The 72,089-nt window shown below is 44.1% G+C and overlaps 2 protein-coding genes and 2 pseudogenes across 6 annotated transcripts; 3 read left to right on the forward strand and 1 right to left on the reverse strand.

Moving 5' to 3' along the window:
- Window positions 1-11,132: 11,132 nt before the first annotated feature.
- Window positions 11,133-23,647, forward strand: LOC124021204 (annotated as a pseudogene).
- A 9,669-nt stretch (window positions 23,648-33,316) lies between these two features.
- Window positions 33,317-41,946, forward strand: LOC124021203 (GDP-L-fucose synthase-like). 2 transcript variants are annotated; one of them, XM_046336553.1, is made up of 11 exons: window positions 33,317-33,688; window positions 34,563-34,725; window positions 35,258-35,372; window positions 36,305-36,433; window positions 36,734-36,807; window positions 38,195-38,328; window positions 39,198-39,262; window positions 39,496-39,562; window positions 39,791-39,870; window positions 40,189-40,288; window positions 40,523-41,946. In XM_046336553.1, exons 2-11 carry the CDS (start codon window positions 34,571-34,573, stop codon window positions 40,576-40,578), a joined length of 975 nt encoding a protein of 324 aa, XP_046192509.1. In that variant the 5' UTR covers window positions 33,317-33,688; window positions 34,563-34,570; the 3' UTR covers window positions 40,579-41,946. The 2 variants fall into 2 exon arrangements, with proteins under 2 accessions (XP_046192509.1, XP_046192510.1); XM_046336554.1 differs by having other exon boundaries at window positions 33,317-33,584.
- A 736-nt stretch (window positions 41,947-42,682) lies between these two features.
- On the reverse strand, window positions 42,683-60,413 carry LOC124021201 (general transcription factor IIF subunit 1-like). 4 transcript variants are annotated; one of them, XM_046336552.1, is made up of 14 exons: window positions 60,214-60,413; window positions 59,859-59,935; window positions 57,115-57,161; window positions 56,151-56,223; window positions 54,278-54,471; window positions 53,946-54,116; window positions 53,573-53,781; window positions 49,695-49,854; window positions 47,075-47,133; window positions 46,876-47,001; window positions 44,666-44,736; window positions 44,031-44,169; window positions 43,650-43,803; window positions 42,683-43,449 (listed from the first exon to the last, which is right to left on the reverse strand). In XM_046336552.1, the coding sequence occupies exons 2-14, from the start codon at window positions 59,868-59,870 to the stop codon at window positions 43,245-43,247; spliced, it is 1,620 nt and encodes a 539-aa protein (XP_046192508.1). In that variant the 5' UTR covers window positions 59,871-59,935; window positions 60,214-60,413; the 3' UTR covers window positions 42,683-43,244. The 4 variants fall into 4 exon arrangements, with proteins under 4 accessions (XP_046192508.1, XP_046192506.1, XP_046192507.1 ...); XM_046336550.1 differs by having other exon boundaries at window positions 44,031-44,172; XM_046336551.1 differs by having other exon boundaries at window positions 44,663-44,736.
- Window positions 60,414-69,820: 9,407 nt separating this feature from the next.
- The window catches only part of LOC124021200, a 20,063-nt pseudogene continuing 17,794 nt past the window's right edge, over window positions 69,821-72,089 (forward strand).

Below are 72,089 nucleotides of genomic sequence, written 5' to 3' on the forward strand. Positions count from 1 at the left end.
GCGTAGAAACCGACTTCATTGGGCAAATGCTCACCTCTGATGGCCACGGGCATGCTGGAGAAGTGTGCTCTTCACGAATGAATCGCGGTTTCAACTATACCAGGCAGATGGAAGACAGCGTGTATGGTGTCGTGTGGGCGAGCTTATGTCAATGTTGTGAACAGAGTGTCCTATGGTGGCAGTGGGGTTATGGTATGGGCGTGCATAAGTTACGGACAACAAAAACAATAGCATTTTATCGACTTACTTCTGATACTTCAGTATATTTAAAAACCAAATACTTTTCACATTGACAGGGTTGTAGTGGAGCAGGTCGAGAGTGTCCACATCACCAACAAACTATCATGGTCCAAACACACCAAGACAGTTGTGAAGAGGGTACAACAACACCTTTTCCCATTCAGGAGACTGAAAAGATTTGGCATGGGTCCCCAGATCCTCAAAAGGTTCTACAGCTGCACTATTGAGAGCATCCTGACCGGTTGCATCACCACCTGGCATGGCAACTGCTTGGCATCCGACCGTAAAGCACTACAAAGGGTAATGTGTATGGCCCTGTAGGTCCTGGATCTACAGGTATATACTAGGCGGTGTCAGAGGAAGGCTAAAAAAAATCACTCAAATCATAGACTGTTCTCTCTGCTACCACACATCAACCGGTACCGGAGCTCCAAGTCTAGGTCCAAAAGAGTCCTTAACAGCTTCTACCCTCAAACGGCCACCCCTTTTTTTTACACTGCTGCTACTCCGCTGTTTATTATCTATGCATAGTCACGTTACCCCTACCTACATGTACAAATTACCTCCACTATAAACTGTACCCCCGCACATTGACTTGGTACCGGTACCCCCTGTATATAGCCTCGTCATTGTTATTTTATTGTGTTACTTTTATTTTAAAAATTACTGTAGTTTATTTAGTATATTTTTTCTTAACTCTATTTCTTGAACTACATTGTTGGTTAAGGGCTCGTGAGTAAGCATTTTACTGTTGCATTTGGCACAATTTGATTTTTAGAATATTTTAATGAATGACTTTCACGTTTACTTCTGTCATTTTCTATTAAGGTATCTTTACTTTTACTCAAGTATGATACTTGGGTACTTTTTCTACCACTGGCTATTGGTGCACCGTAATTACAAGTTAGTACCCTTCAGCCAAATCCTGTGTACCACCTAGTAATTACATTGTACTTATGTGAATATTACATGCATACTAGTTTATTCTCCCACTCGAATGGTGCTTCCAGAAGCTTTAAAATGAGACCAGGTTGTCAGAATGGGTAATGTACTGGATAAGTACACATTAATTACAAGTAAGTACCCCTCAAGATACACTTCCTTTTAACTAGCTAAATCCTGTGTAACAACTAGTAATTACATTGTACGTAGGCAAACATTACATGTAGAAATAGTGTCTTATTCCTCATCTGAGATGACACTCGCACTACATCTGTTTCCGTGAGCTCAACCAAGTTCAACCAGATGGTACGCTTTTGGGGGCAAGTGCTAGCAATAATGTTGAGTGGAGATATATTTTAAATAGTGCAAAATCATGGTTAAGTAATTAGAGCCTATTGAGCATGGGCTATAATCTCTCAGACACCCAGTGCTTCCACAAGGGATCGCAACCTTTGTCACAGTTGTTAATTAATCGGATGCAGTTGAGAAAAAGCGAAACAATAAGTTGGTGAATTTAGTGGAAACCTGCCCATTTGTAACAAGCACGGTAACATGTCAGTGGTACAGCGGTTTAAGGCACCTCATCTCAGTGCTAGAGGTATTACTACAGACCCTTGTTCAATTCCAGGCTGTATCACAACAGGCCATGATTGGGAGACCCATAGGGCGGCACACAATTGGCCCAGCGTCGTCCGGTTTAGAGTTTGGCCGGGGTAGGCCGTCATTGTAAATAAACATTTGTTCTTAACTGACTTGCCTAGTTAAATAAAGGTTACATGTATCATTATTTTTAAACAAGCATTCGTTGTTACACTTCTGTAATGAAAGACCAAAATTACTACCAGTTGCATGTTGTTATTACACTGTAACTTTGACTTTTTAGTTAACTACAATACTTGTTACAGTGTAATTACACATGATCAAATCTGAAAAATTATTCATTCGAAATTCCCCAATAAAAACATATTCATTCTATTCGAACTTTCAGCACTCTTATGTAGTTGACATTAGACAGACATTTTATGGAGTTGATGTTTTACAGTTGACAAAAATAGCTTTTGTCTTCTTCATTCAAGTGGTATACACAGTAGCTATTCTAAAATAAACATATTTGAACCAAAATTCATATTCTATCAGGTAGATGAGGTTGACAGTTTATGGTTGTGACCATGGTTATTACAATATTGCTTGTTTAAATCTATCAAAAGTAGAGAACTTTCCAGACCATGAGTGGGCTTGTTGTGGTACATGTAATGAGGACAAGAAGAAGGGGTCCATATGGCATAGCTGACCCTGCTCATTCCTGATTCATTTTAGACAAATCTGACGGAGTTCATCTAGTCTCCTGACACATCTTTTTAGGAATCACAGTTTTGAGAGAAATATTATTAAACGTCACAGAGGGCTATTGCAAGAAACTACGTTAGATAATAGTTCAGTTAATATCCATAATTGCCTGTTTTGAAAACACTTTTTTGGAGAGTTTGAAATTGAGATCCTTTGATCCGGACAAGGGCATTTCCAGGCATGGAAGTTTTCCTTTATAAAATACCTCTACATCAGTCAAGGGGGCTTAAACCTCCCGAATTATTAAGGTTTTCTTCCGTCGAAGGAGAGGCGGACCAAAATGCAGCGTGGTTATTTGTATACATCTTTAATAAGATGACAACACGAACAAAACAATAAACATACCGTGACAAACCTAAACAGCCTTTTTTAATTTTTTAATAAATTTTTTTTTATTATCTTCAATACCATTCATTCTTTATAACACATACTTTTCATACATACTCAAATAATGGTATTTCAATTAAACTAAACATAAACCCCAAACAAAACCTCAGGGGAGCATCTTCCCTCCCCGTCACCCTACAAAATACCTTTCCCTATCTCCCCGTCCCTAATCTATCCCCTTACAAATCTAAATGACACCCAGCCCTAAACCCCCCTTCCACCTCTCCCGAGCAGCATACTGCCCCCACTTCCTCTCCTTCCTCTTCATCCTCCCCCTCAAATCTCCTTCCACCCTCCTCACTATCCCTTCCACCCCCCCAATCTCTCCCTGTCTTCACCATGTTCTGCCTTGCTTCCCACAGCCCCCGTTCAAAGAGACTCATGCCAGAGCAGAAACCTGTCCCTATCCGTCCTTCTCGCTCTCCCTACACCTCTCTCTAACCTGGCCCACGTCAATATAAAATCCCCCTTTACCAAACCTAACAACACCTGTGCCCTAGCCCATACTACTCCGGCAAAGGCACAGTCCCAAAAGACATGGCGCACAGTCTCCTCCCTGCCACAAGAGGATCTTGGACAGGTGGGGGATTGCACCAAACTATACCGGTACATGATGGAACGTACCGGCAAGCACTTATGGAGGCTCAACCAATTCAGGTCCTTCAGCCTGTTGTCCAGACCCCGAGCCTGCACTCCCTCCCAGACCACTTCCGAGATGCCCACTACAGGCGCCGGACTCCCTGCCTTTCTGACCTCCTCGTACAGGTGCCTGTGATCTAAACCTACTCGGGCAACTTCAACCTCAGGGTGCGCACGCAGCCACTTGGCCGCATGACCAAAGTGCCACGGCAGCTGTTCCGCCCAAGGACCCGTGTTAGACCACACCATTACGCTTCTCGCCTGATACGAGAAGAACACCCGCAGGAGGTAACCGGACGGGTGTATCACTGGCTGTGGAAGCTCCGTTAACAAGAAAGAAACAAAAATTGTGTCCAGCTTGAGGGGGAAATGTGGTACCCCCCTACCTCCCTCCCCGATGGGACAGATCATGCGTGCCCTGGCGACCCACTCGCACCTGCCACTCCACATAAACTGAAACACAAGCCTCACTAAAGGCCTCCTCAGACAAGCCGGCAATGGGTAGATGTATGCCAAATACAAAAGAGACGGCAACACATCCACCTTTAGGACCAGGACTTTGCCCATAAAAGACAAATACCTAGCCTTCCACATTGCTAGCTTCCTCTGTACCACTGCGATACGCATGTTCCAGTTTAGCGTCGCTGAGCCAGAGGTCTCAAAATGGACCCAGAGAATCCTCAGGGCCCCCTCACAGAGAGATAACCCCCCAGGCACATGCGTTCTACCGCGCCATCTTCCGAAAAACTTGACAGAAGACTTTACCTGGTTCAGAACTGCTCCCGACGCTCGGGTGAAATCCCCAAAGATGGCAAGGGACCTTGTCAGGCACGAGTCCTTGCACAGCAGCAAGGAAGTGTCGTTGGCGTACTGCGTCATCTTAACACGCAGCCCACCACTTCCAGGGATCAACAAGCCTTCCACCCCTGTTGTCTGCCCTAATGGCAGCCCCCAGAAGCTCCATGTACAGAACGAAGAGGAGAGCCGAGAGTGGGCACCCCTGCCTGACCCCAGACGAGAGGTCAAAAACGTCACCCAAGTGACTATTTACACTAACTCGGCACCCCGCTCCGACTTATAATGTATGAATACATCCTATGAACTTCTCCCCAAATCCTAATCGACCTAACACTCTGAATAAAAAGGATAGATTCACGCGATCAAAGGCTTTCGCCTGATCTAGCGCTGCTACCATTAAAGGCAGTCCTCTATCTTCAACCCAAGCGATGGAGTCCCTGATTAACTGTAAGTTCCATCTAATAGAGCGGCCCTCTACCCCGCACGTCTGATCCTCATGGACGACGTAGGGAAGGGCTGTGCACAACCGGTCTGCTAAAACCTTTGCAAGTAGCTTGTAATCTACACACAGCATGGTCAACGGCCGCCAGTTGCCAAGGTCTGTTACTTCCCCCTTCTTATATAAAAGTGACAGCACATCAACAGCCATTGATCCCCCCGGGACCCCCGTCTCAAGGATGGCCTTCAAGACTTCGAAGACCACTGGTCCAAGTATACCCCAAAACTTGAGATAAAACTCACCCGGCAGCCCATCCATCCCAGGCACCTTCCCTTTTCCCATCCTCCTAAGAGCGCTCTCAACCTCTTCTAGTGAGATCTGGGCCTCCATCACTTCTCTAATGTCCTCCGGCAACCGCCTGGACAAGTGTTCTAAAACACATTTCCCTGCTCTACATCTATTTCCCTTTCCTTTAATAAACCTTGGAAATTATCAGTTGTCACCCTGACCATATCCTCTGCTTCTCTAACTATGCTACCATTTTCTTCCCTAACGCCATGCATTACCTTCCTACTCTGTCTGGCCCTAACCGACTTAAAGAACATAGCAGAACAAGTCTCATTATGTTCTAGAAAGCCACTATGCGCACGCTCCAGGAAAGCTCAAGCCTTCCGCTCCTGCAACTCCCTGAGCTGCGCCTTTAGGGTTGCGGATCTCTCCCAGTCAAACGACCCGCCGAGGTTGCCTGCCTCGTATTCGAGTTCAATTAACCTTTGGATACGATCCACCTCCCTCCTCTCCTCCCTTTTTTCCCTCTTGCAATACCCTATTATAAAAGCCCTAATCCTCACCTTAACTAATTCCCACCACTCTAACACCCCCTCGCACATGGACCGGAGGCCTTCAAGCCTCCAAAAGAAACCATAAAACCCATCAACAAAAGCCTGCTCCTCCAGCACATCCCGATCTAACTTCCAGTACCCCCTACCAAAGAGGCAGACTGGGGACCCCACCTGCAGGAGCACCCCGTCGTGATCCGAAAAGAAAACAGGCAACAGTCGCCCAGACAACTTACCCAAAGACCTGGGTACAAAAATATAGTCGAGCCTCCGCTCAACCCCCCTGGAGTTGCGCCATGTAGGACCGGCCATTTTCGGAGTAGTGTGCAGACCACCATCTACCAGACCATGGCAAGCCATTAGCCCGGCAATGGCGCCTGCACTGCTATCCCCCCTATTCCTAAATCTGTATTAAAATCCCCCCTATCACTAATTTCCTATTTGTGACACACAGGGGCGTCAGACAGTCCACCATCTCCCTCCTGTCTGCCACCACCTGTGGCCCATACACCACCACTAATCTAAATTTACTACAATCCCTTATTGTGAAATCCACCCCTATAACACTCCCCTGCATTACCACAAAATAATCCTCCACTTTTACATCCCTGTGCCCACACAAAATCCCTACCCTCGATGAGTGCTCCCCCCCAATACCCCAAACCGACTCCCCCTTGTCCCACTCCCTCTTAAACCTACTAACATCCCCTCCATCCCTCAGGTGAACCTCCTGTAAAAAAACAAAAATCAAACCCCACACCCTCCAAATAACTAAAAACCGCCCTCCTCTTAACAAAATCCCTTAAACCCCTTACATTTAAACTATCAAAAGTAAAATTAGACCCCATGAAAAAATAAAAACATGTAATACACTCAAATTCTAAACCCAGACAGAAAAAAAAATAGGAGACTCACCCGATGCTCCCCTGCTCCATATCTACCGGTGAGAACACCATCCGTACTCCCGACATCCCCCCCTCTTCCTCCATCACACCATCCCAGGATGCAGGATTAGTGTTTGGCTCCGGGGTGCCCTGCACCCTGGGTCTACCCCCACAATCCTCCCCCTCCCCAGTGTTGCAGCTGGTTTTGAAAAAAATGGGGGAGGCTGAGTCCCCAAACTAAAAACTCCCCACCTCCTCCTGTACCCAGTCCTGAGGCTTGTTTGGTGTGTCCCCACCCAACAGAAGTTGAGGGCCTGGGGAAACCAGCAGCATCCCAGAGGTTTCTCCCACCCCCATCACTCTCTTGGCCATCCCATCCCTCTCACTGTCGGCCAATCGCACCCTCCTCTTCATTCTCTTCTTTGTTGATGGCGGCAGTGGAGAGATACCACCCTCCCCCCCGCCAGCTCCTCCACCATACCCCTCATCTCTTCCACCAGGGCACTTTCCCCCCAGTCCACTTGCTCTTCCACCGTCTCCTTCTCCACCACTCCTCCCTCGCTTTCTTCTCTCTCATGCTCCTCCACTCGGTTGCCTTCTTCCGCCGCTTTTCCTGGTTCTCCTACTCCCGTGCCTTCCGTTTCCTTCTCTCTTCCATCTGCCGCTTCTTGCTCCTCCTCCTTCCTTGTGGCCTTCCCCTCTGGACCTGTACTCTGGTCATGAGGCGTGCTTCCTTCCCCTCCTCTTCTTCCCCCCATCCCTGCTCCCCCCCAGCCGCAGACGCATATGACCTCTGACGGGCCGGGCACCCCCCGCCACAGGTGTGCTGACGAGCCACACCCATGGCACGTCTTAGGCTTGTCACAATCCCTCGCCTCGTGATCCTCAGATGCACAAAATCTGCATTTTCTTGTACTGCACGAGGCGAATATGTGACCGTAGGCCATACAGCGCCTGCAAAATGGGGGCTGACGTGCATAAAACAACGTCCCCCTGTCAGCCCCTAGGGAGAACATAGCAGGAGGATGGAGGTAGCCACCATATCCCTTTGGGTCCTCTCTGAGGAGGGCCTGGAAGCCTCTTCTCCCATTCCAAAACCCAAGGGAGTCTTTGAGGTGCCTTGCTGAGGAGACGTTATCCATGTATCTCCCCAGAAAAGCCCTCACCTCTTCGTCCTTAACGTAAGGGTTGTAAATGTTGACAGTTATAACCCTAAAGTTATTCTTCGCCAGGCTTGTTATTTCGTAGTGGCACATCGGCCTCTCACCTCCCACTGCTCTTGCCCTTCTCAGGATATCATCGTGTTTTTCCTCTGTATATAGTGCCACGTCGTATGTTCCCTCCAACGAGTTGCCTTGGAAACAAAACACGTCCTTCACCGTCAGCTTTAGAATCCCCATCAATATTATCCTTCCAAAAGATTCCCGTCCTAAAGGCTCCAACTCCTTTTCCTTCCAAGCAAACCGAATCGTGTTGGCCAGCCCAATCCCAGGGACCGACCGTGTTGATGTATTTAGCACCATCTCCGCAAGGAGAATGGCGCTCGTTCTCTTCTCACACACCACATAATTAACCCATGTCACACCCTGGCATGACCAAAATAATAAAGAAAACACAAAATACTAAGAACCGGGGGGTGACACCAATTTTAGAATGTACTACTGGGCTGCACAGTCTAGGTTTCTGGCTCAGAGGTTTGACAATGGTCCCTCTCCCTCATGGTTGAACGTTGAAAAGCTTGAGGTAAATGATGACACTGGGGCAGAATTGTTTTACAAATGGGACAGAAAATCTATAATAACCATCACAGACAACCCTTTAATCATACATTCTGTCCTGGCATGGTGCAAACTGCATGAGCTGTTCAGACGAGAGGGATTCCTTTCCCTTAAAACCCCTTTATGGAACAATAGATTGATCCCTATGTTTTTCCAGAATAGTAACTTTACACCATGGTCTGATAAGGGGATAACTCTTCTGGAACATTGTTACGAGGAGGGAGTTCTTATGTCTTTTGATCAGCTGAAACAGAAATACCACTTGCCTAACAGGGACTTCTATAGCTACCTACAACTACGAAACTTTATTATTGTGACTCTCAAGGGACAATGGAAACTACCTAAGATGTCACCTATTGAACAACTCTGCCACGCAGACCAACCACTGTTCAAGACCATTTCCTGTGTATACAATACTCTTATGTCAGGACTAACACTGCATGGGCTAGATAAACCCCAAATTAGATGGGAAAAAGATCTGGGTATTGATCTTGATGAGGGTCTATGGAGTGACCTATGCAGGGATGGTGTCACATCCACATTGAACTCCAGATACAGACTGATCCAGTTTAATTTCCTCCATCAGCTCTATATCACCCCATCTAGATTGCACAGGTTCAACCCAGATATCTCCTCCCTATGTTTTAGATGTGGCTCAGATGAAGGAACATTCCTCCATTCCACTTGGCAGTGTTCAAAACTACACGGTTTCTGGCAGGGGGTATGCGATACCATATCCTCATTTCACGGGGTTGCATTCGCTTTAGACCCGGAGGTCTGTCTACTGGGTAACTTTACTAACACCAATCTTAGGCAAAGCCATACTATAAAGCTAACAGAAATATTGCTAGCGATTGCCAAGAAATGTATTGCCTTGAAATGGAAATTGGATTCCTCCCTGCCAGTTGCAATGTGGCTTTCGGAAGTTAATAGTTGTATCCCTTTGGAGAAAATCACTTACTGCTTGAGGAATAAGTTAAAGACATTTTACAGAATTTGGCAACCTTTTATTGACTATATGGAGAATCTCCCCCCACATCTCATTGATTGAATCTATATATAATCCTCACATAATGTTTCACACGTAATGTACAATATGTAGCCTACGGCAGGTGATCCAATTTCTCGTTATTTTTTTTTTCTTATTGTATATTTGTATATATAATTTTTTTTTTCTTATTGTATATTTGTATATATAATTTTTTTTTTTTCTTATTGTATATTTGTATATATAATTATTATTTTTTTCTTATTGTATATTTGTATATATAATTATTATTTTTTTCTTATTGTATATTTGTATATATAATAATTTTTTTTTCTTATTGTATATTTGTATATATAATAATTATTTTTTTCTTATTGTATATTTGTATATATAATAATTATTTTTTTCTTATTGTATATTTGTATATATAATATAATAATTATAATAATTATTTTTTTCTTATTGTATATTTGTATATATAATAATTATTTTTTTCTTATTGTATATTTGTATATATAATAATTATTTTTTTCTTATTGTATATTTGTATATATAATAATTATTTTTTTCTTATTGTATATTTGTATATATAATAATTATTTTTTTCTTATTGTATATTTGTATATATAATAATTATTTTTTTCTTATTGTATATTTGTATATATAATAATTATTTTGTTACGCTCGTCTGTTACTGTCACTTTGTCCCATCGTTGTCTAATATCTTTTCACTTTTGTTTTGAATGTTCTTAATTGGAAAATGCAAAAATAAAATATATATAAAAGAAATGCCTCTAGATTTAAACTCAAATAATGAACAAAACATTTTATTTACTGTTCAGTGGCAGAAAAACAGATTTTGTACCTTGTCAGCTCGGGGATTTGAACTTGCAACCTTTTGGTTACTAGTCCAATGCTCTAACCACTAGGCTACCCTTCCAAAACAGTAAAGTTTCCCTGACAGACAAGGATTGTCCCGACATTCAAATATCCTTGATTCACACGGTTGAAGGTCCTTGTCACTCAAAGTGATGGTTGGGAGGGTTGTAGTAAGCTGCGTTACTGTCCTCAACCAAACCCCACCTGACTAGGCTGGAATTGTGTCCTCTGTTGAGTAATGGCAGGTGGATGCATCAAACAGGAACTATTCATGGTTGGCTTGAGTTTGTTTGAGGCCCACCAGAGAACCTGTTTATCCTTTCTATTTCTTTTGTTGCATAAAAGGAGAGTAGGTTACCTAGTCAATCTTTTGCATGTGTTTGTAGGGAGGCAATTAGTTAGAAAACAGTGTTCTAAAGTGTCTGCATACATGTACATGCCTATGCTGGGTTAGCTTTTTCAGTCCTCCACACCCATATCATCACCACCCCATTGTGCAAGATGGGGAAGTCAACAATGTAAGAGACGTTGGGATTTTATGAGGGTAGATCATGCTTCACAAAGTTAGCACGAACCAGATGTAGATATGGAAAGTAATGACTTATTTACATTGCCTCTCACTGTATAGCTCTGGCATGACCTACAAAGATAGCAAAGGTATAGCCTAGTGAGAAAAAGAGAACACCTAAAAGGCAATAAAAGAGCTGACAGCATTAGGCCTAGTTAAGTACCGTACCTAGTAAGACAATCTATTTGATTTAACAATACTTATACATTCCTTATTTACGTAGCCTTTATGCATTTGACATGGATAACACAGAATCTTATTGTAATTTCAGTGAAAAGGTTAATATCTTGTTATTTTAGGCCTAGGCTGGCTTTATTTATTTAATGAAAAGTGTGACAATACAATTCCCACAATGCAGTGTGTTTTTAAAATGTCGCCCTCCTTCGTGACTTGACTTCTGTGCCATCAGACAACAAAGCATAGCTTAATTTAGCAAATCTGACACTACATAAATAATTGTATTTACTGAAGCATGATACTTCTGATTACAGCTGCCAGACGTATTCATAAACGGCCTCTGTACACTGCCACATCATGTCTAAGTTCGGCAGCGAGTTGCTCCGGGGCTGCTACGAACAGCGGCCTGCAGTTCAGAGATGACCAACTGGTCTGCGGTTCGACCGGGGAGTTGGTCCAGAGGCTTCGCGGTCAGGTGGAGGTGAGGACGGAATTCATAAGTGAGGAAGAGGAGGGTGCTCTCATGAAAGAACTCGAGCCTGGGCTGAGAAAGAAACGATACGAGTTCGACCACTGGGACGATGTAAGTTGTAAATAGACCTTGCTTGTTGACTACAAAGAAGTGCCCAGCTCACACTCACGTTAGCTAGATAAAGCTGCTGCACGTCCTCAGCTCCAGCCGAATCTCCGGGGGGCTGCTACAGTATGTACGGAGGAGCTCTTTTGATTCATTTCCATCATGCAAATGATTTGTAGTCATATGTCACCTATAAACATGCAGAGAAAAAAACAGCGGCAGCAATAACATCAATATCCATACTATACTAGATGATGTAAAGTTTCATATTTGAATTGTTAGACTATTAATTATCGTCATCATACATTACAAGTTGAATCGATCTTAATTCATTTAGATTGAACAGGCAGTTTCCCAATAGCAATGCAATTTAGGCTTATGCGTGTTTTAACGATGCATCGGCCGAAGATGTAACATACGTTTCCCAAAACACCACGCAGAAAGAACCTTTGCCAAGTGCATCGTTGGTCATTTGTTGATATTGATATGTTTGAGATAAAACAAAGGAAGCTAGCGGTGCTCTCGAATCAGCTTCAAATATCACCTTTACTTGATCATTATTCCACAATACTGATTAGCTCCAGATAAATCGAATCTGCTGCACGAGCATGTTTTTGTGGCACATTCGATAGCGCGCTGGACTTCGGGACAGAAGGTTGAGGGTTCGAGACCTGCTCCCTCTGCCTGTTTCATTACAATATTATCACCTGCAGATATTGATGCTGGAAATTCTAGTATTTACCCAATATTTATGCACTAAATCACAGATTTGGCACATTATTGCACATGCTACACAGCATGAAATACACTGAACAAAAATATAAACCCAACATGTAAAGTGTTGGTCCCATGTTTCATGAGCTGATATAAAAAATTCCCAGAAATGTTCCATAAGCACAAAAAGCTTATTTCTCAAAATGTTTGTGAACAAATTTGTTTACATCAATGTTAGTGAGCATTTCTTCTTTGCCAAGATAATATATCCACCTGATGGCTGTGGCATATCAAGATGCTGATTAAACAGCATGATCATTACATAGGTGCACTTTGTGCTAGGGACAAGTGAGGGCCACTATAACATGTGCAGTTTTGTCACACAACACAATGCCACAGGCATCTCAAGTTTTGATTGGGGGTGTAATTGTCATGCTGACTGCAGGAATGTCCACCAGAGCTGTTGCAAAATCATTTAATGCTAATTTCTCTACCATAAGCTGCCTTTGAAATTGTTGCATGTTGTGTTTTATATTTTTGTTTAGTATATATTGAGGCAAAAATAACAGACAGTGTAGCCTACAATTAGCAAAATAGAACTCAATTTACTGAAAATAAAATAGATTTCAACATGAATAAAATATATACAGTGGGACAAAAAGGTATTTAGTCAGCCACCAATTGTGGAAGTTCTCCCATTTAAAAAGATGAGAGGCCTGTAATTTTCATGAGAGGAGATGAGAGGCCTGTAAAAATCCTACAATGTGATTTTCTGGATTTTTTTTCTTCTCATTTTGTCTGTCACAGTTGAAGTGTACCTATGATGAAAATTACAGGCCTCTCATCTTTTTAAGTGGGAGAACTTGCACAATTGGTGGCTGACTAAATACTTTTTTGCCCCACTGAATGCCTATGTCAGTGGTGGTCGGAGCTGTTTTATATGAGGGAGGTTGATTATTTTATGATGAGCATCGCCTTATTTCTATTACAACATATTAGATGACTGTCATTCATATTCCATTCACCCAGCTCAATATAACATTGACAGGTTCCCTATACCCATCATGAGGTTGCTAAAATCTATTCTCTGAATGAAAGTTTGAAGCGTAAGTGCACAGCTCGAGATAAATTTTAGTAGTCAAGGTGACAGACTACATTCAATACTGCCTTGCACACTCTTGCCTGCATCTTGCTGATCTAGGGTGTAATCATTAGTCCAACAGTTGCAAACAAATGTTTATTTTGGACAAATTCAGGTATATTCATCCCCATTCCTTTTGCTCCCATTTAAGAAATGTGTTTTAATGAATAGACCCCTGATCACAGTTCACTTTGATCGCAGCCACATACAAACAGTGTGATCACTTTGCTCGTTGTATAATTCCTTCTCACTTCTACACTCTCTCCTCCTCTCACCTTTTCCCTTGTGGACTTCAGTGCACAACAAATCAGCTGTCTGACCAGGCAAAAAAACTTAAGCCAAACCTTCATATCATAACTGCTAACCGCTACACTCAGCCTACATCGTTGTAACCGTATTAGCTAACGTCATAGTCAACATAGCTACGAGAACTAACACGTTAGTAAACCCATTACAATCATACAGTGTTGAATAGCCATAGCCAGCTATCTAACATAGCATCCCTCTCTGTCTGAGCTGGGTGTTTTGAGTAGGCTAAACTAGCTAGCTAAGTGAAAGTGGAAAAAAATATCAAGGATAGCTAGCTCTCATTCTTCTCCTTCATTTTTAAACTAATGTATTTGTTCAAAACTGTTCACCTGTTGCTTTCCCTCTCTTGAGTCAACTACTCACCACATTTTATGCACTGCCGTGATAGCTAGCTGGAGTTTATGCTTTCAGTACAAGATTAATTCTCTGATCCTTTGATTGGGTGGACAACATGTCAGTTCATGCTGAAAGTGCTATAATAGGTTGAAGGATGTCCTCTGAAAGTTGTCATAATTACTGTGTAAGTCTAAGGACGGTGGTGAGAACCATGAGCCTCCTAGGTTTTGTATTGAAGTCAATTTACCCAGAAGAGGACATCCACTGGATGTCATAAGGTGAATGCACCAATTTGTAAGTCGCTCTGGATAAGAGCGTCTGCTAAATGACTTAAATGTAATGTAATGGAAACTAGCTGTCCTCTGGCTACACCATGGTGTTACCCTACAGAGTATATGTATTTTTAACAAATTCACTGAGCAGGATGGTCCTCCTCTGAGAGGCCTCCACTGGCCTTTGTAGCCTATATCCTACTGTAGCCTATATCCTACTGTAGCCTATAGCCTAATGTAGCCTATAGCCTAATGTAGCCTATAGCCTAATGTAGCCTATAGCCTAATGTAGCCTATATCCTACTGTAGCCTATAGCCTAATGTAGCCTATAGCCTACTGTAGCCTATATCCTACTGTAGCCTATAGCCTACTGTAGCCTATTAATGTAGTTATCTCGGTTTTTATTTGAAGCATATTTTTATCCTTTGCTTGTTTGAAACAACTGCAAAGAAATTGGCAACTTTGTATTTGTAGTCAACTTTGTTCCGAAGTAATCGGCTTTCCCAGCAAGACGGATAAACAGCTTGATTCTATGTTTGATGCCGAAAGGGCAAAAAATCTTCCAACGACGCACTTAGCTGATCTACGAGTGGACTGAGGCAGTCAGTAAATAACACGCATTTTCAATTGCAATTTTAATGACGATGGTTTTGTGGAACAACTCTGAGATTTAATGAAGCTCCTACAAACATTCTAGTGATGAATCCATGCCCAGAACAGTGTTTGTTGGCAATCAGGGATGAAAATTGGAAAATTAAATCACTCTCTGATTATGCAAAATCCTTGAAATCAATGTAAATTATCCAAATAATTTCACCCCTGGAACCCAGTCCCCCTCCACAATCCCACCCCTGTTGACAATGATCACTCCCTTGAGGCCCCTACCATCATTTAATTACATTTTTTCATTCATTCTTTCAACATTGTGCTCACCAGGCGATCCATGGTTACCGGGAGACAGAGCGTGCTCAGTGGGGAGAGGTGTGTGAGGGGGTGATGGATCGCCTCCGAGCTGTGGCTTTCTCTGAGGGCAGCCCTCTCCTAGGCCCTGTGAATGTCCTGGACCTGGACAAGGCTGGATACACACATCGACAGTGTCAAGGTAGGTAGACGGCTCTCATATTAACCTGAGATGAAAGGCATGATAAATATGGAACATGGTGTTCTGTGTGCATGATTATTGACTGGGCACAATGTGAATACTTTTTTGGGCAAAAGTGATATTTATTTTTCAATGCAGTTTGAAACTCAGTCATTCTCTCATCCCCCCCCCCCACCCCTGTTTTTTAAAATCTTTCATCCTGCCTTTCTCTTTCACTGTCTCCCTGACCCTTTCTTTCCCTTCCTGCCCTCTCTCTCTGTCAGTTCTGTGGCAGCACTATAGCAGGGCTGAGTTTGTTGAGTTTGTTGTCAGACAGTGTGAGGGAGGATGAACCCGCTGAATGCCTGAACCTGTTTCTGCCCCGTCGCTCTCTCTACATACTCAGGTAAGGACCCAATAAGACCTGCCATAGCAACATTCTGTCTTTCATTGCCAACAACAAACGACCACCTGTGCATACACTGTAATCAGAGTCTACCTGGTAGGTAGGTTTTTACTACCCAAAACAATTCTATGGATTTATTTGACATGGGAAAGAGCAACTGAGTAAATACCCTGCACTGTAAATACCCTGCACTAAACAAACCCACAGTATCTCCTGTGGAGAAAATGAACATGAAGTGGTTTACTTAATTGTTCTACGTTACCTCCATGCTTGTACACTCTGACTGAACGCCTCCTATAGCCTATAACTATCCTTATGAGGGCCCAGTGGTCCGCCTGGTCCGATGACCTGGGGTCGTATGTATCCACTATGAAACATCTCAGAGTGGGAGTGCTAATCTAGGATCAGGTCCTCCCCTGTCCGTGTTGGGTTCATTCCACAAATTCAATTCTACAGCATTTCAATTCCCTCTCCCTCTATATTCCATTCATTTAACATCAAATTCCAGGTAAAGTCTTTGACTGGAGATCATTAAATTCCTCATGGCCATGTCACTGTTCAGACAACCTAGAGAAACTGGTAGTTTAAATGATTTACAGTTGAAGTCGGAAGTTAACATACACTTAGGTTGGAATCAATAAAACATATAACCACTCCACAAATGTCTTGTTAACAGACTATAGTTTTGGAAAGTCGGTTAGGACATCTACTTTGTGCATGACACAAGTAATTTTTCCAACAATTGTTTACGGACAGATTATTTCACTTGTAATTCACTGTATCACAATTCCAGTGGATCAGAAGTTTACATACACTAAATTGACTGTGCATTCAAACAGCTTAGAAAATTGCAGAAAATGATGTCATGACTTTAGAAGCTTGTGTTTGGTTAACTGGCATAATTTGAGTCAATTGGAGGTGTACCTGTGGATGTATTTCAAGGCCTACCTTCAAACTCAGTGCCTCTTTGCTTGACGTCATGGGAAAATCAAAAGAAATCAGCCAAGACCTCAGAATTCTTAAGACCTCCATAAGTCTGGTTCATCCTTGGGAGCTATTTCCAAACACCTGAAGGTGACACGTTCATCTGTACAAACAATAGTACGCAAGTAAAACACCATGGGACCACACAGGCGCATTCTGTCTCCTAGAGATGAACGTACTTTGGTGCGAAAAGTGCAAATCAATCCCAGAACAACAGGAAAGGACCCTGTGAAGATGCTGGAGGAAACAGGTACACAATTATCTATATCCACAGTAAAACAAGTCCTATATTGACATAACTTGAAAGCCACTCAGCAAGGAAGATGCCACTGCTCCAAAACCGCCATAAAAAAACCCAGACTAAGGTTTGCAACTGCACATCGGGGCAAAGATCGTACTCTTTGGAGAAATGTCCTCTGGTCTGATGATACAAAAATAGAACTGTTTGGCCATAATGACCATCGTTATGTTTGGAGGAAAAAGGGGTAGGCTTACAAGCCGAAGAACACCATCCCAACAGTGAAGCACGGTTGTGGCAGCATCATGTTGTGGGGGTGCTTTGCTGCAGGAGGGACTGGTGCACTTCACAAAATAGATGGCATTATGAGGTAGGAAAATTATGTGAATATATCGAAGCAAAATCTCAAGACATCAGTCAGGAAGTTAAAGCTTGGTCGCAAATGGGTCTTCCAAATGGACAATGACCCCAATCATACTTCCAAAGTTGTGGCAAAATGGCTTAAGGACAACAAAGTCAATGTATTGGAGTGGCCATCTGACTCAGTTACACCAGCTCTGTTATGAGGAATGGGCCAAAATTCACCCAACTTATTATGGGAAGCTTGTGGAAGGCTACCCGACGCATTTGACCCAAGTTAAACAATCTAAAGGCAATGCTACCAAATACTAATTGAGTGTATCTAAACTTCTGACCCACTGGGAATGTGATGAAAGAAATAAAAGCCCAAATAAATAATTATCTCTACTATTATTCTGACATTTCACATTCTTAAAATAAAGTGGTGATCCTAACTGACCTAAGACAGGGAATTTTTACTAAGATTAAATGACAGGAATTGTGAAAAACTGAGTTTAAATGTATTTGGCTAAGGTGTATGTAAACTTCCGTCTTCAACGGTATAAAAAAAGAACAGTCCGGTTTTTTTATACGAAGTACATTAATTCCATTAACAGGGAATTGTACAAATATTGAATTTCAATTCCAAATATTACTTTTTTTCACAATTCCAATTCAAACAGTCTAATTCCAATTTAATTCCATAACTTGGTTGTTGACATTGAAATTGAATTCAATGTACAGTAAATTATCCACTGCATGAGTGAATTCATTGGAATTTCAAATTAAATTGGAATTGACCAACACTTGTCCATATATTCATTATATCGGCTGCTATCTGAACAGGTCTATCGAACAATCTTCTTGGGCCACTATAACTATAACTATTTTGACAATTGGATTGGTCCCCTCTACCACACGGAACCCAATAATCTACTGACGGAAACGTACGGGGTGACTAAAAACAGACCTCCATCTTCTGCTAGCTTGCTACCCATGGCTCGCCTAGCTGTCTGAATCGCCGTGACTCCAACCAACCTCACTACTCACTGGACCCTTATGATCACTCGGCTAAGCATGCCTCTCCTTAATGTTGCGGTCATCCCCCTCTTCAAAGGGGGGGACACTCTTGACCCAAACTGCTACAGACCTATATCTATCCTACCATGCCTTTCTAAGGTCTTCGAAAGCCAAGTCAACAAACAAATTACCGACCATTTCGAATCTCACCATACCTTCTCTGCTATGCAATCTGGTTTCAGAGCTGGTCATGGGTGCACCTCAGCCAAGCTCAAGGTCCTAAACGATATCTTAACCGCCATCGATAAGAAACATTACCGTATTCATTGATCTGGCCAAGGCTTTCGACTCTGTCAATCACCACATCCTCATCAGTAGACTCGACAGCTTTGGTTTCTCAAATGATTGCCTTGCCTGGTTCACCAACTACTTCTCTGATAGAGTTCAGTGTGTCAAATCGGAGGGTCTGCTGTCCGGACCTCTGTCAGTCTCTATGGGGGTGCCACAGGGTTCAATTCTTGGACCGACTCTCTTCTCTGTATATATCAATGAGGTCGCTCTTGCTGCTGGTGAGTCTCTGACACCATTCTGTATACTTCTGGCCCTTCTTTGGACACTGTGTTAACAACCCTCCGGGCAAGCTTCAATGCCATACAACTCTCCTTCCGTGGCCTCCAATTGCTCTTAAATACAAGTAAAACTAAATGCATGCTCTTCAACCGATCGCTACCTGCACCTACCTGCCTGTCCAACATCACTACTCTGGACGGCTCTGACTTAGAATACGTAGACAACTACAAATACTTAGGTGTCTGGTTAGATTGTAAACTCTCCTTCCAGACCCATATCAAACATCTAGAATTGGCTTCCTATTTCGCAACAAAGCATCCTTCACTCATGCTGCTAAACATACCCTCGTAAAACTGACCTTCTTACCAATCCTAGAGTTTGGGTTAAGGGGGTTAAGGGTTATCTGAGGTAATGGGTTACGGTGTACCACTCATAAAGGTTATGAGGTAATGGGTTGCGGTGTACCACTCATAAAGGTTATCTGAGGTAATGGGTTGCGGTGTACCACTCATAAAGGTTATCTGAGGTAATGGGTTGCGGTGTACCACTCATAAGGGTTATCTGAGATATTGTACCAAACTTTGGACCTGCTCATCAAATGAACAAAGTCCCTGTGAATCAGATGGAGTTGTTACACTCCTAGTCATATTAAATGAACCATGATCAGATGGGGGTTTCAACTGAGGCTTTTTTGCCAGTCGGTGCTGTTTAAGATGACTGAGGACGATTCTTTTTTTTCATGAGCGTGGCCTTATTTCGATTGCAGCACATTGGATGACTGTCATTCATATTCCATTAACCCAGGTCAATGTAACATCGATAGGTTTAGGCTGCTACATGATGTGACTAAATTATTTTCCCTATACCCATCATAAGGTTGGTACAAGCTAGCCTACGAAGCTTGCCTTCTTAACTGACTTGCCTAGTAAAACAAAGGTTAAAAAAAAGGTTCACAGGTCAAGAGAAATTTGAGTAATCAAGGTGACACATTCAATACTGCCTTGCACACTCTTGCCTGCATCTAGCTGATTTAGGGTGTAACCATTAGTCCAACAGTTGCAAACAAGAGTTACTTTTGAACAAATTCAGTTATGTTTATCCCCATTTCATTCTGTTTGCTTCCGTTTAAGAAAGGTTTTTCAACATAATCTACAGAATGAATACACCCCTGATCACACGCAAACACCGAACTCGCAGCCACATATAAACCACAATACCTTTGCTCATTGTATATACAGTATAATTCCTCTCGCATTTACGCTCTCCTCTCACCTTTTTCCTTTGCATGTGGACTTCAGTGCATAATGCAACAGCTGCCTGACCAGGCCAAAAATAATATTTTCATGCCAAACTTTCAAACCATAACCGCTAACTGCTACACACAGCCTACATCCTTTTCACCATATTAAAGTCATAGTCAACATAGCTACTAGAACTAATGCATCAGTATACCCGCTACAATCATGCAGTACATTGTACAGCAACCAGTTTAGCAGTTATATCGTTGGGTGGCAATACATTTATAAAACCAAAAACTTACCTTGAATTGGAAGAGTTCCAGTGTTGGATAGCCATAGCCAGCTAGCTAACATAGCATCCCTCTCTGTTTGAACTGGTGTTTGAGTAAGCTGAACTAGCTATCTGCATTCTCTAGCTTAGAAAGTGAAAGTAAAAAATATATATATGTATGTATGCCATTCCTTCCAGTTCTCTGCTGCCCATGACTGGAACGTATTGCAAAAATCTCTGAAGCTGGATACTCACATCTCCCTCACTAGCTTTAAGCACCAGCTGTCAGAGCAGCTTACAAATCACTGCACCTGTACATAGATGGGCTGTTTACAGATGGGCTATCAACCTACCTCATCCCCATACTGGTATTTATTTATTTATTTTGCTCCTTTGCACCCCAGTATCTCTACCTGCACATTCATCTTCTGCCGATCTACCATTCCAGTGTTTAATTGCTATATTGTAATTTACTACGCCACAATGGCCTATTTATTTCCTTAACTTACCTCATTGGCACTCTCTGTATATAGACTTTTTGTTTTCTTTTGTTCTACTGTATTATTGACTGTATGTTTTGTTTATTCGATGTGTAACTCTGTGTTGCATGTGTCGAATTTCTACGCTTTATCTTGGCCAGGTCGCAGTTGTTCTCAACTAGCCTACCTGGTTAAATAAAGGTGAAATAAATCAAAAAGAATAATCCCGCACAAAACAAGTGCGGCTATTGTCGTGGAGGATCGTTACAAAATATAACACTTACAAGAACTTGTGAATTCAATATAGGCTTTTAATACAAACATATCAGAAGCCTAGAATGTCCACGGAACACACACTTTTCCAGAGCAATGGCTCTGATTTATACACATACAACATATGAGTCCATCCCACATGCAAATGAAGTTACTTCCCTCAGTCCATCTGCCACCATTATATCCCAATCTGTGCATCTTGCTTGTTCACGCCCAATAAAGCCCATATATATGGGCCCCTTATGTTCAGCTTGATGTGGTCTTTGATATGTCTGTCCTTATTAGGACTAGTAGACTATGTGTCTCTTCTCTTCATGTCCTAAAAATATATGCCCTATGTCTATAGTCCAACCGTTGGTCATTTGGCTGACCCCCTCCTTTGTGTGTCCCTCTGACCTTGGTATGTCCAGCTGTCCTATGCTCTCATGGCCTTACTTTGGTTTCCTGTCCTATACAATAGACAATTCATTTTACCAGAATGGCAAATGCACTCTAAGTGTATCTTTCTCTTGTGGTACAGTATTATGTTTCTCCCTATATGTACATCTCGCTCCCACAGTATACACCCTTTAAATAAGGAAGCCCATCAAGCACACACAAATAGACACAGGTGCAACTAATTAGGCAAAACAAACAGAAAACGAAAAAGGGATCGGTGGCGGCTAGTATGCCGGTGACGACGACTTGTCATTGTCGATAGAAATTTTTTCACCTCTTTCACACTCACATTTTGGAATTCAAAATTATAATGCTTGTCTTTCATAATTTGGTCAGTTATACTTGGATGTGTAGTGACTGCATTTGTCGCTGGCATGTCATGCCTAAATTGTTAATCTTGCCAATTTTTTTAAAATCATTAAAGTAGCTGGCTATATCAGTGGGTTTTGTGATGAATGAGCCAACTGATTCAATGAATGATGGAGCTGAGTTTGCCTTTCTTGCCCAAAATATCATTTAAGGTGCTCCAAAGCTTTTTTCTATCATTCTTTATATCACTTATCTTTGCTTCATAGTATAGATTCTTCTTCTTTTTATTCAGTTTATTAATTTCTCTATTTTTTTGTACGTTTGCCAATCGGTTGTGCGGCCAAACTTACTTGCCATTCCTTTTGCCTCATTCCTCTCAACCATAACATTTTTCAATTCCTCATCAATCCACAGGGATTTAACATGTTTTACAGTCATTGTCTTTGTGGGTGCATGCTTATTAGTAACTGGAATTATCAATTTCATAAATGTGTCAAGTGTCTGGTTGCTCGTCATCACAGACCAGCAAATATTAGTTACATCATCAACATAGGAATCACTACAAAGCGTATTGTATGTCCTCTGATACACTATATTAGGCCCAGCCGTTGGAACTTTGATTTTCCAAGACATGGCTACTATATTATGAACACTACATCTGATGGATCTGGATAGTGCTTTAAAGCAGAGTTCTGCAGCGTTAGTAAACATGTGATCAATACATATCGATTTCATTCCTGTGCTATTTTTAAATACCCTGGTAGGTTGTCTGATGACCTGAACCAGGTTGCAGGCACTAGTTACAGTTTGAATCTGTTTCTTGAGTGTGCAGCTTGATGAAAGCCAGTCAATATTAAGGCCACCCAGAAAATATACCTCTTTGTTGATATCACATACATTATCAACCATTTCACACATGTTACCCAGATACTGACTGTGAGCACTTGATGGTCTATAGCAGCTACCCACAAGAATGGGCTTTAGGTGCATTTTAGGTGTTTTCAATTAGGATTTACCCCAGTGTTTTACCCAAAAGAGTCAGAAATCAACAGGATTTAACATAAGATCCTCTGTAAGCTTTACAGAAATGTGGCTCTAAATATCCTCATCAAAATATAGACAGCAACACCGCCCCCATTGGCATATCTGTCTTTTCTGTAGATGTTATAAACATGTATTGATACCACTGTATCATCAACGGTATTATCTAAGTGAGTTTCAGAGATAGTCAGTCAGAAAATGAATGCCATTTGTTACGAGCAAGTTATTGATTTCCTGAACCTTGTTTTTTAGGCTACATACAGTGCCTACGGAAAGTATTCAGACCCCCTGACTTTTTCCAAAATGTTGTTATGTTACAGCCTTATTCTAAAATGTATTATAGCGGAGATCTTTGTGGGCTATACTCAGCCTTCTCTCAGGATGGTAAGTTGGTGGTTGAAGATATCCCTCTAGTGGTGTGGGGGCTGTGCTTTGGCAAAGTGGGTGGGGTTATATCCTTCCTGTTTGGCCCTGTCCGGGGGTGTCCTCGGATGGGGCCACAGTGTCTCCTGACCCCTCCTGTCTCTGCCTCCAGTATTTATGCTGCAGTAGTTTATGTGTCGGTGGGCTAGGGTCAGTTTGTTATATCTGGAGTACTTCTCCTGTCCTATTCGGCGTCCTGTGTGAATCTAAGTGTGCGTTCTCTAATTCTCTCCTTCTCTCTTTCTTTCTCTCTCTCGGAGGACCTAAGCCCTAGGACCATGCCCCAGGACTACCTGACATGATGACTCCTTGCTGTCCCCAGTCCACTTGGCCGTGCTGCTGCTCCAGTTTCAACTGTTCTGCCTTATTATTATACGACCATGCTGGTCATTTATGAACATTTGAACATCTTGGCCATGTTCTGTTATAATCTCCACCCGGCACAGCCAGAAGAGGACTGGCCACCCCACATAGCCTCGTTCCTCTCTAGGTTTCTTCCTAGGTTTTGGCCTTTCTAGGGAGTTTTTCCTAGCCGCCGTGCTTCTACACCTGCATTGCTTGCTGTTTGGGGTTTTAGGCTGGGTTGCTGTACAGCACTTTGAGATATCAGCTGATGTACGAAGGGCTATATAAATAAATTTGAAATTTGATTATTAAATAGTTTTCCTCCCTTGTCAATCCACACACAATACCCCATAAAGATTAAGCGAAAACAGGATTTTCGAAGTGTTTACTTCTTTTTACATTAAAAAAATTGCATTTACATAAGTATTCAGACATTTTACTCAGCACTCTGTACAGCCTCAAGTCTTCTTGGGTATGACGCTACAAGCTTGGCACACCTGTATTTGGGGAGTGTCTCCCATTCATCTCTGCAGATCTTCTCAAGCTCTGTCAGGTTGGATGGGGAACTTTGTTGCATAGCTATTATCAGGTCTCTCCAGAGATGTTCCATCGGGTTAAAGTCCAGGCTCTGGCTGGGTCAATTCTGCGTTGTCTTGGCTGTGTGCTTTGGGTCGTTGTCCTGTTGGCATGTGAACCTTCTCCCCAGTGTGAAGTCCTGAGCGTTCTAGAGCAGGTTTTCATCAAGGATCTCTCTGTACCTTGCTCCGTTCATCTTTGTCTCAAACTTAACTGGTTTCCAAGTCCCTGCCGCTGAAAAACATCCCCACATCATGATGCTGGCACCACCATGCTTCACCGTAAGGATGTTGTCAGGTTTCCTCCAGACGTGACGATTGGCATTCAGGCCAAAGAGTTCAATCTTGCTTTCATGAGACCAGAGAATCTTGTTTCTCATGGTTTGAGAGTCCTTTAGGTGCCTTTTGGTAAACTCCAAGCGGGCTGCCTTTTACTGTCGAGTGGCTTCTGTCTAGTCACTCTACCATAAAGGTCTGGTTGGTGGAGTGCTGCAGAGATGGTTGTCCTTCTGTAAGGTTCTCCCAACTCCACAGAGGAACTCTGGAGCTCTGTCAGAGTGACCATGGGGTTCTTGGTCACCTCCCTGACCATGGCCCTTCTCCCCTGGTTGCTCAGGTTGGCCGGGCGGCCAGCTCAAGGAAGAGTCTTGGTGGTTCCAAGAACGATGGAGGCCACTGTGTTCTTGGTTACTTTCAATGCTGCAGAAATCGTTTTTTTGTACCCTTCCCAAGATCTCTGCCTCGACACAATCCTGTCTTGGAGCTCTACGTACAATTCCTTCGACCTCATGGCTTGGTTTTTGCTCTGACATGCCCTGTCAACTGTGGGATGTTATATAGACAGGTGTGTGCCTTTCCAAATAATGTCCAATCAATTGAATTTACCACAGGTGGACTCCAATAAAGTTGTAGAAACATTTCAAGGATGATCAATGTAATCAGGATGTACCTGAGCTCAATGTCGAGTGTCATACAAAAGGGTCTGAATACTTAACGTAAAAATGGTATTTCTGTTTTCTATTTTTAATAAATTCGGTACAATTACTAAAAACCTGTTTTCCCTTTGTCATTATGGGGTATTGTGTGTAAATTGCTGAGGAATTTGTTTTCTATAATCAATTTTAGCTGTAACGTAACACAATTTGTAAAAAAAAAAAGAATTGTCAAGGAGTCTGAATACTTTCCGAAGGCACTGTATGTTAATGTGGGATATTTTTAGCACTTTTCTGGGATGCTTTTCAGAAGGAGACATGTCAATGTTATTTATATTGAAGCTGATAGTGCACGGTGAGCTGCACACACTGGACTTCCTACTAGGGCACACTGCCTCAGTGCTAACAGTATAACTTTGGTTCATAGGCGTATGATTACTGTATACACTAGATGTAGGATCAACAGAGGCATTCAGGGGAGTTAGAGGGACATAAATTAGGTTACTTACATTGTGACTGCCAATACTCCTGGGACAATGTAAATTTACTGCAGCATTACCACAACTCAGCAACACGATGGTAGGGATTATCTGGGTTGAGCTTGTGTTGGGTCATTGATGTCATTGTCTCAATGAATGCATTGCTATTAATTCCTTTATATTTTAAAGTACTGTGGTGGCAGCATCAAGGTTGAATTCATTCAGCAAGGTTTGAATTCATTGTGCAAGGTTGGTAGAATCTTATTCCAAATGATTCACAGCTGTAATGGCTGCCAAAGGTGCTTCCACCAAATATGAACTCTGTGTAGTGAAGGCCAACGCAATCAATACATCATCATTTTATATTTTTAGTCATTTGGAAAATATTAAATGTTTTTTCACTTTGAAAATTTGGAGTAGGTTGTATAGATAGATTGGTAGGAAATCCAAATTGATTCCCTTTTACGATGTCATTTTAAAAGTGTGAATACTGTTTAAGGGGTGTGTAGACTTTAACTAGCGACTATAAGGTGCCAGATTAAATGTGATTCATGTATTAATTATGATGCCATGTTATGTGCCTGTATTGATGATGTGTGTTCTGATCCTACGTACTGTGTTGTAATTTGGATGTAAAGTCTTAGGCATGTTAGGTTGCGTTTACACAGGCACTCCAATTCACTAATTGGTGTTTTGACCAATCAAATCAGCTCTGAAAAATATCTGCTGTGAAAACTGCATAACTCAGCAGTGGGAGGCTACGCAGAAGTGCGCAGAAGTATTCAACCGGTGGTCCGTGGAGGTACTGCAGGGGATCGGCGATAGTATAATAAATATATACAAATACACATACATAGTCTCGGGAAGTCGGGTTGCTGAGGGTGCACCCCCTGAAAAATGTGTTTTTAAAAAGTGTTAATAAAAAAATAAGGACACTGGGCCTTTACTAGTCGTTACTAGACAATGACTGCCTTGCCTGGTTCACCAACTACTTTGCAGACAGAGTTCAGTGTGTCAATTCGGAGGGCATGTTGTCCGGTCCACAGGTGCCACAGGGTTCAATCCTCGGGCCGACTCTTTTTTTCTGTATATATCAATGATGTTGCTCTTGCTGCGGGCGATTCCCTGATCCACCTCTACGCAGAAGACACCATTCTGTATACTTCTGGCCCTTCCTTGGACACTGTGCTAACTAACCTCCAAACGAGCTTCAATGCCATACAACACCTCTTCCGTGGCCTCCAACTGCTCTTAAACGCTAGTAAACCAAATGCATGCTTTTCAACCGTTCGCTGCCTGCACCCGCACGCCCGACTAGCATCACCACCCTGGATGGTTCCGACCTAGAATATGTGGACATCTATAAGTACCTAGGTCTAGACTGTAAAATATGTGGACCGGACAACATGCCCTCCGAATTGACTGTAAACTCTCCTTCCAGACTCATATCAAACATCTCCAATCTAAAATCAAATCTAGAGTTGGCTTTCTATTCCGCAACAAAGCCTCCTTCACTCACGCCGCCAAACTTACCATAGTAAAACTGACTATCCTACAGATCCTCGACTTCGGCGATGTCATCTACAAAATAGCTTCCAATACTCTACTCAGCAAACTGGATGCAGTTTATCACAGTGCCATCCGTTTTGTTACTAAAGCACCTTATACCACCCACCACTGGGACCTGTATGCTCTAGTCGGCTGGCCCTCGCTACATATTCGTCGCCAGACCCACTGGCTCCAGGTCATCTACAAGTACATGCTAGGTAAAGCTCCACCTTATCTCAGTTCACTGGTCATGATGGCAACACCCACCCGTAGCACGCGCTCCAGCAAGTGTATCTCACTGATCATCCCTAAAGACAACACCTCATTTAGCCGCCTTTCCTTCCAGTTCTGTGCTGCCTGTGACTGGAACGAATTGCAAAAATCGCTGAAATTGGAGACTTTTATCTCCCTCACCAACTTTAAACATCTGCTATCTGAGCAGCTAACCGATCGCTGCAGCTGTACATAGTCCATCGGTAAATAGCCCACCCAATTGACCTACCTCATCCCCATACTGTTTATATGTATTTACTTCTCTGCTCTTTTGCACACCAATATCTCTACCTGCACATGACCATCTGATCATTTATCACTCCAGTGTTAATCTGCTAAATTGTAATTATGCCTTTTGCACACAATGTACTTTATATAGACTCTTTTTTTCTACTGTGTTATTGACTTGTTTATTGTTTACTCCATGTGTAACTGTGTTGTTTTTGTTGCACTGTGTTGCTTTATCTTGGCCAGGTCGCAATTGTAAATGAGAACTTGTTCTCAACTAGCCTACCTGGTTAAAATAAAGGTGAAATAAAAAAATACAAATACAAACACTTTTTGTGCAGTATTAATTTACCATCCTGACAAACACACTGTATTGTACATAGGCTGGTCATCTATATGTACCTGTAGACTTTCCATCAACATGAAGAAAACAATGCACAATACAGCAATTGAGCACATTGCGTATTAAGTGGTTTGTAATGATGTGATATGATTATGTGTCTCAGTTGATAGAGCATGGCGTTTGCATCGCTAGTGTTGTGGGTTCGAATCCAACGGGGATCACCATCACTACCCAACCCTATTTTTTTAAATGGAAAAGCTAAACCTATTTGATTTTAGGGTTAGGTTGTTTAAAAAAAAAATATATATATATATATTTGCTTTTTTTAAACAATCTTTTTTTTTAAACAAACAAATATTAGGTGTTATATATTTTATATTTTTCAACAACCTAATATATTTTCGTTTTTGTTTACAACCTAACCCTATGTTTCCATTTGAAAAAATAGTGTTGGGCAGTGATGGTGATTCTAGCAACACCGTATTAAACAGAACCACCAGTCAGGAGGATACAGACAGTTCAAGACTTATGCTTAGACATGCAGAAAAAAACGTTGTATAAACGTAATCTGGCACCTTGTGATAATATCATGATATTTGTGTGTTTTTATTACTTACCAGTAGTATAAAAGAGGGGGATATATTATTTCTAATGAAGTCATCTTTATTTACATTTACATTTACATTTAAGTCATTTAGCAGACGCTCTTATCCAGAGCGACTTACAAATTGGTGCATTCACCTTATGACATCCAGTGGAACAGTCACTTTACAATAGTGCATCTAAAACTTAAGGGGGGTGAGAGGGATTACTTATCCTATCCTAGGTATTCCTTAAAGAGGTGGGGTTTCAGGTGTCTCCGGAAGGTGGTGATTGACTCCGCTGTCCTGGAGTCGTGAGGGAGTTTGTTCCACCATTGGGGGGCCAGGGCAGCGAACAGTTTTGACTGGGCAGAGCGGGAGCTGTACTTCCTCAGTGGTAGGGAGGCGAGCAGGCCAGAGGTGGATGAACGCAGTGCCCTTGTTTGGGTGTAGGGCCTGATCAGAGCCTGGAGGTACTGAGGTGCCGTTCCCCTCATAGCTCCGTAGGCAAGCACCATGGTCTTGTAGCGGATGCGAGCTTCAACTGGAAGCCAGTGGAGAGAACGGAGGAGCGGGGTGACGTGAGAGAACTTGGGAAGGTTGAACACCAGACGGGCTGCGGCGTTCTGGATGAGTTGAAGGGTTTAATGGCACAGGCAGGGAGCCCAGCCAACAGCGAGTTGCTGTAATCCAGACGGGAGATGACAAGTGCCTGGATTAGGACCTGCGCCGCTTCCTGTGTGAGGCAGGGTCGTACTCTGCGGATGTTGTAGAGCATGAACCTACAGGAACGGGCCACCGCCTTGATGTTGGTTGAGAACGACAGGGTGTTGTCCAGGATCACGCCAAGGTTCTTGGCGCTCTGGGAGGAGGACACAATGGAGTTGTCAACCGTGATGGCGAGATCATGGAACGGGCAGTCCTTCCCCGGGAGGAAGAGCAGCTCCGTCTTGCCGAGGTTCAGCTTGAGGTGGTGATCCGTCATCCACACTGATATGTCTGCCAGACATGCAGAGATGCGATTCGCCACCTGGTCATCAGAAGGGGAAAGGAGAAGATTAATTGTGTGTCGTCTGCATAGCAATGATAAGAGAGACCATGTGAGGTTATGACAGAGCCAAGTGACTTGGTGTATAGCGAGAATAGGAGAGGGCCAAGAACAGAGCCCTGGGGACACCAGTGGTGAGAGCGCGTGGTGAGGAGACAGATTCTCGCCACGCCACCTGGTAGGAGCGACCTGTCAGGTAGGACGCAATCCAAGCGTGGGCTGCACCGGAGATGCCCAACTCGGAGAGGGTGGAGAGGAGGATCTGATGGTTCACAGTATCGAAGGCAGCCGATAGATCTAGAAGGATGAGAGCAGAGGAGAGAGAGTTAGCTTTAGCAGTGCGGAGCGCCTCTGTGATACAGAGGAGAGCAGTCTCAGTTGAATGACTAGTCTTGAAACCTGACTGATTTGGATCAAGAAGGTCATTCAGAGAGAGATAGCGGGAGAGCTGGCCAAGGACGGCACGTTCAAGAGTTTTGGAGAGAAAAGAAAGAAGGGATACTGGTCTGTAATTGTTGACATCGGAGGGATCGAGTGTAGGTTTTTTCAGAAGGGGTGCAACTCTCGCTCTCTTGAAGACAGAAGGGACGTAGCCAGCGGTCAGGGATGAGTTGATGAGCGAGGTGAGGTAAGGGAGAAGGTCTCCGGAAATGGTCTGGAGAAGAGAGGAGGGGATAGGGTCAAGCGGGCAGGTTGTTGGGCGGCCGGCCGTCACAAGACGCGAGATTTCATCTGGAGAGAGAGGGGAGAAAGAGGTCAGAGCACAGGGTAGGGCAGTGTGAGCAGAACCAGCGGTGTCGTTTGACTTAGCAAACGAGGATCGGATGTCGTCGACCTTCTTTTCAAAATGGTTGACGAAGTCATCTGCAGAGAGGGAGGAGGGGGGGAGGGGAGGAGGATTCAGGAGGGAGGAGAAGGTGGCAAAGAGCTTCCTAGGGTTAGAGGCAGATGCTTGGAATTTAGCGTGGTAGAAAGTGGCTTTAGCAGCAGAGACAGAGGAGGAAAATGTAGAGAGGAGGGAGAGAAAGGATGCCAGGTCCGCAGGGAGGCGAGTTTTCCTCCATTTCCGCTCGGCTGCCCGGAGCCCTGTTCTGTGAGCTCGCAATGAGTCATCGAGCCACGGAGCGGGAGGGGAGGACCGAGCCGGCCTGGAGGATAGGGGACATAGAGAGTCAAGGGATGCAGAGAGGGAGGAGAGGAGGGTTGAGGAGGCAGAATCAGGAGATAGGTGGGAGAAGGTTTGAGCGGAGGGAAGAGATGATAGGATGGAAGAGGAGAGAGTAGCGGGGAGAGAGAGCGAAGGTTGGGACGGCGCGATACCATCCGAGTAGGGGCAGTGTGGGAGGTGTTGGATGAGAGCGAGAGGGAAAAGGATACAAGGTAGTGGTCGGAGACTTGGAGGGGAGTTGCAATGAGGTTAGTGGAAGAACAGCATCTAGTAAAGATGAGGTCGAGCGTATTGCCTGCCTTGTGAGTAGGGGGGAAGGTGAGAGGGTGAGGTCAAAAGAGGAGAGGAGTGGAAAGAAGGAGGCAGAGAGGAAAGAGTCAAAGGTAGACGTGGGGAGGTTAAAGTCGCCCAGGACTGTGAGAGGTGAGCCGTCCTCAGGAAAGGAGCTTATCAAGGCATCAAGCTCATTGATGAACTCTCCGAGGGAACCTGGAGGGCGATAAATGATAAGGATGTTAAGCTTGAAAGGGCTAGTAACTGTGACAGCATGGAATTCAAAGGAGGCGATAGACAGATGGGTAAGGGGAGAAAGAGAGAATGACCACTTGGGAGAGATGAGGATCCCGGTGCCACCACCCCGCTGACCAGAAGCTCTCGGGGTGTGCGAGAACACGTGGGCGGACGAAGAGAGAGCAGTAGGAGTAGCAGTGTTGTCTGTGGTGATCCATGTTTCCGTCAGTGCCAAGAAGTCGAGGGACTGGAGGGAGGCATAGGCTGAGATGAACTCTGCCTTGTTGACCGCAGATTGGCAGTTCCAGAGGCTACCGGAGACCTGGAACTCCACGTGGGTCGTGCGCGCTGGGACCACCAGAGTAGGGTGGCCGCGGCCACGCGGTGTGGAGCGTTTGTATGGTCTGTGCAGAGAGGAGAGAACAGGGATAAACAGACACATAGTTGACAGGCTACAGAAGAGGCTACGCTAATGCAAAGGAGATTGGAATGACAAGTGGACTACACGTCTCGAATGTTCAGAAAGTTAAGCTACGTAGCAAGAATCTTATTGACTAAAATGATTAAAATGATACAGTACTGCTGAAGTAGGCCAGCTGGCAGTGGGTGCGTTGTTGACACTACACTAATCAAGTCGTTCCGTTGAGTGTAATAGTTTCTGCAGTGTTGCTATTCGGGGCTAGCTGGCTAGCTAGCAGTGTTGTTTACGTTACGTTGCGTTAAAAGAACGACAATAGCTGGCTAGCGAACCTAGAAAATCGCTCTAGACTACACAATTATCTTTGATACAAAGACGGCTATGTAGCTAGCTATGTAGCTAGCTACGATCAAACAAATCAAACCGTTGTACTGTAATGAAGTGAAAATGTGATACTACCTGTGAATGCGACCGGGTTGTTGAGTGCGGAAGTTCTATTCAGTAGACGTTGGCTAGCGTTGGCTAGCTAGCAGAGTCACCTACGTTAAGGACGACAAATAGCTGGCTAGCTAACCTCGGTAAATTAAGATAATCACTCTAAGACTACACACTCTAAACCTAAACAACACAATTATCTTGGATACGATGATACGAAGACAGCAAAGACAGCTATGTAGCACGCTAACACTACACTAATCAAGTCGTTCAGTTGAGTGTAATAGTTTCTCCAGTGCAGCTAATCAGTGGACGTTAGCTAGCTGGCTAGTGAAGACTACGTTAGGACGGCGAAATACGATAATTACGCAATTACGCAATTATCTTTGATACAAAGACGGCTATGTAGCTAGCTGAGAAGAAATTGCTAAGATTAGACAAATCAAACCGTTGTGCTATAATGAAATATAATGAAAAAGTTATACTACCCACGGTAGCGAAGTGCATATGCGACCACTCGCTCCAACCGGAACCGGAACACATTTCTCAATTATTGAGCAAATTTCAGTCATTAGAGATAATTAAACAAAAGCACTTGTTGCTGCAAGTGACTCTGGCTGCTGGCAAGCTTTCTTGACTTCGATATTACATATTTGAAAATGCATTGCTAACCTTTGTTTAACCAGCCAATCGGTTGCTATTATCGAACGTGTTTGGAATAAGGCTGGCACAATTGGCATGTAATAATCGTTTTAACGCATTCATTTTAATGTGCCCCCGCACATTGACTCTGTACCTGTACCCCCTGTATATGGCCCTGCTATTGTTATTTACTACTGCTCTTTAATTATTTGTTACTTTCATTTTTTTTGTTGGTATTTTTCTTAACTGCGTTGTTGGTTAAGGGCTTGTAAGTAAGCATTTCACTGTAATGTATATTTTTTAATCTACTTGTGTCAGTATATTTGAATTAAATGTGGTTTTATGAAAAATGTTTTAGGAGTCTATACTGAATTTGTTATGTAGTGCGGATCTGGTACAACGCCATAAAACATTGCAATATAGAGTCAACACCATAAATGCGGTAAAATTGCCTATGCGGGTACCAGACAGAAGTTATATTACATTTATGGTGGGGGAAATTATTTTTTTCTCCAGCAAACATATCTTAACAGTCCTGGTATTTTCTTAATGTGATACGTGAGTGATGGTGCGAGAAACTAGGATAGTCACCTGTAAGGCTACTACTCTCAGTAGAGCCGTTTTTCTCTAAGAGTGTAGCTCAGAGGTAGCCTATTAGAGCGACTCCGCACTTCTGCTGCTTTCCGATTGACAGGTTAGTGTGCAAGACAAGAGAGAGAGCCTATACCTCATGTATGTACTTGGGCGTCTAATACCGACATTATTCGAGGAGGAAAATTCTAACAAAACATTTTACAGGTTTGAATTCATACATTTACTTTGTGTTTTGATAAGATACATACTAAATAACACGAGGGTCTTGCCGAATGAATAATGTGACTGATTATAATTCAATTAGCTCACAGAAACTATAAGGATTAATATTAGAAATGTTTTGCCTTTATAAATGTTTGTCCTGTAAGTCCTATTTATAGGCCTTTTGGTTGAATGAATGGGTGCTTTTGACTTCAACAATGTCGCATAGGCTACATTTTATTTAAAATAGTAGGTTCAGACATTTTCTTTCGACATTTTGCTACTTTTAGCCTACTCTTGTTTGTGTTGCTAAAATAATGTCAGTGGTGTAGACTGACAACTGATGTTGTAATATACTGTTTGTAATATAGGCCGAATGAGACCAACCGATATTTTGAATAAACACATATTGTTAATTTTAAAATGAAATACTGTATCTGTCGTTATCTGCATAAGCTATTTGTCCTTTTGCTCAAATGAACATGATCACAATGCAATTCACTCTTGAGCTTAATTTTTAATATTGCAAATGTATCTTATTTCAAAAGAAAAAAGTCCATAAATATAGATAGGACATAAATACAAGAAAGTAGCCTCCATGATTACAAAATAGGCTACAAAGAAATTGTAAATTAAACGAAAAGTGTGTTAATACAGTTAAACTTGCGTTTGATGTATAGCATGTTATTTATTCCTTATTAGCCTAAATGTATAACTATTCTTATTTTTGTATTATCATTATTACGTTCTAAAGTAGACTATAAATAGGGCCATGATCACACTGCATTCATATCAGCCTACTTTGTTTAGGGCTTCAGCGTAATAACAGTATGTGAATATCACAACTGAAAAATTAAAGTTCGCATTCTTTGATCAGAGTGAGAGATGGATTCGCAGACAAAGGCTGAGCCGATGCGCGTGCTCGTCACGGGCGGATCCGGATTGGTCGGGAAGGCCATCGAGCACGTGGTGAAACAAGAAGGCGGCTGTCTCGAGGGCGAGCAGTGGACCTTCCTGTCCTCCAAAGAGGCCAACCTCGTGTAAGTTGTCACATGAACCTCATATTCTCAGCAGAGCTGGTCTGAGGCTTTGGTCTGAGGCTGGTCTGAGGCTTTGGTCTGAGGCTTTGGTCTGAGGCTTTGGTCTGAGGCTTTGCAGATAAAAATGACTTGCCTATATGGCGATGACATGTTCCCATATTCTACATGCCCGAGAAACACCAGCATGTCTGTTCTACATAACATATTTCTATAGGTAATGTATGTCATGTTGCACTGTGAGAAATCCTGTTATGACCCTTTTACATCTGGGGCTGGTTTTGTGGTTCCAACAGGAACAAAATGAGTTCACTCGTGGAAAAACATATTATATTCTCTGCTATTCTATTATTTTCTAATCTATTCTATAGATATGTAGATTGATGCATAGAAACAGTATATATTTAGAGTTTCTATATAGTTCCTGTTGGAACCACATTAAATGTTTAGCTAATTACATTTGTGCATGCATGCTTTTATGAGATTGATGTGTTTCCATTAAATGGGATGGTGATGATGACAATTGTTCTGCCAGAGATCTACAACAGACAAGAGCAGTGTTTGAGAAGTATCGGCCCACCCATGTCATCCACCTGGCTGCCAAGGTGGGAGGACTCTATCTTCACATGAAGGAGAACCTGCACTTTCTGGTGAGCTTACCTAACTACCCAGTTTACCTAACTACCCAGTTTACATAACTACCCAGTTTATCTAACTACCCAGTTTACCTAACTACCCAGTTTACATAACTACCCAGTTTGTTTTAATACCTAGGCTATACATTTCTGTCCCAAAATACATTTGTTCAATCAGGGAAGGGTCCAGAAAATCGGAACGGGCATTTCTAACTCACTGGCCCATTTCTTTGCCTGGCGCCCCAATTGTTAACCAAGTAATCATATTTGTGTACAAAACCCCCAGTTTAGACAGGCCGATGGGCTGAAGATGGAACCAGCCCATCTGATATTTTGCCTGAACTGCCTAAAGGCCAGTCCGTGAAATGGTTTGTCTTATCTAGCTACTGGTTGAATGCACCGACTGGAAGCAGCTCTGGAAAAGATCTTCTGCTGAATGACCTGAATATAAATGTCCATGTTCACCTGGCCGGGCAACTACTTAGGCTGAAATTCAATTGGACTTGTCAAAGCGAAGTTTACACAGTGACTTTGTTGGCAAATGTATTCATCTTAATTCCAAAAGGTTATTAATCCATCTGTTTATTTTTTTATTTTTTTATTGAACCTTTATTTAACTAGGCAAGTCAGTTAAGAACAAATGTGTATTTATAATGATGGGCTACAGCGTAATAACAGTATGTGAAAATCACAACTGAAAAAATAAAAGTTAGCATTCTTTGAGAGTGAGAGATGGTTTCGCAGACGAAGGCTGAGCGGATGCGCGTGCTCGTCACGGGCGGGGTGTTAGTGAGGAGTGTTTACAGGAGAGCTTCTTATCACTGTCTCCAAATGCATTATTTTAATTCATTTGTGGTAAAACAAGTTATTGTGTAAAAACAAGTTATTGTGTAAGAGTCGTAATACAGGTTTTATTGAATTGAGACCACAGTGTTTTGCCTTCACAGAGGGACAACCTTCGCATCAATGACAACGTGCTGCAGACGTCTCACGAAAGGGGCGTCACCAAGGTGGTGTCCTGTCTGTCCAGCTGCATCTTTCCTGACAAGACAGCATACCCTATTGATGAGAGCATGGTGAGTTGAACAACCAGTAAGGCCAAATCAATGAGATTATGTTGTGTTTAACCTGAATACTAAAATACTAAGGTGGCTTCAAATGGCACACAATTCTCTATATAGTACATTCTTTTTAACCAGAGACCTAATGACCCTGGTCAAAGGTAGGAATTCAACAGTTTAGGGTGCCATTTGGGACCGAGTATGTGCCCAGTGACAGTAGAACTACTCTATGTTTGGGAACCTCTGGCCCTCCAAACTGGGATTTTTAATAAAAGATGGTGTATGATCACTCATGCTTTCTTCCCCTTCCCACAGATCCACAATGGGCCTCCACATGACTCAAACTTTGGCTACTCACATGCCAAAAGAATGATTGATATTCAGAACAGGTGAGCTGGTGACTAATCTGTTACCTGTGCAGGTACATTAGCACACATTTGAAAGACCCACTCCAGCCTCCCTTGCACCTCATTTATCACCTGATGAACTTAACAAAAGATGCATTTCAGTAGCTGGTGCAGGTCCCTCATTACATGGCACAGCCCAGCTAGCACATAATGTTCTGAGAACCATGTGTTTCTTATGTGGGAATTTCAGTACTTTAGCATAACATTTCCTACAGGTTCCTCATGGTTCTATTTAAAGTTATGCTCTCAGAAAGTTATGAAACAACGTTCTTCTGTGGGAATTTCAGCATAATGTTTCCTACAGGTTTATTCATGGTTCTATTTAAAGTAATGTTCTCAAATTGTTCAGAGAACATTAAGAACAACATTTTTATGTGGGAATTTTAGTACTTCAGCGTAATGTTTCCTACAGGTTTCCTCATGGTTCTATTTAGTAATATTCTCAGAATATTAAGACAAATTTCCATTAAAACCACAAGAGGGTTCTAAAAATATTACTTTTGAACATATATATTCAGTTCTCAGCATCAACAAAACTCTCTCTATCCTCTATCTTGTTAAGTGAGTTCAGGAAGTGGCCGCACCCACTAATGGGCCACACCTGATCTTTATGAATGGGGTCTGTTTGAATAGACTAAAATACCCAGCTTTGTATAAGTTACAAAACATGGCATACTATCTCCAACCTGGTGGCGCAGTGGACTGTCCATGGATAGGAAACATAAGATCATAGGTTTCAATCTTATAGGCTCCTTGTGACAATAAAAAAGAGATGTGTTTGCCATGATTAATGCCTAAGCAATTTCATTTCCATGTGTCCCATCTGTGCTTGGGGTTCAGAACAGTTAACCTAAGCCAGCAGTGTTATTAAAAGTCTTACTGAAACATGTTCTCAGAATGTTATTTAATTACATTCAAATAACCTATCATTTCATTATCAGAACATTAATAAAAACTCCCAGGAAAACTTTCAGGGAATCATTGTAAAATGTTCTCAGAACGTCCCTGCAACCAAAAAATGAATGTTCTCAGAACGTCCCTGCAACCAAAAAATGAATGTTCTCAGAACGTTAAAAAAGTCAGTTTCACTGGTCAGGAAACTTAGGCTTTTGTTCCCAGAACCAATGGGAAACCAAAAACATATGTTCCCACAACTTCCAAGGAACCTCTATTGCTCTGCTATTGTTCCTGGAAACAAGAGGGAAGGCCGATGACATCGGTATGCATCCATCAGACTAACCCCTTGAATTGCCAACTCCTTGAATTTTGGCATTGTGTCAACAACAAAAAAATAGCTGGAGTGGGTAATTAGTGTTCTAACCACAACATGATTGTGTGTGTGTGTGTTGTGTGACTTGATTGACAACAGGGGATACTTTGCGCAGCATGGGCGTCGCTACACCGCCGTAATCCCGACTAACGTGTATGGTCCCTATGACAACTTCAACTTTGAAAATGGTCACGTGCTCTCAGCGCTCATGCATAAGACATATGCTGCTAAAAGTAAGTAACACTCACAATACTGCACACACACACACACACACACACACACACACACACACACACACACACACACACACACACACACACACACACACACACACACACACACACACACACACACACACACACACACACACACACACACAGAGGACACTTACAGCAGTGGATGTCACAGGAAGACCAAAAAGATCATCAAGTACATCAACCACCCGAGCCACTGCCTGTTCACCCCGTTATCATCCAGAAAGCGAGGTCAGTACAGGTGCATCAAAGCTGTGACCGAGAGACTGGAAAACAGCTTCTATCTCAAGGCCATCAGACTGTTAAACAGCCATCATTAACATAGAGAAGCTGCTGCCTACATACAGACTCAAATCACTGGCCACTTTAATAAATGGATTTGATAAAGGTATCACTAGTCACTTTAAATAACACCACTTTAATAATGTCTACATATCCTCCATTACTCATCTCATATGTATATACTGTACTATACCATCTACTGCATCTTGCCTATGCCGCACCGCCATCGCTCATCCAGATATTTATATGTACATATTCTTATTCATCCCTTTACATTTGTGTGTATAAGGAAGTTGTTGTGAATTTATTTGCTTTATCTTGGCCAGGTTGCAGTTGCAAATGAGAACTTGTTCTCAACTAGCCTTCCTGGTTAAATAAAGGTGAAAGAAAAAAGGCAAAAGAAAAAAACGTACTGCACTGTCAGAACTAGAAGCACAAGCATTTCACTACACTCGCATTAACATCTGCTAACCACGTGTATGTGACCAATACAATTAGATTTGATTTGACGTACACACACACAGACAGATACAAACACATACTCCTTTCTACTCTCCTTCTAACAGAGGAGGGAACCCCACTACAGGTGTGGGGCTCTGGAACACCCAGGAGACAATTCATCTACTCTCTGGTATGTTTAGTGAATTACTCTGTGTGTGTGTGTGTGTGTGTGTGTGTGTGTGTGTGTGTGTGTGTGTGTGTGTGTGTGTGTGTGTGTGTGTGTGTGTGTGTGTGTGTGTGTGTGTGTGTGTGTGTGTGTGTGTGTGTGTGTGTGTGTGTGTGTGTGTGTGTGTGTGTGCGCGCGTGTGCGTGTGTCAGATATGTGTGTGTGTGTACATTAAATCTGTGTGTGTGTTTTCTCAGGATGTAGCACGTCTGTTCCTCTGGGTGCTGCGGGAGTATGATGAGATTGACCCCATCATTCTCTCTGGTGAGAATGATGGTGTGTGTGTGTGTGTGTGTGTGTGTGTGTGTGTGTGTGTGTGTGTGTGTGTGTGTGTGTGTGTGTGTGTGTGTGTGTGTGTGTGTGTGTGTGTGTGTGTGTGTGTGTGTGTGTGTGTGATCAGTCAATGTGTGTCTGTGTGTGTGTGATCAGTCAATGTGTGTGTGTGTACCATATGTAACTGGACCAAGCTCCTTTGTCACTTGTTTCTCACAGTGGGGGAGGAGGAGGAGCTCCCCATCAAGGACGCCGTAGAGATGATTGCAGATGCCCTGGACTTCAAAGGTCAAATAGTTGTATCCTTCCACAGGTTGCGTACGCCTGATAGGAGTTGCTCCTAGGCACAGATCTAGGAACAGCGTATCTTCCCCAATTTCTTACCTTACCATTATTCAAATTTGACCTTAGACCAGTGTCTCGAACCAATCTAGTAGAATCTTTAGTACAACACCAGCAACCATATCTAAAGGTTCATTACACCTGTGGGACTGAAAGACGTACAGATGTAGTACATTAAATGCCCACTTGGACTAGCTGTCCCCCATATCTGTTGCACTGTAACTATGTCATCTCCCTGTGCTTTGCCTTCTGTGGCCCTTGACCTATGACATCAGTTCGACACCAGCAAGTCAGACGGTCAGATGAAGAAGACGGCCAGCAACACCAAGCTGCGACGCTACCTCCCTGACTTCACCTTCACGCCGCTCTCTGAAGGTCAGAGATCCAAATATTGAGGGTTGTATTTCCTGTCCAGAAAACAACTCAATATTGTAGTTGGAATTAGTTGCCTTGTAAATAACACAGACGCATTACAGCATGATATTTGATGCCTATCTGGTTATTGGTCGTTTTATGATTATGATGAAAGTAACGTTCACAGTGATTAAACCACTCTTCCAAAATGCACAGTATCCATAGATGACTGACTGTGTCTCTCCTCCCCTACAGGTATCAAGAAGACCTGTGATTGGTTCGTGAACAATTACGACATAGCCCGAACATGAAGACCAATGAAGGTCGAGACGTGAATATTGTTTAATGAAAAAGATCAGGGCTACATCCCAATACTATTACTGTGCCTTCCAAGTCTTGTGTCCTTGTCTTCATGCCAACTGATTAGTGAAAGTTCTGGATAGGTTTCACCATGTGGCCGGTTAAGTTCTGTCAGATCAGTAGACATGAAGTAAAGGCACACAAGGACTCTTCTGCACTCACAATACCCCACCTTGTTGTTCTCCCCAGAACTGTCTGGCAACCATTTTGGATCCTTTCTCCTCTATTTGCACCGTTGATATCAGGGATTGACATTGAGGTTTTAAAAGCTCTTGCCCACTGGACAGCAGTTTTTTTGTTGTTGGTTGCCTGGTGATTACTGTCACTTGACAGAACATTTTAAAGTAATTGTTTACAAGCAAAATGGTCACAGGGATACTTTGAGATTTTGGCAATGAGGCCCATTATCTACTTCCCCAGAGGCTGTTGAACTCCTGGATACCATTTGTATGTCTCTTTGTCCAGTATGAAGGAACTTAGAGGTCATTTTGTGAGCCAATGCTAACTAGTGTTAGCACAATGACTGGAAGTCTATGGGTATCTGCTAGCATGCTATGAAGTAGAAAAATCTGTTTGAATGCGTAACTTTTGCAGCGCATGAGACCCTTCTACAACCTGGTTGTAAGCATACCGGCTCTGGGAGACTAAGATATAGACGCACAGCTCACAATCGAGAGCAATAGGATATAGTATTGGTATATAGTCTGGCGCTCTGCTCACCCTGACCAATAGTTATACTTCCTGGACCAAAAAAATGTAAGTGTAGCCCCTATGTTAGGCTACTGAAATTCAGTTTTGAAAAATCCCCTGCCTAATGGGGCAACCACAGAGCAGGTTCAACTTGTCTGGATGCCATAAATTGTCCATCTTTCACTTAAACAATGGGGAGGAACCAGATAAATCCCCTGGGGAAACCTCAGAACAGGTTCAACTTGCCCGACTGCTCAGTTCATTTGCTCCAAGCAATAGGGCAACCCTTAAGGTCAATCCCTGATTATGTCCTCCATTACATGTCCTTCCCTGATGGTGTCTGAACTGGTCCAGCCACCTGATCCCCTACAGTATGACTACCAGTTACTATGAGCAATACTGCAGTCATGTGTTTACACTCAAATATATCACATTATTTTCATTTTAATATCTAACATATATAGTTGAAGTGTATAATCTATTTGTGATTGAATATTGACAAAAATATGGATTTTTTCTTGATGTAAGAATGAGGTGTCAGTCATTGAGAGTGATGCTGTGTGACATGTTCTCACTACAAAACAACAAGTATAAGCCTACAGTAAAGTAGCCTGGATCTAAACATTGGAGCCAACTGTTTCTCATCATTCACTGGCCTCGGTCCACACTGCAGATCATAATACTGGTTTGTGTTAAAAGATTGTGATTTATCTGGGATGAACATATCAGAAACTAATATAAAGTCAACTTCCTGAAGAATCTTGAGAATTAGGACATCACTGTCGCTCCACCTCACTGTAAAAAAATAAAATCAATACATTGTAGAAACAGGACAGGAAGAAGCAGGTTTTTAGGGGTCAAACGACAGTTTCAAATGTCAACAAAGTTTGATGATAACACTGAGGAAGCCAAGATCATTTGGGATCTGCCAGTAATCGCTCCATTAATAAACGGTCAGATGTGCCATCAGTATATTTGACTCTACTTGGCACATCAAGTCATTTTCCTCAGGAGAGGAAGGTGTAACATTAATATGCCTACAACTGTCATGTCATGCTGAATAAGGATGAATGACTTCTGCTTGACATGGTTTCTCTACTACACAACCACTTCTCCATGGCATGAAGTAGTACAGGCCAACACTACTGTCATTGAAGTGCACACTACTCTTATCCAAGTACATACACAACAGTTGCTGCAAAGTAGATTTCCAATGAATCCACTGAATAGCACAGTAGACCTCTGGCAGAACCTCAAAGAATATTAGTGTGTCTTCATTGAAAAGCCTTAAGATGTATGACATCATTGTCCAGTGTTCTGCTTCTAATTATGCAAACCAACCAGAAACATGACATGGAGACCAGCCATGGCAACAGCAGGGTTTTTATTACAAATTAAAATAAACAAAAAAGACAACTCTAAAATGAAGAAATAGAGGCCTGGGGAGATACGGCAAATCGTACAAAATAACCCACACTTGTCTTGTTGAATCCAGTGGGTTGTGGTGGGAGATGAGTCAGCAGGCAAGATCTACACGGAATGTTTTCGTTGATACCTTCACATCTGCGTAATTCATTGATAAACCTACATCTTGTAAGAGTAAGTTGTTTAACCTGAAAGGACTGCCACAGGTACAGTTGACTTCAAACCATTTCTAGAGACAGACATTGAGGCTAGTTTACACACCGCATCTCAAATCAGTTGCATAACACTTTTCTTTCTACCTTATTCCACTCTCTTCCTCTTCCAAGGACCCTGTTCTATCCTTCTCCTCCCGCTGATCAATCAATGAGGACTTTGCACTCATGCTCTTCCTCTCCTATTCATCTCCTCCTCCCTCCCTAGGTCGTGTTCATTAGGTACCAAAGGGACTGAAAGGGGAACTTGGACATTTTAAAACGCATGCCCTAATGAACACGAGCCCGGTTTACTCTGTGAGGTAGAAGTGCATCTTGTCGTTGACGTTCTTCCTCTCGGGGTTGAGGCGTTTGAGGATCTGGGCCAGGACGTTGACCGTCTGCTCGCTGCTCAGGCCAGTCCTCTTGGTCTGGAACTTCTTCAGCAGGTCCTTGGTGGTCATGGGCTTCCGGATCAGGTAGCGACGCACCGCCTCCTCTGTCAGCTGAACGTCACTGTAGAGAGGCAGGATGGAGAGTGGGACAAAACACCAGGGGGAGGGTGTGTGGTGGAAGGGGGGAGAGAATAAGAAGAAAGACCGTGCGTGTGGGAGAGGACAGAGAAAAGAGGGAGAGACAGAACGAGAGTGTGTGTGAGCTAGATGGGGTAAGGGTGAGAAAAGTGAACAAACAGGAGAGATTGAAGAGGAATATACCTGGAACTGGGGGTTGATTTGCCTGAGGGGGGCTGTGGCGTGCTCTTCCCTGAGGGGGCAGGACTCTGGGTGGTGACAGCCGTACTGCTGGACTCCATCTTCAGCCTCTTGGCAGCTGGAGACTCAGAGCTACCACCCACCACCTGTCTCTTACCTGTGAGGGGAGGGAGCAGGGTGATGGACGCAGTTGTAACAACCCTTTATTGTTCAATCAAGAAGAGTTAGCATGTAGTGCTGAGGTCACACATAGCCTTAAGGTGCCACAAACAAAATAAGACTTTCAGATCCTGTGAAAATGTAAATATAAATGAAAACATTACAAATATAAAAATACATTTCCCATCTGTGAATATGTGTGTGAGTGCATGCGTGTGTGTGTACCTTGCTCCAGTTTGCTAGCGGCGGCTCGGAGTGTGTTGGAGGTGGAGGCGGAGTCTATGGACGGTGTTCCAGGGCGACTGCCAGTCCTGGAGCTGCCTCCAGAGCCACGCCCACCACCGCGCTTAGGAGGAGTACGCTTCTTCTGGGGAGGGGCGGGGGTAGTGAGGAAATGGAGAACGTTAAGAGTGGTAGTCAAGAGCAAAGTCCACGAGAGCCACTCTCAACCTGTCAGGACCCAGACCAAGAAAGACCCAGTGTTTGCAGACCATTATCACACCAACACCAGTTGAAATGTGGAATACCAAGAGAGTCAGACCAACACCAACCACATCAAAGGGTTAAAAAGGCCTGTTTTTGTGCCCACACTGCTGCCACACTAGGGAAGCAAGATACCCTGGAAATTGTGTGTTGTGTCACCCCTTTTGTGCCACATAGAAACTACAAAATATGGTATCAGGTTCATCAACTACCAGAATCTTGTTCAAGACTTTTAGAAAAGCCCCAGATCAAGAACACGATATCAAGTCTCCATCTCTGCAAGAAAGACAGGGAAATGGGGTTGACATTGAACAGTGGTACTACAAAAGGGACCACACACAAACTAACACTCTCACACACACACACACACACACCACCATGAAGAGAGCGGAGGCTGCCTCTCCATCGATGTCGCTGTCCTCCGAAGTGTCCGACTCACCGCTGCTGTCTGAAACACACACACAATATTATCACATCATAGCCCCCTTCAACAAAAACACACAACATTATCACATCATAGCCCCCTTCAACAAAAACACACAACATTATCACATCATAGCCCCTTCAACAAAAACACACAACATTATCACATCATAGCCCCTTCAACAAAAACACACAACATTATCACATCATAGCCCCCTTCAACAAAAACACACAACATTATCACATCATAGCCCCCTTCAACAAAAACACACAACATTATCACATCATAGCCCCTTCAACAAAAACACACAACATTATCACATCATAGCCCCCTTCAACAAAAACACACAACATTATCACATCATAGCCCCCTTCAACAAAAACACACAACATTATCACATCATAGCCCCCTTCAACAAAAACACACAACATTATCACATCATAGCCCCTTCAACAAAAACACACAACATTATCACATCATAGCCCCCTTCAACAAAAACACACAACATTATCACATCATAGCCCCTTCAACAAAAACACACAACATTATCACATCATAGCCCCTTCAACAAAAACACACAACATTATCACATCATAGCCCCCTTCAACAAAAACACAACATTATCACATCAAAACAAAAACACACAACATTATCACATCATAGCCCCCTTCAAAAAAAACACACAACATTATCACATCATAGCCCCCTTCAACAAAAACACACAACATTATCACATCATAGCCCCTTCAACAAAAACACACAACATTATCACATCATAGCCCCATTCAACAAAAACACACAACATTATCACATCATAGCCCCATTCAACAAAAACACACAACATTATCACATCATAGCCCCATTCAACAAAAACACACAACATTATCACATCATAGCCCCCTTCAACAAAAACACACAACATTATCACATCATAGCCCCATTCAACAAAAACACACAACATTATCACATCATAGCCCCCTTCAACAAAAACACACAACATTATCACATCATAGCCCCCTTCAACAAAAACACACAACATTATCACATCATAGCCCCCTTCAACAAAAACACACAACATTATCACATCATAGCCCCCTTCAACAAAAACACACAACATTATCACATCATAGCCCCCTTCAACAAAAACACACAACATTATCACATCATAGCCCCATTCAACAAAAACACACAACATTATCACATCATAGCCCCTTCAACAAAAACACACAACATTATCACATCATAGCCCCCTTCAACAAAAACACACAACATTATCACATCACAGCCCCTTCAACAAAAACACACAACATTATCACATCATAGCCCCTTCAACAAAAACACACAACATTATCACATCATAGCCCCCTTCAACAAAAACACACAACATTATCACATCATAGCCCCCTTCAACAAAAACACACAACATTATCACATCATAGCCCCCTTCAACAAAAACACACAACATTATCACATCATAGCCCCCTTCAACAAAAACACACAACATTATCACATCATAGCCCCCTTCAACAAAAACACACAACATTATCACATCATAGCCCCATTCAACAAAAACACACAACATTATCACATCATAGCCCCATTCAACAAAAACACACAACATTATCACATCATAGCCCCCTTCAACAAAAACACACAACATTATCACATCATAGCCCCCTTCAACAAAAACACACAACATTATCACATTATAGCCCCCTTCAACAAAAACACACAACATTATCACATCATAGCCCCCTTCAACAAAAACCCACAATATTATCACATCATAGCCCCCTTCAACAAACACACAACATTATCACATCATAGCCCCCTTCAACAAAAACACACAACATTATCACATCATAGCCCCATTCAACAAAAACACACAATATTATCACATCATAGCCCCATTCAACAAAAACACACAACATTATCACATCATAGCCACCTTCAACAAAAACACACAACATTATCACATCATAGCCCCCTTCAACAAAAACACACAACATTATCACATCATAGCCCCCTTCAACAAAAACACACAATATTATCACATCATAGCCCCCTTCAACAAAAACCCAGTATATTTCCGTGGGTTCAAGTCTTGCCACTTCCTGTGATACCTGATCAGTAAAGATTCTAAAGAAGAAGAAAAACTGCTACCTCTCTTCTTCTTCGTCTGGACTGGGGTCTTCTTCCCTTCCTCTTCCTCCTCCTCCTCTTTCCCCTCTTCCTCGTTCGGTTTCTCCTCCTCGCTCTCTTCCTCACTCTCCGATGCCTCGTCGATTCCTGTGAACAGAGTTAAAGTTCTTAGAATTCACACACATGAACACGTATGGTTTCCATGGGGGTGCCCTCTGACCTTTGGGAACAGCCTCTTTATTGGACTTGGCCTTCTCTTCGCCGACCTCTTCCTCTGAACTGCAGGAACAAGGGAGTAAGGAGCGAGAGAGCGAGAAAGGGATGAAAGAGAAACAGATGTGAGAAAATAAATGAGGTTGCAGGAAGTGTGTGTATGGCTCTACAAGTGTCTCTGGTGAGTGGCCATACAGCTGTCAATAGAAGTACAGTGCATTCTGAAAGTATTCAGACCCTTTACTCAGTCCTTTGTTGAAGCACCTTTGGCAGCGATTACAGCCTCAAGTCTTCTTGGGTATGATGCTACAACACTTGTATTTGAGGAGTTTCCGATTCTTCTCTGCAGATTCTCTCAAGCTCTGTCAGGTTAGATGCGGAGAGTAGCTTCACAGCTATTTGCAGGTCTCTCCAGAGATGTTCGATCAGGTTCACGTCTGGGCTCTGGCTGGGCCACTCAAGGACATTCAGAGACTTGTCCTGAAGCCACTCCTGTGTTGTCTTGGCTCTGTGCTTAGGGTCGTTGTCCTGTTGGAAGTTGAACCGTCACACCAGTCTGAGGTCCTGAAGCCACTCCTGTGTTGTCTTGGCTCTGTACTTAGGGTCGTTGTCCTGATGGAAGTTGAACCGTCACACCAGTCTGAGGTCCTGAAGCCACTCCTGTGTTGTCTTGGCTCTGTACTTAGGGTCGTTGTCCTGTTGGAAGTTGAACCGTCACACCAGTCTGAGGTCCTGAAGCCACTCCTGTGTTGTCTTGGCTCTGTACTTAGGGTCGTTGTCCTGTTGGAAGTTGAACCGTCACACCAGTCTGAGGTCCTGAGTGCTCTGGAGCAGGTTTTCATCAAGGATCTCTCTGTGCTCAGGTCCTCTTTCCCTCGATACAGACTAGTCTCACAGTCTCTGCCGCTGAAACACATCCCGCACCGCATGATGCTGCCACCACCATGCTTCACCGTAGGGATGATGCCAGGTTTCCTCCAGACATGATGCTGCCACCACCATGCTTCACCGTAGGGATGATGCCAGGTTTCCTCCAGATGTGATGCTTGGCATTTAAAGAGTTTAATCTTGGTTTCACCAGACCAGAGAATATTGTTTCTCATGGTCTGGGATTCCTTTAGGTGCCTTTTAGCAAACTCCAGAGGAACTCAAAAGCTCTTTCAGAGTGACCATCGAGTTCGTAGTCAACTCCCTGACCTAGGTCCGCTCAGTTTGGCAGGGCGTCCAGCTCTAGGAAGAGTCTTGGTAGTTCCAAACTTCTTCCATTTAAGAATGATGGAAGTCACTGTGTTCTTGGGAACATTCAATGCTGCATAAATGTTCTTGGGAAACATTTTTGGTACCCTTCCCCAGATCTGTGCCTCCACACAATCCTGTCTCAAAGTTCTACGGACAATTCCTTCAACCTCATGGCTTGGTTTTTGCTCTGACATGCACTGTCAACTGTGAGACCTTATATAGACAGGTGTGTGCCTTTCCAAATCATGTTGAATCAATTGAATTTCCCACAGGTGGACTCCAATCAAGTTGTAGAAACACCTTAAGGATGAACATCTCTGGAGACCTGAAAACGGCTGTGAAGCGACGCTTCCCATCTAACCTGACAGAGCTTGAAGGGCCCCTGAGTGGCACACCGGTGTAAGGCACTGCATTTGTATGCTAGACACATTACTACAGACCCTGGTTCGATTCCAGGCTGTTTCACAACCGGCCGTGATTGGGAGTCCCATAGGGCGGCGCACAATCGGCCCAGCGTCGTCCGGGTTTGGCCGGAGTAGGCCGTCATTCTAAATAAGAATTTTTTCTTAACTGACTGTCCTGGTTTTAAATAAAAGGTTAAAATAATGATAAATGGAAACAGGATGCACCTGAGCTCAATTTAGAATTTCATAGCAAAGGGTCTGAATACTAAGTATTTCAGTTTTCATATTTAATAATTTTGCAAACATTTCTTTAAAAAAACTTTATAGGTTTATAGGGTATTGTCTGTAGACTGTTGAGGATTTAAAAAATGTATTTAATCAATTTTAGAATAAGGTTGTAACATAACAAAATGTGGGAAAAGTAAAAGGGTCGGAATACTTTCTGAATGCACTGTATGTGTGTGTGTGTGTGTATCTGTGAGTCTGTGTGTGTGTGTGTGTGTGTGTGTGTGTGTGTGTGTGTGTGTGTGTGTGTGTGTGTGTGTGTGTGTGTGTGTGTGTGTGTGTGTGTGTGTGTGTTTATCTGTGAGTCTGTATGTGTGTATCTGTATATTTATCTGAGTCTGTGTGTGTGTGTGTGTGTATCTGTGAGTGTGTGTGTATCTGTGAGTGTATCTGAGAGTCTGTGTGTGTGTGTGTGTGTATCTGCACGTCTGTGTGTGTGTGTGTGTGTGTGTGTGTGTGTGTGTGTGTGTGTGTGTGTGTGTGTGTGTGTGTGTGTGTGTGTGTGTGTGTGTGTGTGTGTGTATCTGTGAGTCTGTGTGTGTGTGTGTGTGTATCTGTGAGTCTGTGTGTGTGTGTGTGTGTATCTGTGGGTCTGTGTGTGTGTGTATCTGTGGGTCTGTGTGTGTGTGTATCTGTATGTTTATCTGTGAGTCTGTGTGTGTGTGTGTGTATCTTTGGGTCTGTGTGTGTGTGTGTCACCTGCTCTCATCTGACATGTAGTCGACTTCCAGGCCCTCAAAGTCTCCATCGTCACTGTCCTCATTAGCCTCGCTGTCACTGCCCCTCTTCTTCTTCTTCTTCTTCCCCTTCCCCTTCCCCTTCACATCCCCCTCTTTCTTCTTGGGCTTGCTGTCTCCATCTGACAGAAAGAGGGGGAGAGAAAAGAGAGGGAACGTAAAGAGAGATGCACCTTCTAACAATTCAACAGTTGAACATGTAAAATGTACTTATTTGTTGGACATTGAGATGCGTCTTCAGCTAACAGACACGTGGTTCATACACACTGTATACTAGTGATGAGCACCGACATGGATAATCCACGTTGAAATCGGTTGCATTTTTTCCTGTTAAATATCAATATCATATCACAATATCAGAAACACTTTGCTGTACATGTTGTTTACCCAAATTATAATGTAAAATATTTGTAAAAAAATAATAAAATACATTGCATCTGTGTTCATTTCTTGTGTGTGGATCTCTGTGAAGTCCAGACAACTAAGGGGTCTGTGGTGATTTTCACCATTTGTTTGGATTCCTCACGTCTTAATCATTGTTAAGAAGAAGTTTGGTTCATATCGGATGTTAGGAACTATATTTATTGAATATTATATAAATCCTATCAATTTAAATGGCCAATTTGGGTGCAATCAACACGCTTTCAATTTGAGTTCTAATTGTCTTTCAGAAAAATAACGTTCAAGAAATGCTAATCTGATCTGTTTCTAACTGCAGATACCATTTCAGATCAATCTGATTGGTGGGTGTCCAAAACTTTTCTTGTGCTTTTTGAGGTTGAATGACTCCCATGCCCCTTTTTACTCTGCTTTCATTCTCATCATTACTGGGCTCTCCCTCCCTCCATCCCTCTCACCTCCCTTTCATCCTTCTCTCCTCCCTCCCTCCCTCTCTCCATCCTTCTCTCCTCCCTCCCTCCATCCTTCTCTCCTCCCTCCCTCCATCCTTCTCTCCTCCCTCCCTCCATCCTTCTCTCCTCCCTCCCTCCATCCTTCTCTCCTCCCTCCCTCCATCCTTCTCTCCTCCCTCCATCCTTCTCTCCTCCCTCCATCCTTCTCTCCTCCCTCCATCCTTCTCTCCTCCCTCCCTCCATCCTTCTCTCCTCCCATCCTTCTCTCCTCCCTCCCTCCATCCTTCTCTCGTCCCTCCCTCCATCCTTCTCTCCTCCCTCCCTCCATCCTTCTCTCCCCCTCCTTCCATCCTTCTCTCCCCCTCCTTCCATCCTTCTCTACTCCCTCCCTCCATTCATCCTCCCTCCCATCCTCTCTTCCATCCTTCTCTCCACAGAAGCTGCTGTCACTTTCCTCTACTCCATCTCAGTTGACCTTTCTGCGACTCCTCACATCCCATCTCCTCGCCTCGTTCTCAACTGTATTGGAGAAGGTAAAGACGAGAGGATGCAACGAATCGAGGAAAGATGAAATCGCACGCCACTGTTGCTCATCACTGCTCAGCTCTCCTCTCTCCTCACCTTCGTCCATCTCTCCTCACCTTCTCCTCCACTGCTGTCGCTCTCATCACTGCTCAGCTCTCCTCTCTCCTCACCTTCGTCCATCTCTCCTCACCTTCTCCTCCACTGCTGTCGCTCTCATCACTGCTCAGCTCTCCTCTCTCCTCACCTTCGTCCATCTCTCCTCACCTTCTCCTCCACTGCTGTCGCTCTCATCACTGCTCAGCTCTCCTCTCTCCTCACCTTCGTCCATCTCTCCTCACCTTCTCCTCCACTGCTGTCGCTCTCATCACTGCTCAGCTCCTGCAATCCGTTTTGTCACCAAAGCTCCATATACTACCCACCATTGCGACCTGTACGCTCTCGTTGGCTGGCCCTCGCTTCATACTCGTCGCCAAACCCACTGGCTCCATGTCATCTACAAGACCCTGCTAGGTAAAGTCCCCCCTTATCTCAGCTCGCTGGTCACCATAGCATCTCCCACCTGTAGCACACGCTCCAGCGGGTATATCTCTCTAGTCACCCCCAAAACCAATTCTTTCTTTGGCCGCCTCTCCTTCCAGTTCTCTGCTGCCAATGACTGGAACGAACTATAAAAATCTCTGAAACTGGAAACACTTATCTCCCTCACTAGCTTTAAGCACCAACTGTCAGAGCAGCACACAGATTACTGCACCTGTACATAGCCCACCTATAATTTAGCCCAAACAACTACCTCTTTCCCTACTGTATTTAATATATTTATTTATTTTGCTCCTTTGCACCCCATTATTTTTATTTCTACTTTGCACATTCTTCCATTGCAAAACTACCATTCCAGTGTTTTACTTGCTATATTGTATTTACCTCCTCACCTGATTTGCTCACATCGTATATAGACTTGTTTATACTGTATTATTGACTGTATGTTTGTTTTACTCCATGTGTAACTCTGTGTCGTTGTATCTGTCGAACTGCTTTGCTTTATCTTGGCCAGGTCGCAATTGTAAATGAGAACTTGTTCTCAACTTGCCTACCTGGTTAAATAAAGGTGAAAAAAACACAAGAAAAACCTTCTCCTCCACTGCTGTCGCTCTCATCACTGTTCAGCTCACTTCTCTCCTCACCTTCTCCTCCACTGCTGTCTCTCTCATCACTGCTCAGCTCTCTTCAACTTCTCCACTGCTGTCTCTCTCATCACTGCTCAGCTCTCTTCTCTCCTCACCTTCTCCTCCACTGCTGTCTCGCTCATCACTGCTCAACTCTCTTCTCTTCTTCTCCTCCACTGCTGTCTCTCTCATCACTGCTCAACTCTCTTCTCTTCTCACCTTCTCCTCCACTGCTGTCTCTCTCATCACTGCTCAACTCTCTTCTCTTCTCTCCTTACCTTCTCCTCCACTGCTGTCTCTCTCATCACTGCTCAACTCTCTTCTCTTCTCTCCTCACCTTCTCCTCCACTGCTGTCTCGCTCATCACTGCTCAATTCTCTTCTCTTCTCACCTTCTCCTCCACTGCTGTCTCTCTCATCACTGCTCAACTCTCTTCTCTTCTCACCTTCTCCTCCTCTGCTGTCTCTCTCATCACTGCTCAACTCTCTTCTCTTCTCTCCTTACCTTCTCCTCCACTGCTGTCTCTCTCATCACTGCTCAACTCTCTTCTCTTCTCTTCTTACCTTCTCCTCCACTGCTGTCTCTCTCATCACTGCTCAACTCTCTTCTCTTCTTACCTTCTCCTCCACTGCTGTCTCGCTCATCACTGCTCAACTCTCTTCTCTTCTCACCTTCTCCTCCACTGCTGTCTCTCTCATCACTGCTCAACTCTCTTCTCACCTTCTCCTCCACAGCTGTCTCTCTCATCACTGCTCAACTCTCTTCTCTTCTCTCCTTACCTTCTCCTCCACTGCTGTCTCTCTCATCACTGCTCAACTCTCTTCTCTTCTCTTCTTACCTTCTCCTCCACTGCTGTCTCTCTCATCACTGCTCAACTCTCTTCTCTCCTCACCTTACCTTCTCCTCCACTGCTGTCTCGCTCATCACTGCTCAACTCTCTTCTCTTCTCTTCTCACCTTCTCCTCCACTGCTGTCTCTCTCATCACTGCTCAACTCTCTTCTCTTCTCTCCTTACCTTCTCCTCCACTGCTGTCTCTCTCATCACTGCTCAACTCTCTTCTCTTCTTACCTTCTCCTCCACTGCTGTCTCTCTCATCACTGCTCAACTCTCTTCTCTCCTCACCTTCTCCTCCTCCGCTGCTGTCGCTCTCATCACTGTTCAACTCTCTTCTCTTCTCTCCTTACCTTCTCCTCCACTGCTGTCTCTCTCATCACTGCTCAACTCTCTTCTCTTCTCTCCTCACCTTCTCCTCCACTGCTGTCTCTCTCATCACTGCTCAACTCTTCTCATCTCTCCTCACCTTCTCCTCCGCTGCTGTCGCTCTCATCACTGCTCAGCTCCAGGTCATCCTCCAGGTCATGGATGCGCAGGTCCCCTCCTCTTCCTCCCTTCTTCTTTTTCTTCTTCCCCCCCTTCTCGCCTTCCTCGTCGTCATCGTCCGGCCCTCTCTCCTGCTCCCGCAGGCGCCTCTGGAGCATGATGCTGAAGTGGTTCACCACCTTGTTCCTCCTGAGAGGGGGGGAGGGGAAGTAGTGTGTACCCCAGTACGTTCCCCCACATCTACCCCCTAGTGTTTTTACCTGAGGGGTGAATTTGCACCCCCTATCTTTATTCTTCCCCTCAGTATTTCCCCTTCTCCTGTCTCTCTCCCCTCCACTTCACCCTCTCCTCACCTGCCCCACTCCTCCTCTGCCTCCTCGGCGGTCAGCGTGCGGTGTTTGGCCTGGGGCACGAAGTTGTACCAACCGTTGACGGGGAAGGCCTCAAAGGCCCCGTCGGGACACTGGGTAAAGATGTAGTAGGACGCATTCTCCGTTATGCCCCCTTTCTTCGTTCCCTTGAACCTGAAACAGAGAGAAACATGTTGATAATAAAGGATAGTTCAGGCTATATGGGAGTTCCTCCTTGCCCTCGGATCGACAGAGAGACAAAGGATGGCTTGGTAAGTATTTGTGAGAGAACCAGAGCTAAGTAAAGGTAAGATCAAGGCCTGTGTGGAGCCTACCTCTTCCCTGCCTTGCCGTTGACCTTGAGGATCCAGGGTTGGTCCTCCACCTTGAACTCCCTGGTGACTATTCCAAACTTCTTCCTGCGTGCCTCCTCCCTCTGCTTCTTCCCAAACTCACTGCCTGCCGCCCCCTCCTCAGTCTCCTCCACACCATACATCCTCCTGTTACTCATGTCCCGCTCCATACGAGCCTGGGGGGAGGGGGAAAGGAGGGAGGAGAGTAGGGAGATGAAGTGTAGAAGGTAATATAAATAATAGAAGGGGAGGAGAGGAAGGTAGAGCGAGAGACGGGGAGGGAGAGAGAGACGGGGAGGGGGAGAGAGAGACGGGGGAGAGAGACGGGGGGGGAGAGAGAGAGAGGGGGGAGACGGGGAGGGGTAGAGAGAGACGGGGGGAGACGGGGAGGGGGAGAGAGAGACAGGGGGGAGAGAGAGACGGGGAGGGGGAGAGAGAGAGGCGGGGAGGGGGAGAGAGAGAGGCGGGGAGGGGAGAGAGAGAGACGGGGAGGGGGAGAGAGAGAGACGGGGAGGGGGGGGAGACGGGGACGGGGGGGGGGGGACGGGGAGAGGGAGAGACGGGGAAGGGGGGAGAGAGACGGGGAGGGGGAGAGAGACGGGGAGGGGGGGGAGAGAGACGGGGAGGGGGGGAGAGAGACGGGGAGGGGGGAGAGAGACGGGGAGGGGGAGAGAGACGGGGAGGGGGAGAGAGGGGGGGGGGGAGAGAGACGGGGACGGGGGGAGAGAGACGGGGACGGGGGGAGAGAGACGGGGACGGGGGAGAGAGACAGGGACGGGGGGAGAGAGACAGGGAGGGGGAGAGAGACGGGAGGGGGAGAGAGACGGGGGAGGAGGGACGGGGAGGAGAGAGAGACGGGGAGGGAGAGAGAGAGACGGGGGGAGGGAGAGAGAGACGGGGAGGGAGAGACGGGGAGGGAGAGAGAGAGACGGGGAGGGAGAGAGAGAGACGGGGAGGGAGAGAGAGAGACGGGGAGGGGAGAGAGAGACGGGTAGGGAGAGAGAGACGGGTAGGGAGAGAGAGAGACGGGTAGGGACAGAGAGAGACGGGGAGGGAGAGAGAGAGACGGGGAGGGGGAGAAAGAGGGGGGGAAGAGGGGGGAGACAGGTAGGGAGAGAGAGAGACGGGGAGGGGGAGAGAGATGGGGGAGAGAGACGGGGAGGGAGAGAGAGAGACGGGGGGGGAGATGGGGGGGGGGAGACGGGGAGGGGGGACGGGGAGGGGCAGAGAGAGACGGGGAGGGGGGAGAGAGACGGGGAGGGGGAGACGACGGAAGGGAGAGAGACGGGGAGGGGAGAGAGAGAGGGGGGAGGGGGAGAGAGAGACGGGGAGGGGGAGAGAGAGACGGGGAGGGGGAGAGAGAGACGGGGAGGGGGAGAGAGAGAGAGAGACAGAAACGTGGAGGGGGAGAGAGACAGAAACGGGGGGGGGAGAGAGAGAGAGGGGGGGAGAGAGACGGGGAGGGAGAGAGACGGGGAGGGAGAGAGACGGGGAGGGGAGAGAGAGACGGGGAGGGAGAGAGAGAAGGGGAGGGGGGAGAGAGACGGGGAGGTGGGGGGAGAGAGACGGGGAGGTGGGGGGAGAGGGGGAGGTGGGGAGAGAGACGGGGGGGGGGGAGAGAGAGAGAGAGAGACAGAAACGGGGAGGGGGAGAGAGACAGAAACGGGGAGGGGGAGAGAGAGAGAGACGGGGAGGGAGAGAGAGACGGGGAGGGAGAGAGAGCGAAGGAGAGACAGACGACAGGGAGAGAGAACGAAGGAGAGACAGACAGGGAGAGAGAATCATTGAGTGTTCTTGTAGGCTATTGAGGAAAGTTGTAATGAGAGGGAGTTTCCCAGAGAGTTGGCCTGCATACCTGGGTCCAGGAGGAGCAGTTTACTTTGTCCCCAGAGTTAAAGGCCATGATGCTGTACTTCTTACTGGTGTTCCTACACACACACACAGGTTAGTGGTGTAAGCTATGTCATGATTCATGTAGATACCACATCATGTACAGTGCATTTGAAAGTGTTCAGACCTCTTGACTTTTTCCACAGACCTTATATAGACAGGTGTGTGCCTTTCCAAATCATGTCAAATCAATTTAATTTTCCACAGGTGGACTCCAATCAAGTTGTAAAAACATCTCAAGGATGATCAATGGAAACAGGATGCATCGGAGCTCATTTTTAGGGTCTCATAGCAAAGGCTCCGAATACTTATGTAAATAAGGGATCTATTTATATTTTTTTTATAAAATGTGCAAAAATGTCTAAAGACCTGTTTTCACTTTGTCATTATAAACCATTGTATGTAGATTCAGGAGGGAATTATTTAAAAATATATATATTTTAGATTAATACTGTAATGTAAAGATCTGAGTGGCTGGTAGATTTTTTTAAATGTACCTGACACAGTGGCTGGTGAACCAAAAAGTAAATTGTATGTCCTGCTTGGAACACTACACATACAGAAGATACACTTAGGGAAAGTTAGCTGTTTTATCACCCAAGGTTTTTGTTTGAGATGTTTTTTTTATGTGTGTTCACTCCCGCGTTTCCATTAGCTCAGGAAGTGTCGTAATTCAGATAGTTCAGGTAAATGTGCAACGCAAAAAAAACTCTGTGGGAATCCGTGTTAAAATGATGCACGTTAAGTGTCTTTTGTACTTGGAAAATTATTTTGGGGTGATTTGAAAGTAGAGTGAGGTTCCAAAACCGTATTGCAAGCAATGATTATTAACGGTTAGACAGAGAGTCGGGAATGTTGTACACATTGGCCCTGCTGTGGTCAAATGTTAAATGAGAACCCAATGGCTGTAGGCCTTGGATAGTACTTACTTGGGGACCCGGACTATGTACTCTGTAGAAGAGGAACTGCTGCCACCCTGTAAAAAAAACACACACAGTTTGCTACACTACATATACAAACGTAAGTGGACACCCCTTCAAATGAGTGGATTCGGCTATTTCAGCCACACTCGTTGCTGGCAGGTGTATAAAAATTGAGCACACAGACATGCAATCTCAGTAGACAAACATTGGCAGTAGAATGCCCTTAGTGAAGAGCTCAGTGATTGGCTGTGGCACTGGCCACTCTATGGCACTGTGTGCTGTGAGGACAGGTGAAGAGGAGTCTACAGAGGACATGGAGATAGAACAAGCTACACTATAGTTTGAAACTAGCATGTTTTGAGCTAACTTATCAGGACTGTATCTGGGTAAGATCGCGGACCGCTTGTGTCGCTGATTTGAAGCTCAATGTCTTATCGTTTTATCTCTATGGCAGAGGACACCCGGCTCACTGTGGGGCGTGAGAGTAACATGATAGGGTATGAATCATGATCACCCAGTCTATGGGGAATGAGCCTCCGGGGAAAATCTGGGAGGAGGACATTCTGAAGGTTGTAAAGTATGTGGGTGTGTCTTGTCTGAGCAAAATAGCCAGACCCTGTTATGATTGCTTTGTTGTTGGCCAAAGTAAGACACGTGTAAGTTCAGTAATGACCGGTACATTCTAACTGTCTTCGTAATGTCTTTTTATTTCCATCTATGACACAGTGCCATTTTTGGTTCCAAGAAGCCTGTCAGAGTAGGAGGGGCTGATCTAGGATCAATTCTATTTCTATTCTAATCCATTCAGAATGTAAACCCCATTTCCAAATGTTCCTACCTGAAAAGCATTGAATTTGAATTGAAATTTCAATGCACATCCTGAATTTACTGGAATTAAAAATTGGAATTGACCCTAAACATACAGTCTGTGTAATCATATTCTTGTAGTCATTTTAAAAGACGAAACCGATCCTAGATCAGCACACACTTGCTACATACGGCCCCAGGTCTGTATTCAAATTGTGAGACGGCAAAATAAATATTGTTTCTGGCGTTAGAGACGGGTGAGTTATGTTTGATCAGGGACAGAGGCTGTCATTCCTCGAGCCCAGTCCAGATAGGATTGAGGGTCAGGGAGATGGATACACAAGTCTGTTAGTCTATACATGATGCCTATGTCCCAAGACATAAAGTACAGTCAAAAGTTTGGGTGCACCTACTACTCATTCAAGGGTTTTTCTATATTTTTTTTATTATTTTCTACATTGTGGCATAATTTGTAAAGACGTCACAACTATGAAATAACACATATGGAATCATGTAGTAACCAAAAAAGTGTTAAAACAAAATATATTATTTTAGATTTTTCAAAGTAGCTACCCTTTGCCTTAATGACAGCTTTGCACACTCTTGACATTCTCTCTCTCAGCTTCATGATGACAGATTGACAGATTTCCACTCATGTTTCTTGGCCCAAGCAAGTCTCTTCTTATGGTCCTTCTGTAGCTCAGTTGGTAGAGCATGGCGCTTGTAACGCCAGGGTAGTGGGTTCGATTCCCGGGACCACCCATATGTAGAATGTATGCACACATGACTGTAAGTCGCTTTGGATAAAAGCGTCTGCTAAATGGCTTATTATTATTATTATTATTATTTTCAAATCCTTCAAAGGATGCCACCTTTCCAACTAGTCAGTTCGTAAAATTTATGCTGTTAGAACTGCCCCGGTCAACTCTTAACTGCTGTTATTGTGAAGTGGAAACATTTAGGAGCAACAACGGATCACCCACACAGTGGTAGGCCACACAAGCTCACAGAACGGGACCGCCGAGTGCCGAAGCCCGTATAAATCGTCTGTCCTCAGTTGCAACACTCACTACCAAGTTCCAAACTGCCTCTGGAAGCAACGTAGGTCAAGAACTGTTTGTCAGGAGCTTCATGTAATGGGTTTCCATGGCCGAGCAGCTGCACATAAGCCTAAAATCACAATGCCAAGCGTTGGCTAAAGTGATGTGAAGCTTGCCTCCATTGGACTCTGGAGCAGTGGAAATGCCTTCTCTGGAGTGGTGAATCACATTTCACCATTTGGCAGTCTAAAGGACGAATCTGAGTTTGGCGGATGCCAGGAGAACACTACCTGCCCCAATGCATAGTGCAGACAGTAAAGTTTGATGGAGGAGGAATAATGGTCTGGGGCTGTTTTTCATGTTCAGGCTCCTTAGTTTCGGTAAAGGGAATCTTAACGCTACAGCAGACATTGACATTCTAGACGATTCTGTGCTTCAAACTTTGTGGCAACAGTTTGGAGAAGGACCTTTCCTGTTTCAGCATGACAATGCCCCGTGTACAAAGCAAGGTCCATACAGAAATAGTTTGTCGAGATCGGTAGAAGAACTTGATTGGCCTGCACAGAGCCCTGACCTCAACCTCAAGGAACACCTTTTGGATGAATTGGAATGACGGGCTGAGAGCCAGGCCTAAATGCCCAACATCAATGTCCGACCTCACTAATGTTTTAGTGGCCGAATTCAGAATGGAAGCAAATCCCTGCAGCAATGTTTCAACATCTAGTGGAAAGCTTTCCCAGAACAGTGGAGGCTGCTATAGCAGTAAAGGGAGGACCATCTCCATATTAATGCCCAGCAAGCCTGACAATGAGATAAGCAAGCAACAGATGAAGCAAATGTGTTGAGCAATAGACTGATACCGTCATGTTGACCCTACAAGTAAACCATACACCCAATACTTACCAATGAAGCCATGGTCGACTGTATACAGAGGCAGTATGCCCCTATTCTTAGTCAAGCAGTCACCTGTAAGTGATCACCTGTTGAAGTATAACGACATTTTTTTCAGTTCATAGCAAGATAGAACACTATAGGACATGCTTAACTGACTTCGGTCTCAGCATATGCAGAAATGACTCATCAAAAGGCAGTTGTGGTCATTTATGTACGAACGTTAGCTATAGAACCATATATTTTGATATTAAAGGCTTCGCCTCTTCCTCTGATAGAGCTAAGTTACTACTTACTGTACGTTAGTCTGTAGCTAGTTACCAGTAGGCTAAGACACTCAATAAATATATTGACCCAGTCAACCTACCTCTTCAAAATGTGCGAAACAAAAAGATGTTGCTTCATAGGTAATCAAACGTAAATCGTGGATAACATTTCATATTAGAATGTATCTAGCACTTAATATCTGGTAGCTAACGTTACTCATGCAGTCGTTAGTTAAATATTTGTCTTGGGTTAGTACTATCTGGTATCCTTTGGACGTCCCTACCCAACCTAACCATAAACCTTTTCCTTTATTTCGGTAGGGACGTACTAAGGATCTAAAATAACACTAACACATGACAAGTCCTGCTGCTTTCCGCCAACCGTTCCGTCAAGAATAATGGTCGGCCGGAAAACGAATTCAAACAGCACTTAGTTCTTAGTAGATAGGTGCCATAGGCTCGTGCCGCGAAACCAAAGAATATCCTATTATTAAAACAACTGTCCATTGTTTCCAGTTATCTACGAAATATGACCTATAATTCATTACAATTCCTTCTAAAAAGTATAATTATTGCAGTTAGATGACATCATCCTCTGTGAGGAAATAGCAAGCATATTGTAAACAGTTTTTGAGATAAAAGTTTGAGGTGTGATTTTTAATGCGTTGGCCACAAGTACGAGTATAACGGGTCAACATTATTTGCGTACAAGTTAACAGAAATTGACTTTTAAAAGTGAGATTTTCACTGTACAATTACTTTAAATCCTTGGTGACGATTAATGATTGAAAACATCTGGTTGACAACTGTTGAGAGACCTGCTGTGGTTCTACCTTGCTGCAAATTTGTCAAGACTCAAATTATTTTTATTTAACAAACTGTATCGGGCAATATATACACATTTTCATTGATAAATTACAGCCATACTATATTTGTGCACTTGTGAAGGAGTGTCCAATTTGTAAGTCGCTCTGGATAAGAGCGTCTGCTAAATGACTTAAATGTAAATGTAAATGTTACAACCCTGCCTGGAAAACGCACTCCATTCACCTTTTATGGTACAAAAACACCCTCATTTGCTGTATGATTTGGAGATGTTGAAGATGCTATGAAAGTTTCTAAAAGATAATGCAATGGCAAATTAGATGACATTTATCTAAAGTAGTTGGTGTAATGTGTTTATCTTTTGCAGTGACCTTTTCTAACAAAAAACAAAAAAGTGCCAAACACTGGCAGCACATTTTGCAAGTTTGATTGTCTATTTGAACAATGCTACAGCAAACTTCTACGGAAAATACAAATTGTTGTACAATAGTTCAACCTGGTCTCATAGACTAGACATAACATAGTAAAACATCTGGGATACTCAATGAATATAATATGTTACGTTTGGTGTGGTGTGGTTACATAAGACAGAAGGTTACTTAAGGCAAAACTAAAGGGGGGTGGTTGGTTGGGGTGGATGGATGGATGGGTGTATAACGCGATTGTCTAGCAACCCAAAGGTTGCGTGTTTGAATTAACGTGATTGTCTAACAACACAAAGGTGCGTGTTCGAATCTCATCACAAACACCATTTGGCATTTTAGTTAATTAGCAACTTTGCAACTGCATACTACTTTTTTAGCAACTTTGCAACTACTTTGCATGTTAGCTAACCCTTCCCCTTCCCCTAACCTTAACCCTTTAACCTAACCCTTAACCTTAATCCTAACCTTAACACTAACCTAAACCCCTAACCCATAGCCTAGCTAAATTTAACCATCTAGCTATCATTAGCCACAACAAATTGTAATTCGCAACATATCATACAAATTGTAGTTCGTAACATATCAATGAAATTGTAGTTCGTAAAATATCATACGAATTGTAATGAGTAACATATCATACAAATTGTAGTTCGTAACATATCATACAAATTGTAGTTCGTAACATATCATACGAATTGTAGTTCGTAACATATCAATCAAATTGTAGTTCGTAACATATCATACGAATTGTAATGAGTAACATATCATACAAATTGTAGTTCGTAACATATCATACAAATTGTAGTTCGTAACATATCATACAAATTGTAGTTCGTAACATATCATACGAATTGTAATGAGTAACATATGATGGACATTGTTATGCAGGTGAATGAGGACCCAAAAGCGACTTGGCGAAAACAGAGTTTTTAATCCAGTAAGAAACTTTACAAAACAAAAAGCATAATACTACTCGTAAAGACGAGAACAGACTGGAGACTTGATCGAGAACTGCAGGTTGCCTCGGGAAGGCACTTGAACCTAGCAGACTCAGACACCTGCTCACCACGCAGCATCTGAGGGAAACACGACACGACAGGGCAAAACATAGACACAGCACGGTGAATTATAGATGAGGATCCGACGGGGCAGGAACGGAAAACAAGGAGAGAAATAGGGACTCTAATCAGGGAAAAGGATCGGGAACAGGTGTGGGAAGACTAAATGATTGATTAGGGGAATAGGAACAGCTGGGAGCAGGAACGGAACGATAGAGAGAAGAGAGAGCGAGAGAGTGAGAGAGGGAGGGGGAGAGAGAGGGATAGAAAGAGGGAAAGAACCTAATAAGACCAGCAGAGGGAAACGAATAGAAGGGGAAGCACAGGGACAAGACATGATAATTAATGACAAAACATGACAGTACCCCCCCACTCACCGAGCGCCTCCTGGCGCACTCGAGGAGGAACCCTGGCGGCAACGGAGGAAATCATCAATAAGCGAACGGTCCAGCACGTCCCGAGACGGAACCCAACTCCTCTCCTCAGGACTGTAACCCTCCCAATCCACTAAGTATTGGTGACCCCGTCCCCGAGAACGCATGTCCATGATCTTACGTACCTTGTAAATAGGTGCGCTCTCGACAAGGACGGGAGGGGGGGAGGGAAGACGAACGGGGGTGCGAAGAAAGGGCTTGACACAGGAGACATGGAAGACAGGATGGACGCGACGAAGATGTCGCGGAAGAAGCAGTCACACAGCGACAGGATTGACGACCTGGGAGACACGGAACGGACCAATGAACCGCGGAGTCAACTTACGAGAAGCTGTCGTAAGAGGAAGGTTGCGAGTGGAAAGCCACACTCTCTGGCCGCAACAATACCTTGGACTCTTAATCCTGCGTTTATTGGCGGCTCTCACAGTCTGTGCCCTGTAGCGGCAAAGTGCAGACCTCACCCTCCTCCAGGTGCGCTCACAACGTTGGACAAACGCTTGAGCGGAGGGAACGCTGGACTCGGCAAGCTGGGATGAGAACAGAGGAGGCTGGTAACCCAGACTACTCTGAAACGGAGATAACCCGGTAGCAGACGAAGGAAGCGAGTTGTGAGCGTATTCTGCCCAGGGGAGCTGTTCTGCCCAAGACGCAGGGTTTCTGAAAGAAAGGCTGCGTAGTATGCGACCAATCGTCTGATTGGCCCTCTCTGCTTGACCGTTAGACTGGGGATGAAACCCGGAAGAGAGACTGACGGACGCACCAATCAAACGACAGAACTCCCTCCAAAACTGTGACGTGAATTGCGGGCCTCTGTCTGAAACGGCGTCTAACGGGAGGCCATGAATTCTGAACACATTCTCGATAATGATTTGTGCCGTCTCCTTAGCGGAAGGAAGTTTAGCGAGGGGAATGAAATGTGCCGCCTTAGAGAACCTATCGACAACCGTAAGAATCACAGTCTTCCCCGCAGACAAAGGCAGACCGGTAATGAAGTCTAGGGCGATGTGAGACCATGGTCGAGAAGGAATGGGGAGCGGTCTGAGACGACCGGCAGGAGGAGAGTTACCCGACTTAGTCTGCGCGCAGTCCGAACAAGCAGCCACGAAACGGCGCGTGTCACGCTCCTGAGTCGGCCACCAAAAGCGCTGGCGAATAGACGCAAGAGTGCCTCGAACACCGGGATGACCAGCTAACTTGGCAGAGTGAGCCCACTGAAGAACAGCCAGACGAGTGGAAACAGGAACGAAAAGGAGGTTACTAGGACAAGCGCGCGGCGACGCAGTGTGCGTGAGTGCTTGCTTAACCTGTCTTTCAATTCCCCAGACTGTCAACCCGACAACACGCCCATAAGGAAGAATCCCTCGGGATCAGTAGAAGCCACAGAAGAACTAAACAGACGGGATAAGGCATCAGGCTTGGTGTTCTTGCTACCCGGACGGTAAGAAATCACAAACTCGAAACGAGCGAAAAACAACGCCCAACGAGCTTGACGGGCATTAAGTCGTTTGGCAGAACGGATGTACTCAAGGTTCTTATGGTCTGTCCAAACGACAAAAGGAACGGTCGCCCCTCCAACCACTGTCGCCATTCGCCTAGGGCTAAGCGGATGGCGAGCAGTTCACGGTTACCCACATCATAGTTGCGCTCAGATGGCGACAGGCGATGAGAAAAATAAGCGCAAGGATGAACCTTATCGTCAGACTGGAAGCGCTGGGATAGAATGGCTCCCACGCCTACCTCTGAAGCGTCAACCTCGACAATGAATTGTCTAGTGACGTCAGGAGTAACGAGGATAGGAGCGGACGTAAAACGTTCTTTTAGAAGATCAAAAGCTCCCTGGGCGGAACCGGACCACTTAAAACACGTCTTGACAGAAGTAAGAGCTGTGAGAGGGGCAGCAACTTGACCGAAATTACGAATGAAACGCCGATAGAAATTAGCGAAACCTAAAAAGCGCTGCAACTCGACACGTGACCTTGGAACGGGCCAATCACTGACAGCTTGGACCTTAGCGGAATCCATCTGAATGCCTTCAGCGGAAATAACGGAACCGAGAAAAGTAACGGAGGAGACATGAAAAGAGCACTTCTCAGCCTTTACGTAGAGACAATTCTCTAAAAGGCGCTGTAGAACACGTCGAACGTGCTGAACATGAATCTCGAGTGACGGTGAAAAAATCAGGATATCGTCAAGATAGACAAAAACAAAGATGTTCAGCATGTCTCTCAGAACATCATTAACTAATGCCTGAAAAACAGCTGGCGCATTGGCGAGACCAAACGGCAGAACCCGGTACTCAAAATGCCCTAACGGAGTGTTAAACGCCGTTTTCCACTCGTCCCCCTCTCTGATGCGCACGAGATGGTAAGCGTTACGAAGGTCCAACTTAGTAAAGCACCTGGCTCCCTGCAGAATCTCGAAGGCTGATGACATAAGGGGAAGCGGATAACGATTCTTAACCGTTATGTCATTCAGCCCTCGATAATCCACGCAGGGGCGCAGAGTACCGTCCTTCTTCTTAACAAAAAAGAACCCCGCCCCGGCCGGAGAGGAAGAAGGCACTATGGTACCGGCGTCAAGAGACACAGATAAATAATCCTCGAGAGCCTTACGTTCGGGAGCCGACAGAGAGTATAGTCTACCGCGAGGAGGAGTGGTCCCCGGAAGGAGATCAATACTACAATCATACGACCGGTGAGGAGGAAGAGAGTTGGCTCGGGACCGACTGAAGACCGTGCGCAGATCATGATATTCCTCCGGCACTCCTGTCAAATCGCCAGGTTCCTCCTGAGAAGTGGGGACAGAAGAAATGGGAGGGATGGCAGACATTAAGCACTTCACATGACAAGATACGTTCCAGGATAGGATAGAATTACAAGACCAATTAATAGAAGGATTATGACATACTAGCCAGGGATGACCCAAAACAACTGGTGTAAAAGGTGAACGAAAAATCAAAAAAGAAATAGTCTCACTGTGGTTACCAGATACTGTGAGAGTTAAAGGTAGTGTCTCAAATCTGATACTGGGAAGATGACTACCATCTAAGGCAAACATGGGCGTAGGCTTGTCTAACTGTCTGAAAGGAATGTTATGTTTCCGAACCCATGCTTCGTCCATGAAACAACCCTCAGCCCCAGAGTCAATCAAGGCACTGCATGTAGCACCCGAACCGGTCCAGCGTAGATGGACCGACATAGTAGTACAGGATCTAGATGAAGAGACCTGAGTAGTAGCGCTCATCAGTAGCCCTCCGCTTACTGATGGGCTCTGGCCTCTTACTGGACATGAATTAACAAAATGTCCATCAAATCCGCAATAGAGGCACAGGCGGTTGGTGATCCTCCGTTCCCTCTCCTTAGTCGAGATGCGAATCCCTCCCAGCTGCATGGGCTCAGTCTCAGAGCCAGAGGAGGGAGATGGTTGCGATGCGGAGCAGGGAAACACCGTTGATGCGAGCTCTCTTCCACGAGCCTGGTGACGAAGATCTACCCGTCGTTCTATGCGGATGACGAGAGCAATCAAAGAGTCCACACTGGAAGGAACCTCCCGAGAGAGAATCTCATCTTTGACCACTGTGTGGAGTCCCTCCAGAAAACGAGCGAGCAGCGCCGGCTCGTTCCAGTCACTAGAGGCAGCAAGAGTACGAAACTCTATAGAGTAATCCGTTATGGATCGATCACCTTGGCATAGGGAAGCCAGGGCCCTAGAAGCCTCCCCACCAAAAACTGAACGGTCAAAAACCCGAATCATCTCCTCTTTAAAGTTCTGGTAATTGTTAGAACAATCAGCCCTTGCCTCCCAGATAGCTGTGCCCCACTCTCGGGCCCGGCCAGTAAGGAGTGAAATGACGTAAGCAACCCGAGCTCTCTCACTAGAGTATGTGTTGGGTTGGAGAGAGAACACAATATCACACTGGGTGAGAAAGGAGCGGCACTCCGTGGGCTGCCCGGAGTAGCAAGGTGGGTTATTAACCCTAGGTTCCGGAGGCTCGGCAGGCCAGGAAGTAACAGGTGGCACGAGACGAAGACTCTGGAACTGTCCAGAGAGGTCGGAAACCTGAGCGGCCAGGTTCTCCACGGCATGGCGAGCAGCAGACAATTCCTGCTCGTGTCTGCCGAGCATGGCTCCTTGGATCTTGACGGCAGTGTTACGAGCCTCTGTAGTCGCTGGGTCCATTCCTTGGTCGGATCCTTCTGTTATGCAGGTGAATGAGGACCCAAAAGCGACTTGGCGAAAACAGAGTTTTTAATCCAGTAAGAAACTTTACAAAACAAAAAGCATAATACTACTCGTAAAGACGAGAACAGACTGGAGACTTGATCGAGAACTGCAGGTTGCCTCGGGAAGGCACTTGAACCTAGCAGACTCAGACACCTGCTCACCACGCAGCATCTGAGGGAAACACGACACGACAGGGCAAAACATAGACACAGCACGGTGAATTATAGATGAGGATCCGACGGGGCAGGAACGGAAAACAAGGAGAGAAATAGGGACTCTAATCAGGGAAAAGGATCGGGAACAGGTGTGGGAAGACTAAATGATTGATTAGGGGAATAGGAACAGCTGGGAGCAAGAACGGAACGATAGAGAGAAGAGAGAGCGAGAGAGTGAGAGAGGGAGGGGGAGAGAGAGGGATAGAAAGAGGGAAAGAACCTAATAAGACCAGCAGAGGGAAACGAATAGAAGGGGAAGCACAGGGACAAGACATGATAATTAATGACAAAACATGACAGACATCCACAAATTAATACATACCATGCCAAACGTAACATATCATACTAATTTGAGCAGCCCGGATTATTTTGTTTATCAATAGATTATTGTGTTTCTATCTCCTCCCTTGGTATTGGCTCCACATTTAAATAGGCTATGATGTTGTGCTCCAATTGCACTGCAATTGGCCTACTGTAGCCTAAGCTGTCAAATATTTTAAATAGGCTACCTGTCTAGCTATTTATTTTCAAGGAAGTTTGGCTATTAAATGAGTGATGGATAAATGGTAGGCTAATATTTGTTGTGTTGTGGGAATAAGTCAGTCATGTCAGTAAAGGAGAGACGTCCTGCAATATGATTATGATTTAGGAGTATATAATACAAGTAAAATAAGCACATAAGCCACATGCTGCCTTGCGATCTCCTTACCAACAGCAAATGCATCTGTTTTATCACTAGGCCTACACTATAATGTTTAGATTAAACTACCATTATTATAATTCATCTGCATACATTTTTTAAACATTTCTCTCAAAATAACAATATTTGCTTGCAATACACTAGAAGTTGTGCATACGCATGATCTGAGAGTATGTGGACTGTGGAAAAAATTATACTTTCCTGTCGAGTTCATAATTGATAAATACCAACTTTTGCAGGAACACTGGCATACATACACAAGGGCTGCGTTCAGTAAGTCTTTACATTCTGGAATGTTTAATTGAACAGACACGGTGCTGTACTAAACGACCAGTTGAAAAACTGTGTGGAGTTGGGTTGTGGATTGGGGAACGCAGTCAGCATGCCCAATGCCCTTTAAATAGGTCACTCCTTGTTTCAAGCCACACCTCGCCACACCCACCAAACGGGAGCAAAAGTACCTCAAAACCTGTTCAATAACATACAAGAAAGAACGTTTTGGGTAAATGTGTTGTTCAGTACAAACCGTTCCGCAACTTAGCAAACGTTCAAGTGAACTGAATGCACCTTAGGTTTAGAGTCTTTTTGTGTGCATGCACCTTTGATAAATGAGGCCCCTGGACTGGGAAATGCTCATCTAACTACATTGTTTTTTTTGCAATTATTGGAAATTCAGAATAAGGAAGGGAATACTATACTATTACAGAAATATCAAGAAGCAAATAAACAAAAACATTATAGACTAGTATACAAATGAAGACTCAGAGAATTGACATAAGTGGGCTTTACATAGAATCTTTGCTTTGGCCTCCTCATCACTCAAATGAACCGGTCTGAACCCCTGAAAGCATGTTGAGAGAGGACTGCAGATAATGGTGGAAAATACATTCACAAATAAAACCAGGTTTGCACAAAGACAGCTGCGATTTACCTTCTCAAATCTTATTCACGTGAACACAGGGAGTTGAAAAACGTGTTTTTGTTCTTGGTTTCTTTATTTTCCATTTGTCTTGTCGGCGTGCTGTATTTACATAGAGATCATCAGATGCAACAGAGCATGCCCAGCTTTACAAGACAAATTGACAGCACAGGCAAAACAGTGAGCAATGACGCACTATTTTACTGATTTCTAGGTTCTACTTCTTCTTTCTGTCTTTGTTCTGTCTCGTCCATCCACAGTGTCACTCCATCACGCTATGAAGCTACTCATCAGAAAGAGGTGTCCTCCATAGGAATGAATGGAATTCTACAGTAATTAAATGTATTTTGTTGTTGTAGTGGAGACAGTAACATTAGTGCTCTCAAAATATATATATCTTCCAAAAACCTTTTTACAACGGTGGAGGAGCACAAACATGGCTGCATAGTGGCTTCAAACCAGCCCCTGGGATTAATCTAAGGTTTATACTCATCGTTGCCTCCATCCCATCTGTAATAACCCTTGTGTGAATGAGAGCATATTGGTGGTGTGAGGAGCCTGTAGCACTCACTTCACCATATAGGCCTGTTCGTTGATTGTCCAACATTCATATGTAGTTATATTTTGCCATGTCGGCTATAAGGGCCAAGTGGGCTACTGGGATAGGTCATAATTTTTAAAGATGCATTTCAATTACAGAAGGCTAACAACGACCAGATCTGATCTGTGGTCAAGCCACACCACAAGCATAACATCTCTAGGCTATAGGCCTAGTCTTGATGGTTGGATATTTCCAGAGATTACAAGAAAATCCTTAGTAGGCTTCTGAATTGCAAAGCCAATTTGAGTTGCCTATTGTAATTGTCTGAGGCTGTGTTATGAGCATTTACCACAGAGCAGGCCTCAAAATGGATGACATCCACCTCTTCCCCATCCATGCCATCAGTGAAAGACTAGCTTCTTACCTCAGCCATCGTCTCCCTCACTTTGTTTTGTTAAGATGGAGGTTTGTATCCAAACCTAAAATAGATCATTTGCATAAGTCTCAAACCTTCTGATAACAGAGTTTTGGATGGTGTGCAAATTGAGATGTTTCTCTTGGGATGCACGTATGGGTTAGACTGGGTGAAGGTATTCAATGTATTCAGCCCTGGAAGAGGGATCTGTCAGGATGAGCTACTGTTCTCTGTCTCTACTCCTGGGTGAGTGAACTGATATTTCAGTATTTTAGCCCAAATGATCACCATTTACTGCCTGCCCTTGACTTTGTCTTCTCCTTCCTTTCAGGTTCTCTGTTCATCATTGGGACTTCCTCTTATCCTAATGGTAAGTACCCACTGGGCACAGACTGGTTGAATCAACATTGTTCCCACGTCATTTCAATGAAATTACATTTAACCAATGTGGAATAGACGTTGAATTGATGTCTATGCTCTGTGGGAAGTTCTTTAAGTAACCCCTGCATGTCCTTATTTGTATTCTATGTGATCAGTTTGATTATGAGTTCTGATATGTGGTAGGAGGTTTCACAGTAGAGAAGTAACTCATCGTAGGCCAATGTGTCCAGTTTCTCCTGATGATGGAACAGTGGTCCCATAGCTAAACCCTGGCATTGGGGCTCTATTGTCTTCTTCTTCCACCCAGGTTCCTGTGATGGCTACACGGCTCTGGATGAGCCTCGACGTAACTATGTCTTCAGCTCTTCCTCTATCCCCGGCTACCCCATCAATACCGACATACAGCGAACAAACATATGGGTGCGCTACGTCGGGATCGGAGGGGACACCGTCATTCCACAATGTGCTCCACTCTATTACAGCGGGGTATATTATCCCATCCATCTGACCTTTACACATCCTCAGTCTGAGTCTGAGACTCCAACTACGGGCAACGCGTGTGGAAACACAGGTTCCTGCTGTAATTACAATGTAGCTATTCAAGTGATCTACTGCTCTTCTGGAGGATTCTATGTGTACAGGCAGATGAACAACCACCCAATCAACTACATGGGTTATGTGACATGTGAGTAGCGAGTTGAGAAATCCCCTGCTTTTTATTTGACTTGTACAGTACTCCTCCCAAACACATTTTATTGTCTATTTAGCTCTTAAGTATATTGAGCTGTTAAATTGTACTTTATCTGAAGTTTAATTGATGGATTGGTGTATAGTAAAAAAGTAGTAAATCAGAAAGAAAGCTACTTGTTTTTGAAGCAGTCAATCTGTTAAGGTCACAGAGACATTATATCTGACTTGAAGTGAACCTGCTCTTGTGTCCCATTGTTCCAACCTAAAATAGTAGACTGTTAAAGTAGACTGTGTGTCTGTTCTCTCTGTTCAGACCATAGGAACTGTGTGGCAGACTCCTGCGGTCCCCTTGCAGAGTGTAGTACAACCAAAAATGGAGGCTGTCAATGTGTCTCTGGATACAAGATACCTCCAAAACATCTACCCACAAACGAATCCTACGGTTGCCAAGGTAGAAGTGCCGTAGTAGCTATGTAATGGGCTGTCTGGTTTTATCAGTTAAATCAGTTTAGACAGTCCTACGTGTTTGATCAGTCTGTCTGTCTGTCTGTCTGTCTGTCTGTCTGTCTGTCTGTCTGTCTGTCTGTCTGTCTGTCTGTCTGTCTGTCTGTCTGTCTGTCTGTCTGTCTGTCTGTCTGTCTGTCTGTCTGTCTGTCTGTCTGTCTGTCTGTCTGTCTGTCTGTCTGTCTGTCTGTCTGTCTGTCTGTCTGTCTGTCTGTCTGTCTGTCTGTCTGTCTGTCTGTCTGTCTGTCTGTCTGTCTGTCTGTCTGTCTGTCGAACAGGACTAGGGGTAGGCACACTTTTTGGCTCAAGAGCCACATCAGGATTCAGAAATGGCAGATGTGTTATTCAAAATGTATTTAAAGGACAGAACAAGTATTTCTTAGAAAACAATCCACTGCGGGCTGCATTGAATTGACTAGCAGACCGGGACATTATTTTTCCACCCTTGATGTAGAAGATGGCCTCTAACTCTGTCCTAACCCTCCCCAACAGATATCAATGAGTGTGAGGAGACCGCTAATCTCTGCGGTCCACATTCCAACTGTACTAATTCACCAGGAGTCTACAACTGTAGCTGTCTAGAGGGGTTTGTACCCTCAGACCCAGCCTTGGCACTCAACCCAACCCGCAACCCCTGCACAGGTAT

Source organism: Oncorhynchus gorbuscha, unplaced genomic scaffold (assembly GCF_021184085.1).
Source record: "Oncorhynchus gorbuscha isolate QuinsamMale2020 ecotype Even-year unplaced genomic scaffold, OgorEven_v1.0 Un_scaffold_1086, whole genome shotgun sequence".
In the NCBI taxonomy this organism is placed as follows: Eukaryota; Metazoa; Chordata; class Actinopteri; order Salmoniformes; family Salmonidae; genus Oncorhynchus; species Oncorhynchus gorbuscha.

What these genes read in the sequence shown, in the direction of transcription:
- LOC124021203 (XM_046336553.1), top strand. Translation starts at nt 34,571, where the DNA reads ATGGATTCGCAGACAAAGGCTGAGCCGATGCGCGTGCTCGTCACGGGC. An exon ending in TGACCCCATCATTCTCTCTG is followed by an intron (nt 39,563 to 39,790) that starts GTGAGAATGATG and finishes TGTTTCTCACAG; the next exon opens with TGGGGGAGGAGGAGGAGCTC. An exon ending in CTTCACGCCGCTCTCTGAAG is followed by an intron (nt 40,289 to 40,522) that starts GTCAGAGATCCA and finishes CCTCCCCTACAG; the next exon opens with GTATCAAGAAGACCTGTGAT.
- LOC124021201 (XM_046336549.1), bottom strand. An exon ending in GCAGAGGAGGAGTGGGGCAG is followed by an intron (nt 53,782 to 53,945) that starts GTGAGGAGAGGG and finishes CCCCCCTCTCAG; the next exon opens with GAGGAACAAGGTGGTGAACC. An exon ending in CCAGACGAAGAAGAAGAGAG is followed by an intron (nt 44,737 to 46,875) that starts GTAGCAGTTTTT and finishes TGTGTGTTTCAG; the next exon opens with ACAGCAGCGGTGAGTCGGAC.